General features: G+C 42.5%; 2 protein-coding genes across 3 annotated transcripts; both read left to right on the plus strand.

The window, feature by feature from the left end:
- Window positions 1-7,196: 7,196 nt before the first annotated feature.
- On the plus strand, window positions 7,197-28,862 carry LOC112222976. 2 transcript variants are annotated; one of them, XM_042304595.1, is made up of 3 exons: window positions 7,197-7,382; window positions 24,072-24,533; window positions 26,776-28,862. In XM_042304595.1, the coding sequence occupies exon 3, from the start codon at window positions 26,845-26,847 to the stop codon at window positions 28,027-28,029; it is 1,185 nt and encodes a 394-aa protein (XP_042160529.1). In that variant the 5' UTR covers window positions 7,197-7,382; window positions 24,072-24,533; window positions 26,776-26,844; the 3' UTR covers window positions 28,030-28,862. The 2 variants fall into 2 exon arrangements, with proteins under 2 accessions (XP_042160529.1, XP_024241627.1); XM_024385859.2 differs by lacking the exon at window positions 7,197-7,382 and adding an exon at window positions 19,897-20,019.
- Window positions 28,863-29,249: 387 nt separating this feature from the next.
- On the plus strand, window positions 29,250-45,196 carry LOC112222975 (protein rapunzel). Its single transcript, XM_024385858.2, has 3 exons — window positions 29,250-29,365; window positions 43,092-43,181; window positions 43,684-45,196. The coding sequence occupies exon 3, from the start codon at window positions 43,734-43,736 to the stop codon at window positions 44,907-44,909; it is 1,176 nt and encodes a 391-aa protein (XP_024241626.1). The 5' UTR covers window positions 29,250-29,365; window positions 43,092-43,181; window positions 43,684-43,733; the 3' UTR covers window positions 44,910-45,196.
- The last annotated feature ends 26,893 nt before the right edge of the window (window positions 45,197-72,089 follow it).

A 72,089-nucleotide genomic window follows, 5' to 3' on the forward strand; every position in this document is an offset into this window, starting at 1 on the left:
GAGTACAGGAGAGGGCTCAGAACACACCCTTGTGGGGCCCCAGTGTTGAGGATCAGCGGGGAGGAAATGTTGTTGCCTACCCTCACCACCTGGGGGCGGCCCGTCAGGAAGTCCAGTACCCAGTTGCACAGGGCGGGGTCGAGACCCAGGGTCTCGAGCTTGATGACGAGCTTGGAGGGTACTATGGTGTTGAATGCCGAGCTGTAGTCGATGAACAGCATTCTCACATAGGTATTCCTCTTGTCCAGATGGGTTAGGGCAGTGTGCAGTGTGGTTGAGATTGTATCGTGCATGTGGACCTATTTGGGCGGTAAGCAAATTGGAGTGGGTCTAGGGTGTCAGGTAGGGTGGAGGTGATATGGTCCTTGACTAGTCTCTCAAAGCACTTCATGATGACGGATGTGAGTGCTACGGGGCGGTAGTCGTTTAGCTCAGTTACCTTAGCTTTCTTGGGAACAGGAACAATGGTGGCCCTCTTGAAGCATGTGGGAACAGCAGACTAGTATAGGGATTGATTGAATATGTCCGTAAACACACCGGCCAGCTGGTCTGCGCATGCTCTGAGGGCGCGGCTGGGGATGCCGTCTGGGCCTGCAGCCTTGCGAGGGTTAACACGTTTAAATGTCTTACTCACCTCGGCTGCAGTGAAGGTTAGACCGCATGTTTTCATTGCAGGCCGTGTCAGTGGCACGGCCACTAAAAGTTATTTAGTCTGCCTGGGAGCAAGACATCCTGGTCCGTGACTGGGCTGGATTTCTTCCTGTAGTCCGTGATTGACTGTAGACCCTGCCACATGCCTCTTGTGTCTGAGCCGTTGAATTGAGATTCTACTTTGTCTCTGTACTGACGCTTAGCTTGTTTAATAGCCTTGCGGAGGGAATAGCTGCACTGTTTGTATTCAGTCATGTCACCAGACACCTTGCCCTGATTAAAAGCAGTGGTTCGCGCTTTCAGTTTCACACGAATGCTGCCATCAATCCACGGTTTCTGGTTAGGGAATGTTTTAATAGTTGCTATGGGAACGACATCTTCAACGCACGTTCTAATGAACTCGCACACCGAATCAGCGTATTCGTCAGTGTTGTTGTCTGACGCAATACGAAACATCTCCCAGTCCACGTGATGGAAGCAGTCTTGGAGTGTGGAGTCAGCTTGGTCAGACCAGCGTTGAACAGACCTCAGCGTGGGAGCTTCTTGTTTTAGTTTCTGTCTGTAGGCAGGGATCAACAAAATAGAGTCGTGGTCAGCTTTTCCGAAAGGGGGGCGGGGCAGGGCCTTATATGCGTCGCGGAAGTTAGAGTAACAATGATCCAAGGTCTTTCCACCCCTGGTTGCGCAATCGATATGCTGATAAAATTTAGGGAGTCTTGTTTTCAGATTAGCCTTGTTAAAATCCCCAGCTACAATGAATGCAGCCTCCGGATAAATCGTTTCCAGTTTGCAGAGAGTTAAATAAAGTTCGTTCAGAGCCATCGATGTGTCTGCTTGGGGGGGGATATATACGGCTGTGATTATAATCGAAGAGAATTCTCTTGGTAGATAATGCGGTCTACATTTGATTGTGAGGAATTCTAAATCAGGTGAACAGAAGGATTTGAGTTCCTGTATGTTTCTTTCATCACACCATAAGTGACCAACCCACATTTTACTCAATACTCTCTCGTAGTTAAATAGCTTAACTCAATGCATCTTACCCTACTGCCAATAGGAATAACCTTGCTGCCCACAATTCCACAGAGATGATTTTGCTGAGATTGCAACTGCTGAGCTGTGCTCTCATTTTGTCTCTCTACGACACAGGCTGGCCTACATTACAATGAAAGAGACCATGGAAGCTATTTTGCCATCCGTGAAAACAACTTGGCAGTGTTCTCTACTGTGCCTTGTCTTCACAACACACTCAAACCCTTGCTTCTGAACCCATAGCAGGCATGCTGCAGTAGCAGAACTTTAATGGTATTACCTCCCGAGCTGTGCCTATTTGTGAACAGATTACTTATGCCAGTTGTTACAGCATGTATGTGAAGTGATGTTTATTTGACTCATCTTTCTAATTCCTACTAATTCAGTCATAATAAAAACAACATTTGGCATTATGCTTTGCAATCAGCTGTTATTGGATGTATACTGTGTATGTGTGTCTTGCCTGTCTTGTGTGGACATGTTGACGTCTATTGCCATTAACGCAAGCTAGTGCACCTGCACTCACCGGGGCCCCTACAGCATTTCTTGACCACTACTTTGGTTTGATAGACCATGAATAACCTTTTAATATCCTGAAGACGAGCTCCAAAGTGCTTGGATCAGCATGATGGAATCACACATTATCGGTGTTGGAGGCCGGTGGAGTAGCTATATGGTTCTGCCAGGGCTTTAGCCTCAGTGCTACACTATCGTCAATCAAGCCTGTCAAAATTGATTGAGTGCAGTCTGTAATATACAGTACAGTTGGAAATAGACGTTTTATAATCATCCTCCTGTCTTCCATGCACCCTCTCTTAATGTGTCTATGGGATGTGTGAGGAAAACAGGGGTTAAGAGATTTCTTGTTGTGTCACGCCCTGGCCTTAGTATTCTGTGTTTTCTTTATTATTTTGGTTAGGCCAGGGTGTGACACGGGTGATTTATGTGTTTTGTCTTATCTAGGGTTTTTGTAGTCTATGGGGTTGTGTTCAGTTGAGTGTTCTAGGTAAGTCTATGGTTGCCTGGAGTGGTTCACAATCAGAGGCAGGTGTTTATCGTTGTCTCTGATTGGGAACCATATTTAGGCAGCCATATTCTTTAGGTATCTTGTGGGTGATTGTTTCCGGTCTCTGTGTTCTCTGCACCAGTTAGGACTGTTTCGGTTTTGCCACGTTTTCTTATTTTGTATTTGTATAGTGTTTACGTTTTCGTCTTTATTAAAGATGCTTAACAATAACCACGCTGCATTTTGGTCCTCCTCTCCTTCCCAGGAAGAAAACCGTTACAGAATCACCCACCAACCAAGGACCAAGCAGTGTGGTAATGGGCAGCAGCAACAGCGGCCGAAGAATCAAGACTCCTGGACGTGGGAGGAGATCCTAGACGGGAAAGGACCCTGGGCACAGCCAGGGGAATATCGCCGCCCAAAGGCAGAGCTGGAGGCAGCCAAAGCGGAGAGGCGGTGGTTTGAGGAGGCAGCACGGCGGCACGGATGGAAGCCCGAGAGTCAGCCCCAAAAATTTCTTGGGGGGGAGGCACAGGGAGCGTTGTCCCCCTGTTTATCGTAAGGAGCCAAGGAGGAAACCAGAGCCAGTGTTGGAGGTGAGCGAAGCAGAGACCGTGAAGGAGTTAATGGGGAAATTGGAGGAGAGAGTTATGAGGGAGTTGCTGTGTTGGTGCATGAGGCACGGCATTCGCCCGACGGAGCATGTCGGGGATTTGATGGCACCTGGGTCAGCTCTCCATACTCGTCCTGAGGTGCGTGCTAGTCGTCTGGTGAAGATTGTGCCAGCCTCACGCACCAGGCCTCCTGTGCACCTCCCTAGCCTTGGACGTCCTGAGCCAGCTCAGCGCTACAGTGCTCCTAGCAGTGCTAACCGTGGCGGCCGTGGTACTGGTCAGGCACCGTGTTACGCGGTGGAATGCACGGTGTCCCCAGTACGCGTGCTTAGCCCGGTACGCTACATCCCAGCTCCCCACATCTGCTGGGCTAGGGTGAAGATCCAGCCAGGGCGGTTGGTGCCAGCCCTGTTCTCAAGATCTCCAGTACGCCTTCACGGTCCGGTCCATCCAGTGCCACCTCCACACACCAGCCCTCCGGTGGCAGCTCCCCGCACCAGGCTTCCTGTGCGTTTCCAGAGCCCAGTACTCCCTGTTCCTCCTCCCCGCACTCGCCCTGAGGTGCGTGTCCTCGGCCCAGTACCACCAGCGCCGGCACCACGCACCAGGACTACAGTGCACCTCGCCTATCCAGAGCTGCTAGAGTCTCCCGTCTGTCCAGAGCTGCTAGAGTCTCCCGTCTGTCCAGAGCTGCTAGAGTCTCCCGTCTGTCCAGAGCTGCTAGAGTCTCCCGTCTGTCCAGAGCTGCTAGAGTCTCCCGTCTGTCCAGAGCTGCTAGAGTCTCCCGTCTGTCCAGAGCCGCCAGAGTCTCCCGTCTGTCCAGAGCCGCTAGAGTCACCCGTCTGTCCAGAGCCGCCGGAGTCTCCCGTCTGTCCAGAGCCGCCGGAGTCTCCCGTCTGTCCAGAGCCGCCGGAGTCTCCCGTCTATCCAGAGCCGCCGGAGTCTCCCGTCTGTCCAGAGCCGCCGGAGTCTCCCGTCTGTCCAGAGCCGCCGGAGTCTCCCGTCTGTCCAGAGCCGCCGGAGTCTCCCGTCTGTCCAGAGCCGCCGGAGTCTCCCGTCTGTCCAGAGCCGCCGGAGTCTCCCGTCTGTCCAGAGCCGCCAGAGTCTCCCGTCTGTCCAGAGCCGCCAGAGTCTCCCGTCTGTCCAGAGCCGCCGGAGTCTCCCGTCTGTCCAGAGCCGCCAGAGTCTCCCGTCTGTCCAGAGCCGCCAGAGTCTCCCGTCTGTCCAGAGCCGCCAGAGTCTCCCGTCTGTCCAGAGCCGCCAGAGTCTCCCGTCTGTCCAGAGCCGCCAGAGTCTCCCGTCTGTCCAGAGCCGCCAGAGTCTCCCGTCTGTCCAGAGCCGCCAGAGTCTCCCGTCTGTCCAGAGCCGCCAGAGTCTCCCGTCTGTCCAGAGCCGCCAGAGTCTCCCGTCTGTCCAGAGCCGCCAGAGTCTCCCGTCTGTCCAGAGCCGCCAGAGTCTCCCGTCTGTCCAGAGCCGCCAGAGTCTCCCGTCTGTCCAGAGCCTCCAGAGTCTCCCGTCTGTCCAGAGCCTCCAGAGTCTCCCGTCTGTCCAGAGCCTCCAGAGTCTCCCGTCTGTCCAGAGCCGCCAGAGTCTCCCGTCTGTCATGATCCGCCAGAGCAGCCAGTCTGCCAGGATCCGCCGGAGCCGCCAGTCTGCCAGGATCCGCCGGAGCCGCCAGTCAGCCAGGATCCGCCGGAGCCGCCAGTCAGCCAGGATCCGCCGGAGCCGCCAGTCAGCCAGGATCCGCCGGAGCCGCCAGTCTGCCAGGATCCGCCAGAGCCGCCAGTCAGCCAGGATCCGCCAGAGCCGCCAGTCAGCCAGGATCCGCCAGAGCCGCCAGTCAGCCAGGATCCGCCAGAGCCGCCAGTCTGCCAGGATCCGCCAGAGCCGCCAGTCTGCCAGGATCCGCCAGAGCCGCCAGTCTGCCAGGATCCGCCAGAGCCGCCAGTCTGCCAGATCCGTCAGTCTGCCAGGATCCGCCAGAGCCGCCAGTCTGCCAGTATCCGCCATTCAGCCAGGATCCGCCAGAGCCGCCATTCAGCCAGGATCAGCCAGAGCCGTCAACCTGCCTGAGCTATCTCTTAGTCTTGGGCTACCTCTCAGTCCCGAGCTACCCCTCAGTCCCGAGCTACCCCTCAGTCCCGAGCTACCCCTCAGTCCCGTGCTACCCCTCAGTCCAGTGGGGCCCTTTGTTAAGGTTACTAGGCCAAGGTCGGCGGCGAGGGTCGCCACTCAAGGGACGCTAAGTAATCGGACTAAGACTGTGTTGGAGTGGGGTCCACGTCCCGTGCCAGAGCAACCACCGTAGACAGACGCCCACCCAGAGCCTCCCCTATGGGTTTAGGTGTGTGGCCAGGAGTCCGCACCTTTGGGGGGGGTACTGTCACGCCCTGGCCTTAGTATTCTGTGTTTTCTTTATTATTTTGGTTAGGCCAGGGTGTGACATGGGTGATTTATGTATTTCGTCTTATCTAGGGTTTTTGTAGTCTATGGGGTTGTGTTCAGTTGAGTGTTCTGGGTAAGTCTATGGTTGCCTGGAGTGGTTCTCAATCAGAGGCAGGTGTTTATCGTTGTCTCTGATTGGGAACCATATTTAGGCAGCCATATTCTTTAGGTATCTGGTGGGTGATTGTTTCCGGTCTCTGTGTTCTCTGCACCAGTTAGGACTGTTTCAGTTTTGCCATGTTTTCTTATTTTGTATTTGTATAGTGTTCACGTTTTCGTCTTTATTAAAGATGCTTAACAATAACCACGCTGCATTTTGGTCCTCCTCTCCTTCCCAGGAAGAAAACCATTACATGTTGTTTACTAGGGTGACATAATAGGGTAACATTGCTCTTCTCTGAAGGGTGAGTTTCATAGTTAAGGGTATGAGTTCCATAAGAAGGGTCTCATTGATCATACATTTACCACCATTGAAAAACAGGTGGTGTTTGAAGAAATTGAATATTCACCATGAAAGAGCACTTCTCTTCAAACACACCATAAAACCTGTCCTGCAGACCACTGGTGAAATGCATCATCACAACAGTATAAACAATGCCACAAAGTTGAATTCCATTGCCAAAACCTCTCCAATTGCAATGTCTCATTTCATGAGTTGATGTGTTTTTTTGGCTGTTTTTTAATACAGGAGTGAAGCCATGTTGTCACTGCCCATGATCTGTTTATCACTGCTGTATGTTAGTAGTTAGTGCAGCTCATAAACCATACAGCATAAGCCCATGGAACCTCTCATATTCATTAGTGGTTCTGTGGGTTTTTCCTGGGTAACGTCTATGGATCCATGGAGCTCTACTCCTGCATTAAGAGCTTTCCCTGTGATAGCACGTCAATTCCAACTGCCAATATGGAAAGATCAAATCTTCTGTTTGCTAGCCTGATCTATTGAGGGAGTCTGCTTTGTGGTGAAGGAGCCAAGGCTACCTTGTTCATCTGATTTCTCCATAATGAACGAGAAAGGTTGTATGGTGACATGGAGCCGGTGCTACTCTGAAGACAGAGGGCGCTATCACCAAACAGATCAACAGGCTTCTCATTGGTCTTCTCTAAAACTCCCTCAGAATGACAGATTTTGCATGGTGATTCTCCACAATCTGCAGCTGTCTCAAAGCAGTTAGGGATTAACATTTGAGGGTTTTTACCACATATTGTGCATGAGCATGTTTGATTTTTATATACCAGATTATTTGCAATATGTGCTAAAATTTTAAGCTTTTCAAACCCTTAAAATAATACTATACTGAACATATTTTTCAAAGCTCCTTGATTTTTACTTTCACTTTCATAAAGTATTCAAAGATTCCCATAATTCAACAGGACCACGTGTAGCTGATGTAAGCAGTGGCACTGCTGAATGTCAGAGTATTGATCCCTGTCTTCCATCTCCAAATCGCCCCAAGATACGGATGAAATAGAAAAGAAGCGACAGCTGACATTTCCATTGGAATCTATGCCTCTACACTTCCACTCTGTGACAATCAGCATTGAGGAGACAGGACACGAAACACATCATGTTGTTTGCACAGAATGGCTGAGCACCCTAATGTTAGGAGACATTAACGAACAATCAGCAACAGGTTTGTTGGATTTAATATTTTAACCTGCTCAGGAATTCTAATAAACCCTATCTATTAGATCCAAAGGCCTGTTTGGAGACATGTTCTTCTCCTACTAGCCACATTCTCCAGGCAGAGATCACAGCCAATATCAATATTTCATAAACAAATGAGTGATTTGATGGAGGACAGCATCAGAGTGGCCCTGCAGTGTCTGGATCAATGGCAGGATGGTTCTGCCTGCCTGTCTCTGCCAATCCCATTCCAGGATAATGTTATTAACAATCAGTCCGAGTGGACCATCGACCAGCCCACTGCTCTTTAAGAGGGCTAATCTGATAAAATAATCAAAACATTTGTTCAGTGACGAACAGCAGCAGGTCCAGCCCAGCACTCTGGATCGACTCTCTAAAAGGTCTCTCTCCTGGCTGGAGCTTCTGCATTTAGAGGTTGGGGCTGTAGTCACTTACACACTTCTCTAGGAGTAGTGGTATATGGGACTCTTTGAAATAGTGTGTGGAATGTTTGTAGAACACATCTTTATAGGGAAAAACCATGGGGAAAGTGTTTCGAGTGAATACAAAACATGTGTTTTTGCCATCTGTACTGCATCAAACAGTTCCCTCATGTTGGACAACACTTCCGGTCTCCCCTCGAGCCCTCAGTGCCGTCCCTTTAAGGCCCCATGAAGTTTGTGTTCGCAGAACAGACTAGATTTCCCCCAGCCAAATTCCTCTCCTCATAGCTGTTCATACATCACATCAGAATCTCAGCAGATTTGTCTGTAATCTCTCTCTCTCGCTCTCTCTCTTTCTCTATGCCACCTCACTCTCTCTCTCACTCTCTCACTCTCTCTCTCTCTCTCTCTCTCTCTCTCTCCCTCTCTCTCTCTCCATGTCCTCTCTCTCTCTCAATTCAATTTAATTCAAGGGCTTTATTGGCATGGGAAACACATAACATTGCCAAAGCAAGTGAAGTATATAATCTCTCTCTCTCTCTCTCTCTCTCTCTCTCTCTCTCTCTCTCTCTCTCTCTCTCTCTGTCTCGGAGATAAGAGCCAGAATTTCTTGTTTGCCCTCCTCCCCCATACTTACCCACCTCCCTAAACTACACACAGAGTAGTTCCAATTCAGTTAGAGGACTCATCCACTGTAGCCTTGTATGAGCTGGGAGTTAGGGGCTATGGAGTGTGTGTGGGGAGGGGCCTAAGAGGCCTTCCCCCTGGGGAGTATAAGGAGTGTGAGCGAAAGCGTGAGAAAGAGGAAATGGAGGAAGGGAAATCAGGAAACCACACAGCAGCAATCTATGATAGTCAACGCACAGGAAGTAATAGTTTGGAATCTACATAGAATCCCCATCTAAACAATCCACATCATAACTGGCTGTGTGGCTTCATAATTAGACAGTAGACTTTAAGGGAAAATGTCACATGTACAGAAGAGAACTAGCTTCAACCTCAGTCTGGGTGGTTCCCTGTAGCAGGACTATAAATAGTCCTCTAGGCTTCCTTTTATTTGTCTGTCCATACAACCATTAGCGAATTAAAGTTGTACTGTAATCTGTCTATTGATCTGTGCTGTGAAACATGTGCTCTCTCTGTTCTCTCTCTCTGTTCTCTCTTTTTCTCGTTTCTCTCTCTTTAGCTCTCTCTTTCTCTTTACTCTCACTCACCCCCACACGCACTCACATCTCACTCTCTTACATGCACATATACCTTACAACCAGTCACTCCAGAACTTCAGCATGGATAAAATACAATATACTGTATACTCTTCAAATTGTTTCAATTTCTTACCTTGTCCTTTGAGAATCATACCATTGCAAGTTCCACGTTTGCAACTTGTATGGTGTAAAATTGTCTGTCTATAAAACAAATTAACATTCTGGATCACAACACTGGTACAAGTATAACTATACAGCGGGGCAAAAAAGTATTTAGTCAGCCACCAATTGTGCAAGTTCTCCCACTTAAAAAGATGAGAGAGGCTTGTAATTTTCATCATAGGTACACTTCAACTATGACAGACAAAATGAGAAAAAAAAAATCCAGAAAATCACATTGTAGGATTTTTTATGAATTTATTTGCAAATGATGGTGGAAAATAAGTATTTGGTCACCAACAAACAAGCAAGATTTCTGGCTCTCACAGACCTGTAACTTCTTCTTTAAGAGGCTCCTCTGTCCTCCACTCGTTACCTGTATTAATGGCACCTGTTTGAACTTGTTATCCGTATAAAAGACACCTGTCCACAACCTCAAACAATCACACTCCAAACTTCACTATGGCCAAGACCAAAGAGCTGTCAAAGGACACCAGCAACAAAATTGTAGACCTGCACCAGGCTGGGAAGACTGAATCTGCAATAGGTAAGCAGCTTGGTTTGAAGAAATCAACTGTGGGAGCAATTATTAGGAAATGGAAGACATACAAGACCACTGATAATCTCCCTCGATCTGGGGCTCCACGCAAGATCTCACCCCGTGGGGTCAAAATGATCACAAGAACAGTGAGCAAAAATCCCAGAACCACACGGGGGGACCTAGTGAATGACCTGCAGAGAGCTGGGACCAAAGTAACAAAGCCTACCATCAGTAACACACTACGCCGCCAGGGACTCAAATCCTGCAGTGCCAGACGTGCCCCTGCTTAAGCCAGTACATGTCCAGGCCCGTCTGAAGTTTGCTAGAGAGCATTTGAATGATCCAGAAGAAGATTGGGAGAATGTCATGGTCAGATGAAACCAAAATATAACCGCCCGTCGTGTTTGGAGGACAAAGAATGCTGAGTTGCGTCCAAAGAACACCATACCTACTGTGAAGCATGGGGGTGGAAACATCATGCTTCGGGGCTGTTTTTCCAAAGGGACCAGGACGACTGATCCGTGTAAAGGAAAGAATGAATGGGGCCATGTATAGTGAGATTTTGAGTGAAAACCTCCTTCCATCAGCAAGGGCATTGAAGATGAAACGTGGCTGGGTCTTTCAACATGACAATGATCCCAAACACACCGCCCGGGCAACGAAGGAGTGGCTTCGTAAGAAGCATTTCAAGGAAAGCCAGTCTCCAGATCTCAACCCAATAGAAAATCTTTGGAGGGAGTTGAAAGTCCGTGTTGCCCAGCAACAGCCCCAAAACATCCCTGCTCTAGAGGAGATCTGCATGGAGGAATGGGCCAAAATACCAGCAACAGTGTGTGAAAATCTTGTAAAAACTTACAGAAAATGTTTGACCTCTGTCATTGCCAACAAAGGGTATATAACAAAGTATTGGGATAAACTTTTGTAATTGACCAAATACTCATTTTCCACCATAATTTGCAAATTAATTCATTAAAAATCCTACAATGTGATTTTCTGGATTTTTTCCCCTCATTTTGTCTGTCATAGTTGAAGTGTACCTATGATGAAAATTACAGGCCTCTCTCATCTTTTTAAGTGGGAGAACTTGCACAATTGGTGGCTGACTAAATACTTTTTTTAACCCACTGTATACCCACTGTATACCAGAGTTTGGTGGACACTCATGGTTACCTTATGTGACCTCTCTATTAAACCCAAACTGCTACAGACCTATATCTATCCTACCCTGCCTTTCTTAAAAGCCAAGTTAACAAACAGATTACCAACCATTCAGAATCCCACCGTAGCTTCTCCGCTATGCAATCTGGTTTCAGAGCTGGTCATGGGTGCACCTCAGCCACGCTCAAGGTCCTAAATGATATCCTAACCGCCATTGATAAGAGACATTACTGTGCAGCCGTATTCATCGACCTGGCCAAGGCTTTCAACTCTGTCAATCACCGCATTCTTATCGTCAGACTCAACAGACTCAACCCTTGGTTTCTCAAATGATTGCCTCGCCTGGTTCACCAACTACTTCTCAGATAGAGTTCAGTGTGTCAAATCGGAGGGCCTATTGTCCGGACCTCTGGCAGTCTCTATGGGAGTGCCACAGGGTTAAATTCTTGGGCTGACTCTCTTCTCTGTATACATCAATGATGTCGCTCTTGCTGCTGGTGATTCTCTGATCCACCCCTATGCAGACGACACCATTCTGTATACTTCTGGCCCTTCTTTCGACACTGCTTTAACTAACCTCTAAACGAGCTTCAATGCCATACAACTCTCCTTTCGTGGCCTCCAACTGCTCTTACAGTGGGGCAAAAAAGTATTTAGTCAGCCACCAATTGTGCAAGTTCTCCCACTTAAAAAGATGAGAGAGGCCTGTAATTTACATCATAGGTGCACTTCAACTATGACAGACAAAATGAAAAAAGAAAAATCCAGAAAATCACATTGTAGGATTTTTAATGAATTTATTTGCAAAATATGGTGGAAAATAAGTATTTGGTCACCTACAAACAAGCAAATGTAAATGCAAGTAAAACTAAATGCATGCTCTTCAACCGATCGCTGCCAGCACCTGCCCGTCCGCCCAGCATCAATACTCTGGACGGTTCTGACGTAGAATATTTGGACAACTACAAATGCCTAGGTGTCACGTTAGCCTGTAAACTCTCCTTCCAGACTCACATTAAGCATCTCAAATCCAAAATGAAATCTAGAAACAGCTTCCTATTTAGCAACAAAGCATCCTTCACTCATGCTGCCAAACATACCCTCGTAAAGCTGACCATCCTACCGATCCTTGACTTCGGCGATGTCATTTACAAAATAGCCTCCAACACTCTAATCAACAAATTGGATGCAGTCTATCACAGTGCCATCCGTTTTGTCACCAAAGCGCCATATACTACCCACCATTGCGACCTGTACGCTCTTGTTGGCTTCATCCTCGTCGCCAAACCCACTGGCTCCAGGTCATCTACAAGTCTTTGCTAGGTAAAGCCCCACCTTATCTCAGCTCTCTGGTCACCATAACAGCACCCACCCGTAGCACATGCTCCAGCAGGTATATGTCACTGGTCACCCCAAAGCCAATTCCTCATTTGGCCACCTTTCTTTCCAGTTCTCTGCTGCCAATGACAGGAACAAACTGCAAAAATCACTGAAGCTGGAGACTCATATCTCCCTCACTAGCTTTAAGGACCAGCAGTCAGAGCAGCTCACAGATCACTGCACCTGTACATAGCCCACCTGTAAATAGCCCACCCAAATACCTCATCCCCATACTGTATTTATGTATTTTTCTTGCTCCTTTGCACCCCAGTATCTCTACTTGCACATTCATCTTCTGCACATCTACAGTTTCAGTGTTTAATTGCTATATGTGGAAGGACCACCAGAGGGCAGGCTGGGCTCACGGATAGTATCCCAGCCAGGCATGGGAGTCAAGGTGACCAGAGGCAATTAAGCACAGCTGACGGTACTAATGACCTATTCTCTTTCCCCTACAAGAGAGAGGAGGGAACCGGCAGAGAGAGAGGGGGAAAAGAAAGGAAAGAGTGTTTGCTCCTCCAAAGGAGAGGACCTACCTTTCGGAAGGCGAAAAGAAGAGAAAGACAAACTACCTCTGGTAAATGGCCACCAGGAGAGGGGAGCTATCCACGAACTAACCATTAAGACAGTGACAAATCAGAGATTTATGTTATAGTTTAAAGGTACTCGTCTTGTATTCCTTTTTCGAGTAAAGAAGAAGATTTGTATTTTCCTTGGAAGATCATCATTGATTGATTTGAGTGTTTGAGTTTAAAGAAATCCCTCAATAGAGAACTTTGTTCAATTAAGAAAACTTACTCCTGACTCGTTTATTCCATCTTTCCGCTTTAGAGTAACACCAAATTACTTGGTCCGCTCACATTGGTGGAGAATGCTGGCAATAGGTGGACGAGTGACACAAGGATAAGTGAGGAAAACAAAAATCTACCAGTAGACACAGAGGAACCATTCAAGAACGATGGATAAACACTCTACTACAACAGTTGATCACGGCACAGCAGACAACCATAGAACTCATGTAACAACAGCTGAGCCGGCGCGAAGAACCTAGAGTGAAGCCAAGAGCGGCTGCTCACGCCATCTTACCTCATCTCTCCAAGGAGGATGATATTGAGGCCTTCATCATGACGTTCAAAAGGACGGCCACTTTGGAAGAGTGGCCTCCCACAGAATGGGCGAGTGCGTTAGCCCCTGTTTTGACCGGGATAGCCCAGGAAGCCTACTATGACCCGGACGCCTGTGAAGCTGCTGACTATGAGCGACAAAAAACGATATCCTGTCCCGGTACCAGCTGACCGCCCGAGATAGAGCCGTAAAGTTCCATCAATGGACCTATGCGGCCGACCAAACCATCCGTGCCCAGATCTTCTCACTAATACGACTAACGAAACAGTGGCTGGAACCCGGAAAGGGAGTAGAACATGTCATAGAGACCCTTGTAGTGGACAAGATTTTGAGGGAATTACCTAGGGACTTAAAAAGGGTCATGGGGCAAGCAAACCTGTTGCCCAGGCTGTGGAAACATACTGATCTCCAGGGGAGTTGTTAAAAGGGGACAAGGAGGAACAGAAGGATTCTGCAAATCCCATACCCCGACCAACCCCGGCACGTCCGCCACCAAAACGTCCGAACACCGCTTGCTGGCGCAGTGGAGGGGGACCTATGAGGTAACGAAAAAGGTCTCACTGGTCAATTACCTCATCAAGCAACCTGACAGGAGGAAGAAGATCCAATTCTATCATATAAACCTGTCGAAGAAATACCATGGAAGAGAGGAGGTGGCGGCTTTGATGGCCCTGGAGGGCAAAGGAAAAGAGGAGGCCCTACCACAGGTGTGCCGTGGCCAAACTCTCCTGCCGGAGCAGTCGAGTCAGCTAGATTAGCTGATTATGCAATTCGGCCGGGTAGTCTCTCCCTTCCCAGGACAAACAGATGTCCTGTTTCACCATATCCACACTGAACCCGGCAAGAAAGTACATATCCGGTGTCGTAACGTTGTATTAGTTAATGTGACGACTGTTGTTCATCGAATGATTCAAGTTTCTAATTGCGTGATCAACTGAATCAAGCAATTATTAACTCATTAACCAGGGGCACCATGGGAAAACTAGTTTTTATTGAGTTTCTATTTCCCAAATTAGATTTACCAGGGGCATGAGGGGTCATAAACCCCCCCCCCCCACATCTTCAGACCCTAGGTCTCTCCTCCCTGTTGGGGTTGAGAGATAATCTGTAGGGTTGTGGTCTCCTGTAACCTGACCTGATCAGGAGAGTCAGGACCCCGGCCTTACAGGATTCCTGAAGCCGGCCGAGTCATCGCTAAGAACGAGGTAAGGGAGATGCTGAGGATGAGGGGGATTGAGGCATCTATGAGTGAGTGGTCCAGTCCCATAGTCCTGGTCCCCAAACCCGATGGTAGTATGAGACTCTGCAATGACTTTAGGATGGTGAACGCCATCTCTACATTCAATGCGTATCCCATTCCCCGCGTGGATGAACTCTTGGAGCGCTTAGGAAAGGCCAAGTTCATCACCACCCTGGATTTGACGAAGGGATACTGGCAAGTGCTGGTGGCTCCGGAGGATCGCCCAAAGACTGCCTTTGCCACACCGGAGGGGCTTTTTCAGTATGTGAGGATACCCTTTCGACTGCATGGTGCTGCGGCAACTTTCCAACGCCTCATGGATGCCACTCTATGGCCCCATCAAGAGTGTGCAGCTGCGCACATAGACGATGTGGTCCTCCACAGCGAGGACTGGGATAGTCACCTACTGCGACTACGGGCGGTGGTCGTGAGCCTGGAAGCTACAGGGTTGACGGCCAATCCAAAATAATGCTGCCTGGGTCTGTCCGACAAAAGACAAACTACCTCGGGTAAATGACCACCAGGAGAGGGGAGTTATCCACGAACTAATCAATAAGACGGTGACAAATCAGAGATTTATGTTAAAGTTTAAAGATACTTGTCTTGTGTTCCTTTTTTGTGTAAAGAAGAAGATTTATGTTTTCCTAAAGGTGAAATAAAGACATTTCAATTTAAACAATTTAAATAAATCTTCTTAGGGATCGGCGCCCCATCAACGGGACAGTTGTAAATCATGCAGCGTCTTTTGTCACCGTTGTCAGATTTTAGAGAAACAACAAATGCCAGTGCATATAAGTGTCTTATATTGGCTAAAAGATTAAATTCTTATTAATATAACTGCACTGTCCAATTTACAGTAGCTATTACTGAGAAAAAATGCCATGCTATTGTTTGAGGAGAGCTCCTAACAAAAAAAAACCTTTTTTCACCGTGATAGGTTTGATAAATTCACCTCTGACGGTGAAATGCGTACTTACATTCTGAAATCTTGCTCTGATTTATCATCCAAAGGGTCCCTGAGATAACATGAAGTGTCTTTTTGTTTGATAAAATCATTTTTCATATCCTAAAAAGGTCCATATTTTAACGGCGTTCGTCTGTTGAAGGAGAGTCGGACCAAAATGCAGCGTGGTGGTTACTCATGTTCTTTAATGAAAAAATAGCGACACATGAAATAACTAAATAAATACAAAAACAACAAACGAAACGTGAAAACCTAATTACAGCCTATCTGGTGAACACTACACAGAGACAGGAACAATCACCCACAAAATACACAGTAAAACCCAGGCTACCTAAATATGGTTCCCAATCAGAGACAACGGGAATCACCTGACTCTGATTGAGAACCGCCTCAGGCAGCGAAGCCTATGCTAGACACACCCCTAATCAGCCACAATCCCAATGCCTACAAAAACCCCAATACGACAACACAATAAACACATGTCACACCCTGGCCTGAACAAATAATTAAAGAAAACACAAAATACTAAGACCAAGGCGTGACACATATAGCATGCATGATCGATTTTGCTAACCTTTTGCGACAGCATGCCTTTTCCTTTTGGACAACAATTACAAGAATATTCAGAGTCATGAAGTTATGAAAACGGGTTGTTTTGCAAAAGTTGAACTAATAATATAGCTACTAATACTGGAAAAGCTCAATCAAAGTCCAAGTATGCAGATTTGACGATATTCTTGCTGAAAAATATAATATGAATGCCAATGTCTCCTTCACGATTTGCCCAAATATACCTGGGTGACTTCACACTAAAGGTCATGTAGTTCACTCATGCTTCAAGTTATCCGTCTGAAACCTTGCACATACACTGCTGCCATCTTGTGGACACCATTGGAATTACAACTAGAGTGATGGCAAGAACTGGAACCTTTCTCTTGCATTTCAAAGACGGTGGTAGAAATAAAACGGTTGTTTTTATCTTTGTATTTTCTTATACCAGATCTATTGTGTTATATTCTCCTACATTCAATTCACATTTCGACAAACTTCAAAATGTTTCCTTTGAAATGGTACCAAGAATATGCATATCCTTGCTTCAGGGCCTGAGCTACAGGCAGATAGATTTGCTATGACATTTTAGGCAGAAATTGAAAAAAAGGGGGCTATCCCTAAACGCTGTGGCAGTCCTCTCTTCCTATGAATGGTATTAGTTGTCTGGCTGGCAGAGTGGGCCTGTGTGTGGAAGACTGGGGTCCACAGCAGGAGGCCATGGCCAATGACACTGGAACAATGAGGCATGTGAAAGAATCACGTCACTGTTTGGCTGACCACCTCCCCCTCTCAAATACTGATGAGGCCAGATTCTAAAGAGAGCTTCACTGCCTCACTGGGTTGTGTGCAACTCAATCAAGCAAATAGACCTCAGAATATATTTTGAGACACAATAGAATGTACAATCTGGTTACAATGAAACAGATTATTGGAATTTAGCTGTTGTCCACATTTTCTAACAGTGCTCCCACCTGCGTGCATTAGAGACATTTTAATGTATGAGGCTCTCTGCTGAAACTTCCAGTAAAATGCAATCCTGAAATTGGGGGGTAAAAACATATGCTTAAACAAGATTTACAACAGTCAGAGTAATTTAATTTTCAATTTGTATGAAGATGGTTCGCTTGGTTTTTAAGGGCAAGAATGACCTTTCGGATGAATATGTCTGCAATCAATAAGCTGCCCTATCCCAGCCTCTGATCCTTTATCTGTTTCCTCTGATCTACCCTGAGTTTGTATCGATCCGTGGGAGTGGCTGATGGCTCGGGCCTGTTTGTGTGGTTGTGAGCCAGACTAGCGTCCCTCACCACAAGAGCGGCTGTGTGCATACAGATCAGTGGCTTCCCACTGGGCACAGACATCAATTCAACGTCTATTCCACATTGGTTCAATGTAATTACATTGAAATGGTGTGGAAACAACATTGACTCAACCAGTGTGTGGCCAGTGAGTTGTGACTCAGATTGGTCAAAGTTCTGTTAGAGCGCAGCATTTATGGATGATTAACCTACTCTACTTAATAACACATGACAGAGGGAATGGGAGAGTGAGAAATTGTATTTGTTAGTGGCGTTAATCATTATCAAATAGTTTGTTGCCATAGCAGCATTGTTTACCTTGTGTCAACAGAACATATTGAAACTGAAAAAGGTCAAAAGTAAAAGCAATCTTTTCTGTAACACACAAAACTTGAATGTATTGTAGCCTATAATTATTTGAATAATGTTGCCTCACTGTGAGTACAGTTTGTTCAACACCATTCCTCAGCCGTAGTGCAGTGAAGTATCGGCACAAAGGAGTGGTCCTCGTTTTTTTGTCACTGTCATTTCGTTTCCTGTGGGACCTCCCTCATTCACCAGAGGAAGCCTTAAATCAACCAAGTGGTGCTGAATCTCCTGAATCCAAGTTGTCTGTCATCATGTTTCGTGTTCTGTGACCTGGAAACATCTGCAGGACAGAGGACAGCGAGAAGCTATCCTTGCAGCTGAAGACAGAGCAGTACACTTCAACTATACTTTTCTTGTTACATTGAGATATCACAGTTTATGCTCATATTAGCACTCACATACAGTGCCTTTGGAAAGTATTCATACCCCTTGACTTATTTCACAATGTGTTGTGTTACAGCCTGAATTCAAATTCGATAAAATATTTTAAGAAATCTCACCCATCCACACAAAATACCCTATAATGACAAAGTGTTTATTTTTAATATTTTTTTTACATTTATTAAAATGAAATGCAGAAATATCACATTTACAAAATTATTCACACTGCTTACTCAATACTTTGTAGAATCAGCGATTGCATCTGTGAGTCTTTCTGGGTAAGTCTCTAAGACCTTTCCACAACTGGATTGTTCAACATTTGCCAATTATTCTTTTAAAAATTCTTCAAGCTCTGTCAAACTGGTTGTTGATCATTGCTAGACAGCCAGATTCAGGTCTTGCAATATATTTTCAAGTAGATTTAAGTCAAAACTATAATTTGTATACTCAGGATCATTCACACTCTTCTTGGTAAGCTACTCCACTGTAGATTTGGACTTGCGTTTTAAGTTATTGTCCTGCTGAAAGGTGAATTAATCTCCCAGTGTCTGGTGGAAAGCAGACAAAACCAGGTTTTCCTCTAGGATTTTGCCTGTGCTTAGCTCCATTCCATTTATTTTTTATCCTGAAAAACTCCCAGTCCTTAATGATTACAAGCATACCCATAACATGATGCAGCCACCACTATGATTGAAAATATGGAGAGTGGTAGTCAGTGGTGTTTTGTATTTGATTTGCCCCAAACATAACACTTTGTATTCAGGACAAAAAGTAAATTGATTTGGCACATTTTTTGCTGTATTACTTTAGTGCCTTGTTGCAAATAGGATACATGTTTTGGAATATTTTATATTCTGTACAGGCTTCCTTCTTTTCACTCTGTCAGTTAGGTTAGTACTGTGGAGTAACTACAATGTTGTTGACCCATCCTCAGTTTTCTCCTATCACAGCCATTAAACTCTGTAACTATTTTAATGTCACCATTGTCATCATTGTGAAATTCCTGAACGGTTTCCTTCCACTCCGGAAACTGAGTTAGGAAGGATGCCTGTATCTCTGTAGTGACTGCATGTATTGATACATCATCCAAAGTGTAATTAATAACTTCACCATGCTCAAATGGATATTCAATGCTGCCTTTTTTTACCATCTATCAATAGGTTCCTTTCTTTGTGAGGCATTGGAAAACCTCCCTGGTCCTTATGGTTGAATCTGTGTTAGAAATTCACTGCTGATGAGGGACCTTACAGATAATTTTATGTGTGGGGTACAGAGATGAAGTAGTCTTTCAAAAAGCATGGAAAACACTATTATTGCACACAGAGTGAGTCCATGCAAGTTATTATGGGATTTGTTAAGCACATTTTTACTCCAGAACCTATTCAGGCTTGCCATAACAGAGGAGTTGAATACTGATTGACTCAAGACATTTCAGCTTTTCATTTTTTATTAATATGTTTTTTTAAAAAGTTCTAAAAACATAATTTCCCGTTTATATAATGGGGTATTTTGTGTAGGCCAGTAAAAAAAAAAAAATTCAGGCTGTAACACAACAACACGTGGACAACGTCAAGGGGTGTGAAAACTTTCTGTAGGCACTGTATGTTGTTGACACAGGCATATGTTGAGGCACCTACAGTATCTGGCTGTGATCCAACCTTGGAGCCTCCGGCTTTATCTCACGTCTCATAGCACTCACTATGCCTGAGAAGCACTTTCATGGCTGTTGATCAACCCTTTCTCTAATGGACTGTCATTCCAACCCACATTTGTGTTCCCATGGGAGTTACTCAAATCCGGGATGACGGGTGCTAAATCCTCTCTTAAAGGTAACAACTTTTTGTTTGCAGAGCAATCCCTCATTCCAAGTAACACAACTGTGGTCATGCAGAATAAAGGATGGTTTCTTTTTATATAAACAGCAAACAGTTCTGACCTATAACTGTATTTTCATGTGTTTCTCAAAGGCCAGTTTTGTTGTCACTATAGGCTGCTTAGTCATAGTAAATAACTGTATAATCTTTCTAAATGTCCTGCAAATTAAAAACCAGTGAAGTCAGGGGCAACAATAATCCACAAACCAGACTATTCATGACATGAAAGGCTCTTCCAGTTTACCCTCACCCAACCATGTTCAAGACAAACTATTTACAGAACCAGTACATCATGTCTATCCCCATTATTCCCCAAACACCGCCCTGCGTCAATTTAATCCCTTCTCTGGCAAAGTGGCACCTTCTGTCTTAGAAGAGACACTGGGGGGCTTTCCAGTGAACTAAAGTGACATCTTGCGGCAAAGAGGAAACACTAGAGCTAGAGTCCAAGGTCAGAAAGATCAAGTGTGGTCAATAGCATTGAGCTAATCTTCTATTTCAACAGCCATTCAACATGATAAGACACAACCGTTTTTGATAACCTTTCATTTGAGGAAATATAATGTACATGCTAATCAAGTCCACACATCTCTCAATATTAGGAAGGTGTTCCTAATGTTTGCTATACTCAGTGCCTGTAGCCTATTGTCTATTTTTAGTTGAACCCTGGGTTGAATTGAAACAATGGCTATTGATGTCTTCACAAATGTTTTATATGCCTAAATATTGATGATATATGACTTAGAAAGTATGGTTACATTTCATTTGCTCTGTTAAACCTACCCTTTGAAATTACTACAGGGAATCTATTTAGTTATTAAACAGGGAAGCTATTTAATTATCATTCTCACGATAGCACATTGGTAATAGTCAGTGACAAATATAAGCAGGGCTTGGATATAATCTTGGATGGGAGACCAAATGAATATCTTTACGTAGATCAATTCTCCAGTAGGGGGTGCTGCCCAGCCTATTGTTTTTCTTTTCTGATAGTCGATATACAGTAACGTTGAAGACCTGAACATTGTTTCGAAGGTACATATTCAACGTATTTGTCTATGTTGGAAATTGCTTACCATGATGACATAATCCTGTAGTTGATATTTCCATGTCACAATAGCTTGACAAATGACCTTGAAACAAAGTTGATTCAACCAGTTTGTGCCTAGTGGGGTGTAGGATCTTAATTTGACCAGTTCCTTCTCAAGAATAAAATAATCCAGCAGCAGCAGGATTTGATTATTTTAAAACAAAAGGGATGATTTCTAACTGGAAATTAGTTTGATATGCTACAGTAGGCTATAGTTTAGGTGTAGCCTATGGATGCATTTCAGATTCACTTGTATGTAGTGGAGACCAATATCTATCTTGTCTTATTAAGTTATATAATATAATGGTTGTTAATGTGTATGGCTGCATTTCAGATACATTTTTGTACATTTGAATGTAGCAGTTGTAGGAACTACAGTAGTAGGACATTTATTCTGTCTGGTGCTTTAGCGTTTGATCGAGCGAGAGAGAAAGAAAACTGTGAGTTTTCAGTGAATTTATGTAAATCACGAGGCTCATTTGAATGCGGTGAAGGAATATTCTCAGCGACAACAGAGTGATCAAATTAAGATACCACACCTGGACATGACGTAAGTGACCTAATAACTAAGCAGTATGCCATGAAATGATATTATATTGTGATATCACAGTTTATGCTCATGTTAGCACTCACATATGTTCATGATGCAGACATATGATGTTGATGCACCTACAGTATCTGGCTGTGACCAAACCTTGGAGCCTCCAGCTGAATCTCACGTCTTATAATGTAGCACCCACTATGCCTGAGAAGCAATTTCATTTGTGTTGCTCAACCCTGTTTCCAGTAAACTGTCATTCCAACCCACATTTGTTTTCCCATGGGAGTTGCTCAAATCCAGGAATGATGGGTGCTAAGTCCTCTCTTAACATTAACAAATGATAGACAAAGGACATCCTGTCTATCCCCATTATGCAAAAATATGTATATTTATTGCCCAAACAGGCCCCTCCCCCCTCTGGAAAAGTGGTACATTATGTCTTGGATGACATCTTGTGGCAAGGAGGAAACACTAGAGACCAAGGTCAAAAAGTGTGGTCAATAGTATTGATGTAATCTTCTATTTCAACAGCCATTCAACATGAGAAGACACAACTGTCTTTGTTTACCTTTTGTCGTGGAAATTCTTACACAGGGACACTCAAAGTCAATCTTAGTGAATCATTGTTTATTGCCAGAGTGCTGGAGAGGCTCCAACCAACTCAATGCACCATAGTACACATGTCAATCAGGAAATCTGCCTGGGAAGTCACAGCCGTTGTCGTATATATGACTATACACAGACAAGTTATATTTGTATGATTTAGCATAATGAATGAATCATTACCGTTTTGTTTCATCCATGTGAACGGCCAATACTGGTTCATAACACGTGACAGACCAATACCTCACGAGACTTCATTCTCTCTATGCTGAGACCTTGAAACGGAGATATCTTTTGTTCGTTCTCAAAACAAATTGCAGCTACTGATAGTGAGGATTTGTACAGTCAGCCACTTCTGTGCCATGAACACAGAAATTCGTTATTTAGAACAGCACATGAATAGAACACAGAAATTTGTTATAAGAATAGCACAAACATAAACATTTCCCTTACACTTTCATTTGACAAAATATACTGTACATCCTAATCAAGTCTGGAATTATTAGAGATAGCAGCTAAAACATTGGACGTGAGCTTTTAGTTATATAGACTAAACCGGCATAGAATGATCATCAAAGAGAAGACAAAGAAGTTCAACGTGTGCCATAATGTCTGCAGATTCACTATGCACATAAAATAATAAGAGAAACAATGCTTATTCCACCTGTTTATTAACATTAAAGCTGTTGAACAGGAATGTTAAGTTGATATGGCTATTAGCTGAGTAAAACCAGACAAAACATCAGCTAACAATACACTGACCTGTCTGGCACACCTTGTTCACCTGGTTGTCATTATTTTAATGACTTTACCATTGTTCCACCTTGTCTGCTTAAATCCCCTACAAAGGCCATGATTTTTCAAATGAGGCCCTATTTTCCATTTATAACATTTTATGTGAGATGGAATCTTTCTGAAGTTTCCAGTCTGTTGTTTTTTGTTCTCTTTTCTTCAGAAATGAACTACAAAACCTGTTGGCAAATGGGTAATGGGGGATGAATGAATTTGGATTTTCACACACTGGATAGTGAACTGTAATTTTTTTTGACAGGATAGGGGACATCTCAAATGACATAATGTGGAATATTTGGGAAGTAGGATTCAGGAAGTATGCTTTGCTTCATCACACTGATGCCTCCTAGTCAGCGTGTCTCCCACCGTCAGTCAATACCACCCATCACGCCACCTACCGTGGAGCCCCTGCGAAACATATCCTCCCCTTTCCGATGGTAATGACTTAGCATAGTGTGACATCTGAAAGTGGGACGATACAGGGAGACCCAAAAAACACTGGGGGTAGCCGGCGAGCTCGCCAACTCCTCCTCAATATGACTGACCGTCCTAACTTCCTGACAGATATCCCCTCCTCTTCCTCTATCTCCTCCTCTTTAGGGTTAACTGGACTGATTGGTCATATCAGGCAGTGTGTGTCACGGTCAGAGTTGAAGCACAAAGACAGTGGGTGAGCGCTGTCTCCCATGGTGTGGATACAGAGACACAGAGGTCCTTTCACTGCTCTGCTCAGCACTGTGACGGAGTGACTCTGAGAGCACTGCAGCTCCAGGGTGTATTTCAACTCCATTATTACGCGTCAATCCAAATGTCCAATAACTTGCCTTCAATGACAATGCATTTCCAAGGTTCAAATAGTTCAAAATGTCACACGTTTTAGCTCTGATGTCCCTTATGTGTGCTATTTTGAAAATACCAAAAAATGCCTCTGTTTAGGGAACTGCAATTGCTTATCTGTAAAAATCCTTGCTTACTTTACAGAACTCAGTGGCCTTGTTTAGCAGGCAAGAGGCAAGAAGCAGTGGCCATAGCAACCTCAGTGGAGACAGAACAAGCCGGGTTTTGTATTTGTGGCAAAGGGCTGCTTGGCGTCCCCTGTTTCTGCTCTCCTGCGCACTTGCACGGTTGGACGCACACATGCACACGCACACACACAATCCTCCAGACCCTGTGTATATGGCAGTGTGGTGTCCTTCCATGGGCAATGTTTACAGGATGTTATCTGTCTCAGTGCCTGCCCCTCGTCCCTCTGAGTGGGTTCCCGTTGGAATGCAGAGAGGGGATGGAGGAGTTCCAAAGGGGGAGTGACGAGAGAGAGGAGAGAGAGAGAGAGAGAGAGACTACATATACATCCCAACACTAGGAGGCTGGTGTTCATAGGCACAGCTGGACTGTTGGATAACTGGACTTCACCACCCTGGATACTTTATTGGACTATTAGAGGTGAGTTTCTTTCTCTTTTCTTTATCATGCTCCATTTGGTCTGTCTCTCCGGGAAGTTTGAATTACCATCAAGGGTGTCAAGTTTTGTTTACACAGATTTTCTATTCTTTGATGACCTGATCTTGTTTGAGAAGTATAGAGTACCCCTGAGACCTATATGAAAAAGTGAGGAACTGGTTTTGAAAGAATTTGAGATGTTGGGAAAGCATTGTTAACGGATGTAGTCTTGCTGGTATCTCATGACTCAAGGATGTGGTCTCCATGAGAGCTCTATAGGCTGGTTTCTTCCCCAAGTGGCAAGGAAAATAATGGGTAGCAATACAATGTTACTCAGCACTCCTATGTTCAAAGTATTTGAGAGAAGTTGAGTGATATTGAAAAGAAGGCAAAATGCCTCCCGTTGGTTACAAAAATAGTTTGGGCTCGCCTTTTTCTTCCTCTTAATTGTACCCTTGGACTACCATTCTCACAGTCAACAATTTTTGTTTCGCTAGTGAAGACTTGACATATCCTAAACCAGGACAATTGCTCAGTAAGTATTTCCCTTCACAATTTTTTTTATTAGAATGCCTTCAATTCAATGTGGTGATGAGTTACAAGGGAATTCTACAAAATATTTCAAAATTCAAATTATTTCATGTATTCATAACAATTTTTTTAACATGTTATAGCTTAAACATGGGATAGCAATAACTAGTGATGTTAGCTTATTTAATAGGACTAACGTAATTAGTACAGTGGTAGTCCTTGGGAAAGAATGTAAAATGACACCATTCATCCTGCCATGCAGCAATACCTGGTAATCCCACGGTCTATGGGTGTACATAGGAATCTGTATTTTGTGTTTTTCCTCTAATGTAAATGACTGATGCTAAATTGTACATAGAGTTGCTGTGAATTCAATGACCCAATTGCATTTCAATTAACTGACATTTTAGTGTGTGGGAGAAGAAAAAAAATTCAGTACAGAACAAGTGCAGTGGTGGATTTTTTTCCTTGGATCTGGGTGTGCCTTTTTTCTGTAGTGGATATTGTCTCAGGGGAATGAGATATGTTTGAGTTAATCTCTTTTGTGTATTTTACATTGAAAATAATGTGTTCACAAAGTAAATCCCCTTTTTTCCCAGGTTGTGGACATCTGTGTTTGATTTGGGTCTTGGCTATTGTTAGGCTTGTCAATTCAACTCCAAAAAGCCAGCACTGCAGTGTTGCGCAACTCTCCACATCATAAAGCGAGAGTACACACACTGCTTTTGATATTTGCTCTGAGTCCCCATAAACATTCAGTATGTTAATTTTAAATCATGGTTTGAAGTGAGTCAGTGCCACCGAAGCTGTGATCGAGTCCTGTCATAGACCTGTCATAAACCTGAGACTCTGGGTGTGGCATGAAACTAGACTCTTGCATGTCCCAACATGTTCTCCATCTGTTTTATTGCTGAGAGTAGCTTGTTCTATTTGACTCCAACTGTCTGATGTAATCTGTGTTAGATGCTGTTCGTGTTTTCTGTGCTAGATACGATCAGTGGTGGAAAAAGTACCAAATTGTCATACTTGAGTAAAAGTAAAGATACCTTAATAGAAAATTACTAGAGTAAAAGCAAAAGTCACCCAGTAAAATACAAGTATTTTGTTTTTAAAATACTTAAGTATCAAAAGTAGATGTAATTGCTAAAGCTAAAATAATTTCAGATTCCTTATATTAAGCAATCCAGATGGTACCATTATCTGTTTTTTATTTATTTACGGATAGCCAGAGACACACTCCAACACTCAGACATAATTTACGAACTAAGCATGTGTGTTTAGTGAGTCCGCAAGATCAGAGGCAGTAGGGATGACCAGGGATGTTCTCTGACCATTTCCCTGTCCTGAATTCAAAGTGTAACGAATACTTTTGGGTGTCAGGGTAAATGTATGGAGTAAAAAGTATATTATTCTCTTTAGGAATGTAGTAAAGTCAAAGTTAAAGTAAAAGTTGTCAAAAATATAAATAGTGAAGTACAAATACCCAAGAAAATGACTTAAGTAGTTCTTTCAAGTATTTTTGCTTAAGTAATTTACACCACTGAAGATGATGATGATCGAGTCATCTCCAACACAAACTTCTTCAAACTAATAGCTAGCTAATCCTTAGAAATAAAAAAAGACCAAATCTGATGTTGCTGCCTTAACACATGTATTATTTCACCTCAACAAACCTTCACAAGAGTTTTATCGTTTGTTCCTCTTTCTCTTTCAGACATCAACATAGTCAAAGAGTCTTTGAAGACCTAGTTGGCCATTGTTACTTTGTGACAAAGCCCTCAAAATGACCAGTGTGGCAGAATGGCTCGTGCAGAACAGGGGCAAGATCGAGAAGGGGGTGGAGATCATGGGACAGGCCTCCGCAGTCCTGGCAGCCACTGTGGGTCAGCTCCATCCCGTCCTGGAGGCCGTGTTTGTAGCCTCCTCTGAGATCCTCAGCAACCCGGAAGGGCAGGATGCACGCTACCTGACTGAGCAGTTCAGCATGGTCAACCAAAAACTGGAAGGCATCCAGGCTGAGATCGAACAAATCGCCCTGGAGCTGCAGAGGACCTCCTTGAATAAGCAGAACTTTGACCGTGAGGCACAAATGCTCAGCCAGTACGAAAAGTTCCAGGACTTTGTCAACGCCAAGCCCAAGTTCAAAGAGAAGAAGATGGAGAAGTTCCTCAGCCATTATGAGAACACGGACACGGACTTGAACCTGGACGCGCTCTATAATGCCGTTACCGGGGACAATACCTCAGGTGACCCCATGCTGGAGACAGTGGTTTCCACAGAACAAAGGAGTAGAAGGGCGGTAGAAGATTTCTGTGCCAGGCTTAAGAAGCTCTTTGTGGTGGGCATCATTGCTGTCATGGGTTATGCCAGCCTCAAGGAAGGGGTTGTGGGGGATGAGATGGTGAAGAAGTGGCAGGAGCGTATGGAAGATGTTGAGAACCGCATGAAAGCAGCGGTGGATGATTGCACAGAAAACTTCGCTGATCAAGCCAAATTGGACATGGAACACCAGCTTCAGGAGAAACCTGGCAGTGTTGACCTTGACTTCACCAAATCCCTATTGGACACACTTGTTAAGAAATATGACTGGGTTAGCTGGTCTATCAGGGTCTTCAATGACAAGGAGCGAATTGTCTTTTTCAACTGGCTAGCTGGAAAGAAGTACCATGGCAGGGGAGGAGGAGCTAATTACTTTGATGTGTTGACCAAGAACAACATCAAAGTGGTGATCTCTTTCAGTGTACAGCCTAAGCCTATCAACAAGGGTCAGATTCAGCAAGAAATTGAGGGGCAGAAACTGAAGGGGAACATGATGGATGTGGCTCAGGTCCTCAGCAGAAGTCTCCCCAACTGCTTGGTGCATGCTGTCAGCCACTATAAGGAAGTGGTGGAGACCAACAACTTCCAAGAGGATTGTTACTACTATGGAAAACACAAAAAAGCATACTTATGCATTCATCCTGAGTAGCTTTTTTTAAAACAGTGCAATGCAAAATAGAGTAGACATAATGGGGAAAACTACAAATGCAATTCATGAATGTTTATAACTGAGTTTAGAGATGTTTTTATTGATATCTCAAACCTAGTTGACGCTTTAGTTAGTGATTGTGTGAAATATAATCTCTTGTTACAGACTGCAAAATGTTTATTTGTTTATCGACCTTGTATATTTTTGTGTAGTTAGTTATCATTTACCAGAGGTGTCAAATACATGGCCCGTGGGGTCAGATTTTTTGGGGGAAAAGCAATGGATAGTGGACTGTCTTGTGCAAAATTTCAAGGCAAAGAAATAAAACCAATGTTCAGTATGGCGCCTCGATCTCTTTGAAGACTGAATGCGGCCCCTGGGCAAAATTAGTTTGACACACCTGGTTTAAACTATCAGGATTTGCACATGTGTATTAATGGACATATATGAGACATTTTATGCCAGGCAGTGGCTATCTACTCAACAGTGACAACGCATGAGAACCTGGTACTTCCTCCCACCAAATAGAAGAGTAAGATACCTTGTTTAACCTGCATTCCAGTATTTCATGATGACCATACTGTAAATTAGCACACCAGCCAGCGTAATAATGTGTTATGTAAGCTTACTGCAAACAACTATTTCTCCTCATCAATGTACTGAGGACTTACTCAAGCTCTTTTGAAAAATGCTGTTGATAGACACACCACACGGTCCAAATCTATAGCCTTACCACATTACATCTCTGTCTGTATTCACACATTTGATATCCTTCATACAGCTATAAAATGTTTACGGTCTTCTTTATTCATAATAAACCACAATTTAAAGGACATTGTTATCACTGGTCATCATTATGCAATAGTAAATTATGACTTGTATATTCTATCTCTACCTGCAGCTGAGGAAATGAGCCTAATTGGCATGATAACATAATTTTAGAGGGTACTTTATGTAAAAACGTTTAAGCAGAGGTACACGGAGTCATAAACATCGATAGTGATAATGTGTGACAGTTTATTTACATTACTCCCTAAACAATCATCAGCCCCAGCAATATAAGCACAGTTACCATCAGCAGATGTTTTAATAGCATTGGTCAAATTCTATTGTCAGTTATTTGTCAAAGGAGTGTAAGTTAGTATAGTTTCCATGTTGACCAGGAAAATATGCTGACATTTGTTCAACAACTTGTTTAACCACCACCCAAGTTTAGCTCTCTCTCTATGGGTGTGTCACTTTAACTGTAATATGATAACCATATGACCAATAGGAAGAGAAAAACAGATCATACAAATTATTTGCTTTTCTTCCTCAAACTACAACGAATGTAAAGGTGAGTTTTTAGACAAACATTATTGCATATGAACATTTAAATGTTTCTTTAATAGGCTTATACAGTTATTGGGATGTTTTCCAAAAGTTTTCGCAGCTGTTTTCATTAGTTAAGCAATTCTTTAACGAGTCGTCTGGTAAACTTGGCTATGACATTTTGAGATCCGACGACATCTTTGAATACATTACTTTATAATGTCATGTGCGCATTTAAATAATATCCAATGTTTTACTGTAAATTGCGCAAAACACAATGTGAACTTCTGTCAATACAGTAGATGGGCGTTGGTAGCCTAGAATATGTGACATAATGTGCTGGCTTTTTCCAGGAAGTGATTCTCGTGGTCATAATTATATATTGTCATGATTAAAGTACTGCAGTGGCAACAGTGCTGAATTTAATCAATTGACGTATTGTTGCAAGGCCTTATCATATTAATCCACGAGGTATGCTGGCTGTATAGGGAGTTAAACAAGATACTGAAATAAAGCAATTAGAGCCCTTGTTGAACGAGCTAATCGATACATTTCCCGTTAAGAGGCCACATGAACAGCTTTTAACAACAACAACTGTAATATGATTGCACTTCTCAGCTTGCAAAGATCTATGTCCATTTGTTAAATGCAGCCAGTCATGGCCGGTCAGTGTTTATGTGGGCAAACTTCACAGGATGATTTGACCACCTCCCTCAACTAGTCCTTAATCTACATAGATACTGTAGTTTACTGCTCGTTTGGGCCACTCAAATGTTGCCATTTATTCTTGCAGCTTGAAATCATTTTTATTTATTTTAGGACTCAAACCATGAAAAGAAGAAACTACCAAATATCTATCTTGATGGCCAGATATTGATATACAAATGGATCAGTTATGATGTTGACATTATTACTTCAGTAGGCCTAACAGTAGGCTCTTCAGTGGACATCAGTTAATGTACATTTTAAGGTTGACTGGCCTGCTTGTTATTTGGTGAATTGTTTGGCCTGAGATATGCCTCCCTTGTAGAGCTACAGATATAGCCCTTTTGACTCTGTACCCACTGGGCACAGATGTAAATTCAGCGTAGTTTCATTGAAATGACGTGGAAACAACTTTGATTCAACCTGTATGTTGGCCTAATTCTTTCACATCTGAAAATGTACAATCACCATCACTTTACCCTGGATAATTTGTCTGCTCTAGTGCGGTAGAGATACTTCACATACACTCAGACCACGAGACAACCCCTGGGAGTTAGGGTTTTAGTGGAGAGCTGAAATGTCTCATATTTTTTTAGCATGGCAGCGTGGGTGGCTAAATCAAATGAGATGGATGTTTTTCTATCCTAATGCATGCCATTTCACTTGCATCCATCATTGAACAGGCTTCTAATGCAGATGTTCTATCAATGAGAGCTGTGTCTTTTTCAAAGCCATTTGCACTATCATTTTTATGATAGCTGCTGATCTAATAGTATCCGGCCATCTGCTGGATTATAAATTCTAATAAATTACATTTGACAGGGCTGTCAACTTTTGAAGAAAGCGTGGAGTGAGATTTGCAATGCAAATTTAATTTCCCCCTGGCACAACCCCTAGCTGAGGGGTCTGTGGGTCCTTAGGCCTATGACCAGAGTGCAAAATTAAAACCACAGGTCAGGATGCTTTGAACATGAAATGAACACTCAAAAGAACACTTTTTGGGGGCTGAAATTATAACGATATTTTTTAGGTGGTTTGACACTTTATTCAGACAGTAATGAAATGAGATGGGAGAAACAGTGGGAAGGTTGGAAGCAGGGATTGATCCCTGTTCTCAGGTGGAAAGTTGCATGTGACACGTGCCGATGAGTGTTATCACTTTTCAAATGCTCTGCACAAGAAATACTTATATTAATGGTTGATGTCAGTGGGTAACCAAATCATAGATTGCAGTATACAGTTGAAGTCGGAAGTTTACGTACACTTAGGTTGGAGTAATTAAAACTCTTTTTTTCAACCACTCCACAAGTTTCTTGTTGACAAACTATAGTTTTGTGGACGGCTACCCAAAACGTTTGGCCCAAGTTAAACAATTTAAAGGCAATGCTACCAAATACTAATTGAGTGTATGTAACTTCTGATCCACTGGGAATGTGATGAAAGAAATGAAAGCTGAAATAAATCATTCTTTCTACTATTATTCTGACATTTCACATTGTTAAAATATAGTGGTGATCCTAACTGATCTAAAACAGGGAATTTTTACTTGGATTAAATGTCAGGAATTGTGAAAAACCGAGTTTAAATGTATTTGTCTAAGGTTTATGTAAACTTCCGACTTCAACTGTACTTGTCCAGAGACTGCTTTCAAGTTAAGGATACAAACATTTTGTATTTTGTGATTAGTGCTGGAAGAAAATGCTGCTTGCTTTCCAGGAGGGTAGGCCACTCCTGATCTATGCTTCCCAAGTGCTGAAAATGTCATTGTTATAACAATGAATTTCTCAATCACCCAACCTTCAAGAAAAATCTAATGAATGTCAATATTTGGGTGGTTTATGTCTACTAGTTGAAGATCCTTGCCATCGTCTTACTCTACCTAGACAAAATATGTGCACAATACTAAAATTAAATTCTATTTGAGGCCCGTGTGACTTATTCCAAACTTATTCCAAACTGTCCATGAATGGCTGCAAAAATACATAGTCTCATAATTCATTTTCAAAGACACAAATAGGCATATCAGATTTCATATATGTGATTACACTGGCAAAATTGGAAGAAGTGGAATAATAAAATAACTATGGGGGAAAACAGTGTTCATGCTGACAAGCACACTAATTACCCTATATTTTACCCCGTTATGAAGAATGAGAATTGTTCCACTGATCAGACTAAATAAAGTAAATAGATAATACAATCTCCTGAAGACAAGATTACATAAATCTGCCCCTACACCCTCCCTTACCAAATCATTTGTATATTTATGAGTTCACAATCTGTTTGACGAAATTATTTTCATAGTTACAAATCAGGTCACCCTACCAAACCTCCCTGCTAAAACAAGTGGACGAATACAAGTGTGGATTAAATTGACTTTACTACGTGCTGTCAAAAGGCTGCATTCTGCAATAGAGCTCGCCAGCTTGTAGACCTAAAACCCAAAAATGAGTTACCTCTGTTTCGTTCAGCCATCCCTATTGGAAAAAAAATATGGTGAAAGAGTTTTGGAATAAACCCCCAAAATAAGGTCTGAGGTTAACACAGGCTTATGAGATCTTATAAGTTTTATTCTATGAGATAATAGCAGTCAGTTAACATGACCTTTATGAATTAATCCAAAAATATATTTTTTAAATCACAAAAGGTGATGTTGGCTGATGAATGTTATTTCATAGAACAAAGCGTATTAGAGCTCGTAAGTCTTTGTTTACCAAAGACCTTATTTTCGGCATTTATCCCAAAACCCTACAAAAACGCCATTAATCTTTCCCATGGGCTTTGTCCGACCAACTATGGGGGAGTTGGTGCCGAAAAAAAGACGGCATTACTATTTCCCGCTTATAGGGACAGGAATAATAACAACATCATTTTGTTGACATTGTACATAAACCAGAGCTATCATGCCGCTCTTTGTACACTTTTACAAACTCTGCGGAGCACGCTCTCTCTCCCCATTCAACTCCGCTCTAATCTTGAGGGGAATTTCTTTAAAGCCCGCATCCAATCCCCTTGATCCCTTATATAACTAGACCAATCATATGCTTCAATGTGCCGCAGTTCACAGTGCTGTGGCAAGACAATGGGCGGATTCGATTATGCTGAGCCGCGGGGCACCGGGCAAAGGTCCGTCACGTCAATGGCCGAAAGCAGGAAGGGAAGAGCGCTATTCTCAAATAGAACAGTAATATGTGCCACTCGGTCATTTTGTCAACAAGGAAGCATGGTGCATCTTCCAGAGACATACATCTATTTTCCATAAAATCCATGTTAGAAAATTCAAACTATTTTTCATTGGGGAGGCAGATAATGCGTTTTTATCAAAAGTAAATCACTTTTGCATGGGTAAACACACAATCCTACTAATTCCTACACATGCATAATTATGTCACTTTTGCTTTGAGCCAACTTAACCATGGGCTTTGAACAGGGCACCTGGCTCACTCCCTGGAGGCAGCCCGTTCTCTTATCGAATGCAATCAACTTTGAGCCGATGCAAAACACACCTATATGGGGGGTGATTCATGCCAGAATTAAGTGTAATGAAGCTAATGATACCTCTCACCAAGTCAGCTAATGTCTTCCTAGCGCCGTGCTGTAAAATAACACCATGAATTAACATGGACTGTCAATGGAGACAAGTTTGTTTCTAACACATTCATGTCACAGGACATGTACACATACATAGTGTTCACGTCATGTCACGTGTCAGTTTGCGTGTACTTTTATTAAGAATGAGCTTACCATGAACGCCTTAAAAACGTCTACATTTGTTACGCGTTATGTGTTAGTTTAAGTGTCTGTTTGGTTCATCAATTTCATTTTTCGGTTTAGCTAAAATAGGCCTATCACCTCAATGCAAAAATTACGAGGCTAGTTGATATCGCAACCACCATTACTGTGTAGATATTCCTATTTCTTGCATCCATACGAAACCAAGGGCTTCTTAGTAGCCTAGTGGTTAGAGTGTTGGGCCAGTAACCTAAAGGTTGCTGGATTGAATACCAAGGCTGACAAGATTAACTTTTTTGTCGTTTTGCCCGAGCAAGGCAGTTAACCCACTGTTCCCCGTGCGACTGAATACGCGTATTTCGATTAAGGCAGCCTCCCGCACCTCTCTGATTCAGAGGGGTTGGGTTAAATGCGGAAGACACATTTCAGTTGATTGAATTCAGTTGTACAACTAACTAGATATCCCCTTTAATTATCTTTGTTGGAGGTAGCCTAGGTCTCTAGTGGTGCATTGAAAACAACTTCCGACTTCAGTGCGTTCAAGACAACTGGGAACTCTGGAAAAAAAACAAGCTGACTAGGATTTTTGTTTTGTTTTGAACAGTCATCCAACTCGGAATCTCTGGCATCTTTCTCTGACCTGAAAATCACTGATGTCATGATTTGACCTTGTTTCCCCCCCACTTCCCAGTTTACCGGAATAACAGACACAATCACTGTCACCATGCAATCCTTCGTCTATACATTTCTGTTGAGATGTCTTATGATTAAAAGCAGGGTTCGATTTGAGGGGGTTTGTGTGGATATCGGCCTTGTTATAGACGTGCAAAAAGCATATGCTGCCACTTGTTTGCTTAGCCATAGGAAAAGCAACGGACCAGATTTTATAAAGCGAGCTAGGCTATAACAATGATAAACTCCACGATTATTTCCGCAGTCTACTAGGCTATCGAAGGTCTTACGCAGCCTAAACATCCCAGGAAAATGTGGTTGGTTTATTAAATGCTCTGCAATGTAGCGCTATGCCAATGCAAAATACCAAAATGTTAGAATAGGTATGGGTCTATGCATTGACCAAACAGCTTAACAGATAAAAGCATGAATTATTCAGGAGAATCCCATTGAATCGGGCTATTCATTTCAGTGCAGTTGCGTTCTTATGCATATCGGAACAGAAAACCGAAAACACCCCAGCCTGTTTTGATCACAGATCATGATGAAGCCTGAACATTTAGCCTGTTTGTCATTGATTTAGCCCAGAATTGCCTACAGCTTTGCTGAATTGACAAACAAAATCCTGACTAGGATCCCGATTTATACATTTTTTTATCTTTATTTAACTAGGCAAGTCATCTACACTCAAATAATTTCAGTCCTCAATTACGAAAAAATAAAAAAAATAAATCATAGCTCATTAGTGTACCCTTGTGGTTGAATATATATATATTGTATGTCTTAAGATACAATTAATAATGTTGAACTAACAAATACCATCAAGAGATACATTACAATTTACAGTACCGAACACGTTATGAAGCTGCTGTGAAAACCATTCTAGCAATATTTTAGATTTAAATACACTGCTCAAAAAAATAAAGGGAACACTTAAACAACACAATGTAACTCCAAGTCAATCACACTTCTGTGAAATCAAACTGTCCACTTAGGAAGCAACACTGATTGACAATAAATTTCACATGCTGTTGTGCAAATAGAATAGACAACAGGTGGAAATTATAGGCAATTCGCAAGACACCCCCAATAAAGGAGTGGTTCTGCAGGTGGTGACCACAGACCACTTGTCAGTTCCTATGCTTCCTGGCTGATGTTTTGGTCACTTTTGAATGCTGGCGGTGCTTTCACTCTAGTGGTAGCATGAGATGGAGTCTACAACCCACACAAGTGGCTCAGGTAGTGCAGCTCATCCAGGATGGCACATCAATGCGAGCTGTGGCAAGAAGGTTTGCTGTGTCTGTCAGCGTAGTGTCCAGAGCATGGAGGCGCTACCAGGAGACAGGCCAGTACATCAGGAGACGTGGAGGAGGGCGTAGGAGGGCAACAACCCAGCAGCAGGACCGCTACCTCCAACCTTTGTGCAAGGAGGAGCAGAAGGAGCACAGCCAGAGCCCTGCAAAATGACCTCCAGCAGGACACAAATGTGCATGTGTCTGCTCAAACGGTCAGAAATAGACTCCATGAGGGTGGTATGAGGGCCCGACGTCCACAGGTGGGGGTTATGCTTACAGCCCAACACCGTGCAGGACGTTTGGCATTTGCCAGAGAACACCAAGATTTGCAAATTCGCCACTGGCGCCCTGTAATCTTCACAGATGAAAGCAGGTTCACACTGAGCACGTGACAGATGTGACAGAGTCTGGAGACGCTGTGGAGAACATTCTGCTGCCTGCAACATCCTCCAGCATGACCGGTTTGGCGGTGGGTCAGTCATGGTGTGGGGTGGCATTTCTTTGGGGGGCCGCACAGCCCTCCATGTGCTCGCCAGAGGTAGCCTGACTGCCATTAGGTACCGAGATGAGATCCTCAGACCCCTTGTGAGACCATATGCTGGTGCGGTTGGCCCTGGGTTCCTCCTAATGCAAGACAATGCTAGAACTCATGTGGCTGGAGTGTGTCAGCAGTTCCTGCAAGAGGAAGGCATTGATGCTATGGACTGGCCCGCCCGTTCCCGAGACCTGAATCCAATTGAGCACATCTGGGACATCATGTCTCGCTCCATCCACCAACGCCACGTTGCACCACAGACTGTCCGGGAGTTGGCGGATGCTTTAGTCCAGGTCTGGGAGGAGATCCCTCAGGAGACCATCCGCCACCTCATCAGGAGCATGCCCAGGCGTTGTAGGGAGGTCATACAGGCACATGGAGGCCACACACACTACTGAGCCTCATTTTGACTTGTTTTAAGGACATTACATCAAAGTTGGATCAGCCTGTAGTGTGGTTTTCCACTTTAATTTTGAGTGTCACTCCAAATCCAGACCTCCATGGGTTGATAAATTTGATTTCCATTGATCATTTTTGTGTGATTTTGTTTTCAGCACATTCAACTATGTAAAGAAAAAAGTATTTAATAAGAATATTTAATTCATTCAGATCTAGGATGTGTTATTTTAGTGTTCCCTTTATTTTTTTGAGCAGTGTATATAGCTCTTGATAGTATCACTGATATTTAATAAGCTTACATATCGGCCTCACTGCCATCGTCAAAGCTTTTGTGAATTCTTTAAAATTAGCACCCTTATGTAGACCTAACCCCACCCACATCCGTTCCACGCATCGAAAGGGGTTGGAGGCAACGGAAAAACAAATAAGTCCTACCAAATATAACAATATGCATTTCACAAACACTACAAAAGTGTATAAATAAGACGCTTTAAACACGTCCATAAAACCACAATGAGGACATTAATCATTGGGTACATCTTACGAAAAACATCAGAGTAATCTTAAATAGGCACATAATTCATGTTCAAATTCACAACATAACATACATAGGCATTTCATCATTAAGTCCTTTAGGAAATAATGTCTGGAGGGTGAAAATCTAAAAACATTATCTTTTGCTCAGAGTATTATTAATATCACCTCCCCTGTCTGATATCTTAACTTTCTCTATGCCACAAAATCTAAAGGTAGAAATGTCATGCTTTAGGTCATTAAAATGTACTGCGACTGGATAATCCCTGTCGTTTCTCCTGATTGAACTTTTATGTTCACTAATTCTCTGTTTGAGAGGGCGGGAGGTTTTACCGACATAGCAGAGCCCACATGGACATTTAATAATTTAAATAACATGGGTGGTAGAACACGTAATGATGTCATTTATTTGGAACCGTTTTCCTGTATGTGGGTGGCAGAAATATTCACACTTCATCATATTGTTGCACTGTGCGCATCCTCTGCATTTATAGCTACCATTTGGTAGAGGGCGTAAAAGAGCCTGTCTGATTTTCTTTTGTGGCTGGCAGTTGGCATGAACCAATTTATCGCTTAAATTGCGACCTCTCCTATACACAATAAGTGGTGGATTTTTAAATTCAGCCGGCAAAGCTGGGTCCGATGATAAAATATGCCAGTGTTTCTTGACCACACCTCCCACTTTTCGCGAATTCAAAGTATATGTGGTTGTGAACATTACGGAGTGTTCTTTAGCTTTAGCGGGTCTTTGTTGTAACAGTTCATCTTGTGTTTTTCCCAATGCCAAATTAAGAGCTTCATCCACACATTGTGGCGAATAGCCTCTTCTTAGAAACCTAATGCGCATCTCCGCTGCTTTTTCTAGATAGTCCTCTGTGGAGTGGCATAGCAGTCTGAAAAACTGGCTTCTTGGAAGTCCTCTTTTTAATGGCTCAGGATGGAAGTTGTCCCCCTGTAAAAGAGTATTTCTGTCAGTTTCTTTTCTATACAGAGTTGTAAACAGGGTTCCATTTGATTTCTCAATCCACATATCGAGGTAATGAACATGTTGTCACGAGTGTCACATTCAATAGTGAATTTGAGATGGTGGTCAATGTCATTGAGTAGTGCCATAAAATCTGACAGCTCTTGTTCAGTTCCTTCCCATATGCAAAAAATGTCATCAATATATCGATACCACTTCAGGACTTTATTAAAAAATGGATTTTCATTTTCATTATTAGCAAAACGTTCTTCAAAAAGACCCACATAAAGGTTTGCATAGCTCGGAGCGAATGTGGAGCCCATCGATGTTCCATTCGTTTGGAGGTAGTATTCATCATCAAACCTGAAATAGTAATACTTCAAAACATTCTGCCAGCTCTAGAATGAAGTTTGTTGGTGGATATTCATTAGTATCTCTGTCTCCCAGATAGTGTGCTAGTGCTGACAGCCCCCCCACATGGGGAATGCTGGTATATAGACTCTCAACATCTAATGTGACCAGAATACAGTCTTCTTTTAAACCCGTTATTGGTGAGATCTTGTTTATGAAGTCTGTAGAGTCTTTTACATATGATGGCAATGCTTGCACATGAGTTTTAATAAAAGAGTCAACAAAGTTCGACAATGGCTCTAAGCATTGAGCCTATTCCTGCAACCACTGGTCTGCCTGGATAATTGCCTTGTTGTGTTTTAGGTTTGTGTAATTTCGGTAAAATGTACAGGCATGAACGTATGGCACATTTGCAGCAAAGATATTCATATTCCGGTTTTGAGATCAGGTTATTTAATAGGGCTCCAGATTAGAGCATATATCCCTTTTGCCTGGATAATTACAGTTATTGAATGATTTAATTTAAATGTTTGATTAGACATGCAATAATGTTAATGGCAGACAGAAAAGAAAGGATACCTGTCTAATATTTGATGTCAGTGGGGTTATAAGGGATGGTCCCTGGAAAAGATAGAGAGATGAGTTGTGAGAGAAACTCCAGCGTGGTGTCATGACCACTGGAGTCATACACCTTAACAGTACCTACCTGGAAGTGGAGGTTACTTAACGTGACCCAGTGGTTAACCTTGAGATTGACTATATGGAGAAACCACTGGGCCAGTGTTGGTACTGCAGACAGCATGGCGATGCTGCCCACCACAAGGCAGCAAATGCAAATAGTTATCATCTCAGATTTTTATATTCACCTTAACGGATGTTGACCCCAGCTAGGAGCGATAAAGCACCAAGCTTTCCCAGGTCTCGCCTTCCTTTTGTCCTTCTTCCAACCCAAGTCATTCACCCAGATGTCGAAGCACTTGGTCCCCTTGATTCTTCTCAGGTGGCTTTCCTTCTCATGTGCCCTGTCCATGTTCAGTCTCACCTTGATTGAGAATAGAAATAAATGCAATTATATTTCATATTATTACAAATACATCTCTTATATATCTCTTGGAAGTCCAGAAAATAAATTAACAGCGGACACTCATTTTTACCTGGTCAAAAACCTCAGTCCGTGCCTGAAGGTGGTCTTCGAAGGCGTTCTGATCTGGTTCGACAACTTCCACATCAGGTGGAGTATCAGTGGCCTCAAAGTACGTTATACGAAAACAGCAAAAGAAAAACACTAAATCAATAAAAAAATATACTACAGTCTATGCAATAATGTTATATACAATTGTATTGTGGCGAAGAAATATAATACACCTAGAATGTACCACATTTTCCTAAGCTAACAAAACCAGGCTATTACGCTGCTAGCTGGTGCTCATAAATGGATAAAACATGTACTTCATACATTTGTCAAATTACCTGCAGTCATGGGGGGGACACAGTATGGATGAATGATGAGTAGTGACCGGATATAAATAGCACTCCTAAAGAAGATGCAGTCAAGTTCAAGTTAGCTACCAACTTCAAAGAGGGAACTTTAGCTAGCATAAAACCAACATGGCAAACTGAGATTCGGCAAATAACATTACACTACAACCATTACACCATTACATTAAATTGACATTGACTGAAACCAACTAGGCTAGAGCTAACTACTATAGCGCTTAGCCAAGCAAAATTTGGTTAGCATCAAGCTAGCGTAGTGTTAAATTTTTATCATGCCATCACATATTTATGTATTTTACCTAAAGTAAACGGAGCCTTTGTTCATACAATTTGTTTTATTTTCTATCTAAAACGTTGAACAAAAACTTTCTGTACTTTGGACGCCATGTTAATCCCTTCTCGTTCATGTAAACCATTAGCAACCTTGCCTAACTCCATTAACTTAATTACAATGGGGAAAATACCAACCAGTTTTTCTGCCTTCAAACATCACCAAAACCTGCCTTCAAATATCACCAAACGCATGGACTATGTAGTTAACCATGTTACCTCAAAATGTTGAGTCATATTGCATTTTTGCACATTACATACCTGAATTAATAGGGTAAAATGATGAGACGGAAAAACGTTCATATTCAGAACTAGTCATTCTCCATAATGAAGAAGAAATGTTAAATATCTCACTAACTCACTTCATTGACGTCACAGCTCCCCTAGCAGCAGTAATTATATGCATACATTAAATGCAAATACCTGGGAGGCAAAATAACAAAATAAAACATCAAAAATATGACCACGTGGCATATGCTTGAGGATCACCTTGACATCTCTGATCTGCCTCAATAAATGAATACTAGAACATTGGTAGCCAGGATTAACTATTTCAAATCAAACTTTGAATACAACAAGTGTAGACCTTACCTTGAACTGCTTACTTACAAGCCCTTAACCTACAGTGCAGTTCAAGAAGAGTTTATGAAAATATTTACCAAACAAACTAAAGTAAAACATAAAATAACAAATAATAAAAAGTAACACAATAACATAATAACGAGACTATATACAGGGGTACCGGTACTGAGTCAATGTGTGGGGGTACAGGTTAGTTGAGGTCATTTGTACATGTAGGTAGGGGTGAAGTGACTATGCATTGTACAAAACAGCGAATAGCAGCATTGTACAAAACAAATGGAGGGGGGTTCAATATAGCAGCAGCAGTGTATCTAGTCTCCTAATAAATGCATAACGGTGCAAGTTAGACAGACACACAAATCATTTCTGCCGCTTGTAAAACAAAACCAAAAAACATTTTATGTCTGTGTCGCCGCCAAGCTCTCAAATACCGCGCCAGTCTCTCACTTTATGAACGGTCACTGCAATCCAGATTCCTTGGGACGTCCTTACCCTAAACCCTAAACTAACACTAAACTTAACTCATTTACATTTATACTTGATAGAGGTGTGGACATCCCAAGGAGCCCGAATAGCACGGACCGTCTTGGAAAGTCTATGAGCTGCTCTATTCGACTGAAGGGACCTTTTGCACAAAACATCCATTTAACTATTAATATAAATGTTGCTGAGGCTGTTTTATTTTTTATTTTATATAATTAACATTTTACATTCATCTAATGCCTGCCATATGAGGTGTGGCGTGAGAAAATGGTCAAATGCGTGTGTCTCACATCCAAGGCGTTGTCAGCTTTGAATCATTGATGATGATTTAATAGAGTTAAAATCTCTTATTTTTTTGAATTAACTAGGCAAGTCAGTTAAGAACAAATTCTTATTTACAATGACAGCCTAAGAACAGTGGGTTAACTGCCTTGTTCAGCGGCAGTTCGACAGATGTTTTACCTTGTCAGCTCGGTGATTCGATCTAGCAACCTTTGGGTTACTGGACCAACACTCTAACAGCTTGGCTACCTGCCGCCCCAGCGGCTACCTGCCGCCCCAGGTAGCCTAGCGGCTGTATTGAGATTGTTCTAGAGTTCTTGGATTTTCTTAGACAATTCTCTCTCAGTAGTCTCTGTTTTCTATGGGCAAAAAGACTGTGCCTCCCCTGACAGCTGTAGGTGAATAGATCAGGTTGAGAAACGAGGGTGACATCTTCACTGATCTTATGCAGTGTAAACCCACTTGGGACAGACCTCAGCAGCAGACAAAGGCAGACTGAGACGCTGACCGAATAGTTTCCATTGTCTTGTTGCTGTGGTTACTGGCATTACTGTGGAAAATGCACTCCTGCTCAGCAAGTTTAATCTCCAACAGACAGTTTATCACTCCCACACCCTCTGTGGCATTGGTTGGACTGGCTGAGCGAGCATGGCGGGGATGGTGGTGGTAGTTGAAGGGCCAAAGGAGAATGGATTAGGTTTTTATTAATAAACTGTGAGCTTATAACATTGTACTTTGACCTGGAAGTAATTTCATGCCAATTGTCAAATACAATTCACCATGATTTATTTCAGCAGCGGTGTATACGTTATACTGTATAATAAATGTTCTTTCACTTTTTCTGTAACACATATAATGATAGTATTACATCTAAAATGGCCTTCAGGCCGAAATTAGTATTATTTCCTGCTTGTATTATGTTATTCCAATGGTAGATACTGTATGTGATTTCCTCAAATGTACACTGTTACAATGCACTTAGCACCACCCCTTCAGTCACAGTCTACTCTAGTACATCATAGTGTTTGAAGTTACTAATTGGCTTTCTGCTTGCTGTGCATACTTCCTACTGTAGATTAGAGCTTCATTAGTTGGTTGTTTTTTCCCCATTTGGCACTTTGTTGATGTGTTATACAACACACTTGAATTGAGTGTATAATGCAGACAAAAAATGGTAAATACTTAAAACATTTCTATAACATAAAACCATTAAAACACTACCTTGAAATACACATTTGAAACTCCATAGAGTATCTACCCCTATGTGTCATCCCTCACTGGTGAATTCTCTTTGCATTGTGGCCTTATTGCTCACTGGGTGTGTCCAGCTGTAATCCCAGCAGGCTTGGTTACTGAAATGTACACTGATCCCTCTCTCTTTCTTTATCAGTTCTCACTGTGAGGCCAGCAGGGATTCACTCTAGTTGAGAGTTTGAGCAGGGAAGCAGGCTACAGTCCAACAATAGCGGAACAGCTCTACGTAAGTTCAGAAAATAATATACTGTACGGAGGGAGGGAGGGAATTAATCAACTATATGGGCCTAGCTTTTAAGACTTTGGTATTGCTGTTGAACTTTTTCTTCATTTTAACTAAGGCCTTGAACAATTGGCCCAGTGTTGTCTGGGTTTTGGGAGGGTTTGTCTGTGTCCCATCGCGCTCTAACGACTCCTGTGGCGGGCCGGGTGCAATGCATGCTGACACAGTCGCCAGGTGTACATTGTTTCCTCTGACACATTGGTGCAGTTGGCTTCCTCTTTAAACAAGCATTGTGTCAAGAAGCAGTGCGGCTTGGCGGGGTCGAGTTTCGGAGGACGCATGGCTCCTGGCCTTTGCCTCTCCCGAGTCCGTATGGGAGTTGCAGCGATGGGACAAAACTGTAACTACCAATTGGATATCACGAAATTAGGGGAGAAAAAGGGGTAAAAAAATGTATAACAGTTCCGAACATCCTTTTGACCATGCCCTTGTGCTCTTTTTTCAGATGTTATACTGGTATTTGTTGTGCACTGAATAATAACAATACCAGCAAAGATGGCCAGCCAGCTACAGAAGATTGTATCAGAGAAGAAGAACATGGTAGAGACTGTAATGGAAGTGTTTGAACAGGGAGCTGAGGTGGTGGCCAGTATTGCAGGTGACCTCTTCCCTATTTTCGCCATCGCTGCTCCCATCGTGAAATTGGCCCTGGACAATGTGGAGAGTAAGGAAGCTATGTTCATGAAGGAGCAGTTCCAAAAGGTTCGTGAACACCTGGAGGTGATTTCAGAGGAGATGCAGCGAATTAACGAGGAAATCAAGAAGAGCGGCGCGGACGCTGCCTACTTTTCTGTAGAGGAGAACATCTCCAACCAGTTCCGCAAGTACATGGACATCCTCAATGCCAAACCCAAGTTTCGTGAGGTCAAAAAGAAGCTTTTCATGGAGCATTTCGTCAAAACAGGTTGCGACAAAAACCTACATACCCTCTACAGTGCCGTGACGGGAGACAACTTCTCTGGAGAGTCAGTGTTGGAGATTACTCTTAACTATGAGGAGAAAAGTCGACGCGCCATGGAAGATTTCTGTGCCAGGTTGAAGAACCTCTTTTGCATAGGCCTCATCGCTCTGATGGGTTACACCGCACTAAAGGACTGTGATGACGAAGAGAAGCTTCTTCAAGACTGGGGTGAAAAGATGAAGGAGGTACAGGTGAAAATGAATGCTGTCATCGAGGACTGCATCACCAGCTTCTCCAAGCAGGCTGAACTGGATTCCCGGAGGTTGGTTAGGGACCATTCTGACCTGAGCAACCAGCAGCTGGCTGACGCCATTTTGGAGAAGCTTAAAAAAAAGTATGACTGGGTGTGCTGGTCTGTCCGTATATTCAGCTCCCCTTCGGGCCTGTTCTCAAACAAAAATAACATCCAGTGCCCCACAGGAAAAAATCGCTTTCAGGTGCCAGCGACAGATGAGAAGCTGAACATCATGGTATCCTACAGTGCCTCACCCGAGCCTCTGAACAAGGCCCACATCCAGCAGCTGATCCAGAGTCAGAAGAAACTTACTGTAGTGGGTACAGCTGAGCTCCTGTTTGAGCAGTTGCCAGGTGCATGTGCAGTCCACACGGTCAAGACTTGCAAAGACCTGGCCTGTGTCTGGAGCTTTGCCGAAGAGCTACACTACTGGGAGGAGCACAAGAACTTCTATGTTTGCGTTCACTGCAATTGACATTTTCTCACTTTAAAAAATTATAATAATTAGCCATAGATACCAAGATTATATTAATTCCAATTTGGTCTTTGCACTAAGACTGACATTCCCAAGTACTTTCTCTCTTTCTCAGTTGAGTTCTGATCCCCAGCTATACTAATGAGGAGGAACACTGGCTAACATGTATTATAAAGCATGATACTTACCAAAGACTGTTTTACCTGTTAATCTATTCTTTGTCATGTAAACTCTGTGTTGCCTCTGATAATGTAAATTAAACTTTGGGTCTTGATACATATTCTAAATTCATCAAATCATAGAGTTTTTAGGAAGTGTGTAAATATAAAAGCCTGATGTTTGTATTGTCTGTAAGAAATCCCTCAACATTTTACATAACTATAGAACTGCATTTTCCCTCTTTATATGCAGTTGAAGTCGGAAGTTTACATACACTTAGGTTGGAGTCATTAAAACTCGTTTTTCAACGACTCGGATAGGATATCTACTTTGTGCATGACACAAGTAATTTTTCCAATAATTGTTTACACACAGATTATTTCACTTTCACATAATTCACTGTATCACAATTCCAGTGAGTCAGAAGTTTACATACACTAAGTTGACTGTGCCTTTAAACAGCTTAGAAAATTCCAGGAAATGATGTCATGGCTTCTGATAGGCTAATTGACATAATTTGAGTCAATTGGAGGTGTGCCTGTGAATGTATTTCAAGGCCTACCTTCAAACTCAGTGTCTCTTTGCCTGACATCATGGGAAAATCTAAAGAAATCAGCCAAGACCTCAAAAAATTGTAGACATCCACAAGTCTGTTTCATCCTTGGGAGCAATTTCCAAACATCTGAAGGTACCACATTCTTCTGTAAAAACAATAGTACGCAAGTATAAACACCATGGAACCACGCAGCCGTCACACCGCTCAGGAAGAAGACACTTTCTGTCTCCTAGAGATTAACGTACTTTGGTGCGAAAAGTGCAAATAAATCCCAGAACAACAGCACAGTAAAATAACCTTGTGAAGATGCTGGAGGAAACGGGTACAAAAGTATCTATATCCACAGTAAAATGAGTCCTGTATCGACATAAACTGAAAGGCCGCTCAGCAAGGAAGAAGCCACTGCTCCAAAACTGCCATAAAAAAAGCCAGACCATGGTTTGCAACTGCACATGGAGAAAAATATTGTACTTTTTGGAAAAATGTCCTCTGGTCTGATGAAACAAAAATAGAACTGTTTGGCCATAATGACCATCATTATATTTGGAGGAAAAAGGGGGATGCTTGCAAGCTGAAGAACACCATCCCAACAGTGAAGCACGAGGGAAGTAGCATTATGTTGTTGGGGTGCTTTGCTGCAGGAGGGACTGGTGCACTTCACAAAATAGATGGCATCATGAGGTAGGAAAATTATGTGGATATATTGAAGAAACATCTCAAGACATCAGTCAGGAAGTTAAAGCTTGGTTGCAAATGGGTCTTCCAAATGGACAATGACCCCAAGCATACTTCTAAAGTTGTGGCAAAATGGCTTAAGGACAACAAAGTCAAGGTATTAGAGTGGCCATCACAAAGCCCTGACATCAATCCCATAGAAATTTGTGGTCAGAACTGAAAAAGCGTGTGCGAGCAAGGAGGCCTACAAACCTGACTAAGTTACACCAGCTCTGTCAGGAGGAATGGGCCAAAATTCACGCAACTTATTGTGGGAAGCTTGTGGAAGGCTACCCAAAATGTTTGACCCAAGTTAAACAATTTAAAGGCAATGCTACCAAATACTAATTGAGTCTATATAAACTTCTGGCCCACTAGGAATGTGATGAAAGCTGAAATAAATCATTCTCTACTATTATTTGGACAATACACATTCTTAAATTAAAGTGGTGATCCTAACTGACCTAAGACAGGGATTTTTTACTAGGATTAAATGTCAGTAATTGTGAAACACTGAGTTTAAATGTATTTGGCTAAGGTGTATGTAAACTTCCAACTTCAACTGTATAAAACAGCACCTTAGAGTGAACTTTCACTTGCGGATTCAATTTCAACTGCTGCAATTTACATTCATATGGCACAGTGGAGGCTGCTGAGGGGAGGACGGCTCATAATAAGGGCTGTAACGGAGCAAAGGGAATGGCATCAAACTATGTGTTTGATGTATTTGACACTATTCTACTCATTCCTTTCTAGCCAATCCCACGAGCCCCTTCCTCCCCAATTAAGGTGCCACCAACCTCCTGTGATATGACGACAACTCATCTGACATTTTATCATTCCTGTCTCTGTTATTTTGACACATACTGCTTCACTGAACCTGCTCCCATTCCATGTGATTTGATCAACCAACCCACTACACAGGCATGCTAAGACATATTATTGCTGTGAAGGTGGAGGAAGATATGCTTGTTTACTCATGAATGCCTAGCATAGATATGCTCGTCACATCTTTACCTGTTGTGATGTGCAACAGAAATGGTGGTATCACAGGTCATCTCGACTCAGTCCATAGTTCCACAACCCTATGAACTACTTACATTTAGTATCATAATGTTTAACCCATTCCACTTTCCATGCATTCATTCTATTTTGCACCTTTATTTTCAGAGAAATGTTACTTGTTTTATATATTATCTTTTACAAAACATGTGGTAGATGACATCTGGATAGGTGCTATATACACTACCAGTCAAAAGTTTTAGAACACCTACTCATTCAAGGGTTTTTCTTTATTTTGTAAATATTTTCTACATAGTAGAATAATCATGAAGACATCACAACTATGAAATAACACATGGAATCATGTAGTAACCAAAAAAGTGTTAAACAAATCAAAATATAGTTTAGATTTTAGATTCTTCAAAGTAGCCACCCTTTGCCTTTGGTGACAGCTTTGCACTTATCCTCTGCAGCAGAGGTAACTCTGGGTCTTCCTTTCCAGTGGTGGTTGTCATGACAGCCAGCTTCATCACACTGTAGTGCTTGATGGTTTTTGCATCTGCACTTGAAACTTTCAAAGTTCTTGAAATTATCTGGTTTGATTGACCATGTCTTAAAGTAATGATGGACTGCCGTTTCTCTTTGCTTATTTGAGCTGTTCTTGCCATAATGCACTTGGTCTTTTACCAAATAGGGCTATCTTCTGTATACCACCCCTACCTTGTTACAACACAACTGATTGGCTCAAACGCATTACGAAGCAAAGAAATTCCACAAATGACCTTTTAACAAGGCACACCTGTTAATTTAAATGCATCCCAGGTGACTACCTCATGAACCTGGTTGAGAGAATGACAAGAGTGTGCGAAGCTGTCATCAAGGCAAAGGGTGGCTACTTTGAAGAATCTCAATATAAAATATATATTAATTTTTGTAACACTTTTTTGGTTACTACATTATTCCAAATGTGTTATTTCATAGTTTTGATGTCATCACTATTATTCTACAATGTAGAAAATAGTAAAAATAAAGAAAAACCCTTGGATGAGTGGGTGTGTCCATACTTTTGACTGGTACTGTAAATGCAATCAATAATTATGAAGTGGTGGTTTGATGTGTATGGCCTGCATATTACAAACTATCCATTGCCAATCACTTCATCCTTTTTAAAGGGGATGAAAAGAACACAAGTCATTGCACCCCCTTAAACTAAGTAATAAGGACTCCATATTCAACATTATAAACTGGCTGGTTTGAGCACTGAATGCTGATTGGCTGACAGCTTGGTATATCAGACAGTATACCACAGGTATGACAAAACATTTTATTTTTACTGATCTAATTATGTTGGTAACCAGTTTATAATAGCAATACGTCACCTCAAAGGTTTTATTCTAGTATCTCTATCAATATGCCTTACTTGTATCACACAATTACTGTATCAAATAAAAACAAAGATAAAAACAAAGATGGATATTACTATGTTAATTTATTTTATCTTGATTTATTTGGTTTGCTCTTTGCCTTTGGTCACCACAGTATAATATGTTTGAGGAAAGGGCTGATACTGCACTGGAGGATTGCCTAAATCTGCATCTAAGGTGAGGAGTTACAGATCGGAAAAAATACATTTTACTCAATGTTTTACACTACCATTCAAAAGTTGGGGGTCACTTAGAAATGTCCTTGTTTTCCATTAAAACATACATGAAATGAGTTGCAAAATGAATAGGAAATATAGTCAAGACGTTGACAAGGTTATAAATAATAATTTAAATAAAAATTGTGTCCTTCAAACTTTGCTTTCGTCTAAGAATCATCCATTTACAGTAATTACAGTCTTGCAGACCTTTGGCATTCTAGTTGTCAATTTGTTGAGGTAATCTGAAGAGATTTCACCCCATGCTTCCTAAAGCACCTCCCACAAGTTGGATTAGCTTGATGAGCACTTCTTGCGTACCATACGGTCATGCTGCTCCCACAACAGCTCAATAGGGTTGAGATCCGGTGACTGTGCTGGCCACTCCATTATAGATAGAATACCAGCTGACTGATTCATCCATAAATAGTTCTTGCATAGTTTGGAGCTGTGCTTTGGGTCATTGTCCTGTTGTAGGAGGAAATTGGCTCCAATTATACACCGTCCACAGGGTATGGCATGACGTTGCAAAATGGTATGATAGCCTTCCTTCTTCAAGATCCCTTTTACCCTGTACAAATCTCCCACTTTACCACCATCAAAGCATCCCCAGACCATCACATTGCCTCCACCATGCTTGACAGATGGGGTCAAGCACTCCTCCAGCATCTTTTCATTTTTTCTGTGTCTCACGAATGTTGTTCTTTGTGATCCGAACACCTCAAACTTAGATTCGTCTGTCCATAACACTTTTTTCCAATCTTCCTCTGTCCAGTATTTGTGTTCTTTTGACCATCTTAATCTTTTCTTTTTATTTGCCAGTCTGAGATATGGCTTTTTCTTTGGCCAGCATCCCCAGGAAGAGTAGCTGCTGATTTTGCAACAGCTAATGGGGATGCTAATCAAATACCAAATCCTCTTCACTGTTGACATTGAGACTCAGTTTCTTGGCAATTTCTTGGAATAGCCTTAATTTCTCAGAACAAGAATAGATTTGACAAATTTCAGAAGAAAGTTATTTGTTTTTGGCCATTTTGAGCCTGTAATCGAACCCACAAATGCTGATGCTCCAGATTCACAACTAGTCTAAAGAAGGCCAGTTTTATTGCTTCTTTAATCAGAACAACAGTTTTCAGTGGTGCTATCATAATTGCAGAAGGGTTTTCTAATGATCAATTAGCCCTTTAAAATAACAAACTTGGATTAGCTAACACAACGTGCCATTGCAACACAGGAGTGAAGGTTGCTGATAATGGGCCTCTATACGCCTATGTAGATATTCTATAAATAATCTGCCGTTTCAAGCTACAATAGTCATTTACAACATTAACAATGTCTACACTGTATTTCTGATCAATTTTATGTTATTTCAATGGACAAAAAAAAAGCTTTTCTTTCAAAAACAAGGACATTTCTAAGTGACCCCAAACTTTTGAACGGTAGTGTATATATTCAATGACATCATAGCTAAACAATCGGAGTCACATGGTAGAGCTATCTGAGGGACAGAAGCTTTGGCTATGATATTATAGTTTGAAAACACCCAACATGCTCTGTAATTTTGTGGCCATGTGACAGAACTTTCAGATCCCCTCTTTGCAAAGAGCAGGGTCAAAAATACTCTTACAGTTAATAAATTGTCTGATGGATATGTTTCTGTTTTGTTGATATTAAGTATGTGTTCTACATGAAAACTAGACTATACAGTTGAAGTCTGAAGTTTACATACACTTTAGCCAAATACATTTAAACTCAGTTTTTCACAATTCCTGACATTTAATCCGGTAAAAATTCACTGTCGTAGGTCAGTTAGGATCACCACTATATTTTAAGAATGTGAAATGTCAGAATAATAGTAGAAAGAATGATTTATTTCAGCTTACATTTCTTTCATCACATTCCTAGTAGGTCAGTATACATACACTCAATTAGTATCTGGTGGCATTGCCTTTAAATTGTTTAACTTGGGTCAAAAGTTTTGCGTAGCCTTCCTCAAGCTTCCCACAATAAGTTGGGTGAATTTTGGCTCCTTCCTTCTGACAGAGCTGGTGCAACTGAGTCCGGTTTGTAGGCCTCCTTGCTCGCACACGCTTTTTCAGTTCTGGCCACAAATTTGCTATAGGATTGAGGTCAGGGCTTTGTGATGGCCACTCCAATACCTTGACTTTGTTGTCCTTAAGCCATTTTAAGCCACAACTTTGGAAGTATGCTTGGGGTCATTGTCCATTTGGAAGACCAATTTGCGACCAAGCTTTAACTTCCTGACTGATGTCTTGAGACGTTGCTTCAATATATCCACATAATTTCCCTCCCTCATGATGCCATTTATTTTGTGAAGTGCACCAGTCCCTCCTGCAGCAAATCACCCCACAACATGAGGCTGCCACCCCTGTGCTTCACGGTTGAGATGGTATTCTTTGGCTTGCAAGCCTCCCCCTTTTTCCTCCAAACATAATGATGGTCATTATGGCCAAACAGTTCTATTTTTGTTTCATCAGACCAGAGGACATTTCTCCAAAAAGTACGATCTTTGTCCCCATGTGCAGTTGCAAACCATAGTCTGTCTTTTTTATGGCGGTTTTGGAGCAGTGGCTTCTTACTTGCTGAGCAGCTTTTCAGCTTATGTCGATATAGGACTCGTTTTACTGTGGATATAGATACTTTTGTACCTGTTTCCTCCAGCATCTTCACAAGGTCCTTTGCTGTTGTTCTGGGATTCATTTGCACTTTTTGCACCAAAGTACGTTAATCACTAGGAGACAGAACGCTTCTCCTTCCTGAGCGGTGTGACGGCTGGTGTTTATACTTGCGTACTATTGTTTGTACAGATGAACGTGATACCTTCAGGCGTTTGGAAATTGCTCCCAAGGATGAACCAGACTTGTGGAGGTCTACAATTCTTTTTCTGAGGTCTTGGCTGATTTCTTTAGATTTTCCTATGATGTCAAGCAAAGAGGCACTGAGTTTGAGAGTAGGCCTTGAAATACATCCACAGGAACACCTCCAATTGGCTCAAATTATCCTATCAGAATCTTCTAAAGCCATTACATAATTTTCTGGAATATTCCAAGCTGTTTAAAGGCACAGTCAACTTAGTCTATGTGAACTTCGGACCCACTGGAATTGTGATACAGTGAATTATTAGTGAAATAATCTGTCTGTAAACAATTGTTGGAAAAATGACTTGTGTCATGCACAAAGTAGATGTCCTAACCGACTTGCCAAAACTATAGTTCGTTAACAAGAAATTTGTGGAGTTGTTGAAAAACGAGTTTTAATGACTCCAACCTAAGTGTATGTAAACTTCCAACTTCAACCGTATATTTAGGAAACTGTATTAGAGTTTGTTTCTGTTTGGCCGACCTGGGATGCAAACTCACACTCCACGTTGTACTCTCAAATCTACACTGAGTGCACAAAACATTAGGAACCGTATCTCTTTCCATTACATAGAATGACCAGGTGTCTCCAGGTGAAAGCTATGATCCCTTATCAATGTCGCCTGTTCAATCCACTTCCGTCAGTGTAGACGAGGAGGAGACAGGTTAAAGAAGGATTTTTAATCCTTGAGACAATTGAGACATGGATTGTTTACGTGTGCCATTCAGAGGGTGAATGGGCAAGATAAAAGATTTAAGTGCCTTTGAGCAGGGTATGGTAGTAGGTGCCAGGCACCCCAGTTTGAGTGTTAAAGAACTGCAACTCTGTTGGGTTTTTCACACATAACATTTTCCCGTGTGTATCAAGAATGGTCCACCAGCCAAAGGACATCCAGCCAACTTGACACAAATGTGGGAAGCATTGGAGTCAACATGGACCAGCATCCCCGTGGAACACTTTTTACACCTTGTAGTCCATGCCCCGACGAATGTAGGCTGTTCTGAGGGACAAAGTGGGTGCAACTCAATATTAGGAAGGTGTTCCTAATGGCACTAGCCATCCAAACCCATGGTTGTGGTAGACTGGAAGCAACACCACTTCAGGTCTCAGGGGATGTGAAGTTATTGCACAATGGCTACTACTAGCACACCAGCTAGCTAGTTCACATCTTCCTAGAATAACTAAGAAACAAGTGTATCATAAACTGTTATTATGTTATATAAACGACTATATCCATAGTGTAATAACTAACTCACATCAAATATGTTTTACTTCCTATGTATAATATTTGCAAAATCTGTGAAGCAAGGTTATTATAGTAAAAGAAACCTGAAACTAAAATAAAAACAACAATTGGAAGAACTATTTAGTAAACTGAAATAAAATAATCAGGAAAAACATTTGAAAAACTAAAACTGTACTGAAACTATTATCTTTGACTGCAAAACTAACAAGAATAAAAGACAAACCATCATAAATTATGTTTAGTTGTAGTTTTTTTCCTTCTCAAATGGGGTTTTTAAGTCATTTTTTCTGATGGGGTTTTCAAGCTTCTGAATCTGGCGGATAAATGCTGCCAGTAGATGGCGATGTTTCAAATAGGCCTAGCTTGTGCATAACTATCACTAGCTATCTAGCTAACAGGGAAGAAATCAGAGGGTGATCGCTGACCGTGAGTGTGAACAATGGTGGCAGCAAAAGGTAAAGCCCTGTATGGGATTGTTTTGAGTACATTGCTGGAAAAAACAAAAGCAAATGTGTTGTAGTATCAGCAGCATGTGTGGAACAGAGATAAATGGGAAAATCTAACCAACCTCAAAGTTAATCTGAACAGCGCCCACAAGGAATCATAAAAAAAATATCAGGATAAGACAAGGTGAGATCGACACCAGCTATTAGTAGTTGCACGTCAACGGCATCGCTAGGACAACCAACTTTAACGGTTTGCATGAAAAGAGCAGAAACATGGCAACCAAATTCAAATGAGTTAAAAAAAAGAGAGAAGCAGCACCGGTTAATTAATTCATCCAGTCTGGCAAGTCCACGACGCTGTGCGATGAACTAGCCTTCAGAAAATTCAACCAAAAACTTGATCCCAAATGTAAAACTCCTGGCGTTGCTAAAGTTTGCTTTGCAAATAGATACAGTAACATGGAAAGTTAAGGAGATTCTGAAAGAGGCATAACCCTGTGTGTAGACGGATGGAGCAAGAAAGGACTGACTGGTTTGTTTATGGGTATATAAGCCTGCTTCTAACCCCCCTCTTCCAACAAGACACAGTATGCATTGCTCAACCTCCATCAGAGTTAGCATCCACACACCGGAGAGGTAATTGACCGCACATTGGACATAAGGGACATACCAGAAGAGAAAATCCTACTCATAGTAACTGACAACGGGGCGAACATAGTCAATTCTATTAAGCTATTACAGAACAGGCAAGACAATATCCATGAACAACATCAACCAGAGCTAGCAATAGTTTTGAACAGCGAGGCAGAAATGTCTGAATCTGAGTGGGACACCGACGATTATCATTTTAAATCCACGTCATATTAAGATTGATTTATAGTGTAAACATAATGAAACCTATGTATTACTCACCTTATGTATTACTGACCTCCAGTGGCAAGAAGTGACATCCCCAAAAAACACAAACTATAGGCCTACAACACAGGCAAGAGAATATCCATGACCAACATCAACCAGAGCTAGCAATAGCTTTGGAGCGGTGAGGCAGCCTCCCACGCTCCTAGCCTCCCACGCTACCTTCTGTCCCTAACACTAAAACTGAAAATAAATAATATAAAAACAAAATAGAAATTGTTTTATAAACCTCAAACTAAATAAAAACTAGTAAATCAAAGTCTGAAAACTAACTGAAACTAAACTGAATTTCTAATTAAAATAAAAAATGAATAGAAATAAAAACTCATAGAAAATCACAAAACTATAATAAGTTTATTTTCTATAAAAAAAATCCATGATTAAGCATGAGTACAAATAGTCTCTTGAATTCAACAATGCTGCACAGTAGCATTGATGTTTTTTTTTGTTTGTTTTTTAAAAATGGAACTTTACCCCTTTTTCTCCCCAATTTCGTGGTATCCAATTGTTTTAGTAGCTACTATCTTGTCTCATCGCTACAACTCCCGTACGGGCTCGGGAGAGACGAAGGTTGAAAGTCATGCGTCCTCCGATACACAACCCAACCAAGCCGCACTGCTTCTTAACACAGCGTGCATCCAACCCGGAAGCCAGCCCCACCAATGTGCCGGAGGAAACACTGTGCACCTGACAACCTTGGTTAGCGTGCACTGCGCCCAGCCCGCCACAGGAGCCGCTGGAGCGCGATGAGACAAGGATATCCCTACCGGCCAAGCCCTCCCTAACCCGGACAACGCTAGGCCAATTGTGCGTCGCCCCATGGACCTCCCGGTCGTGGCCGGTACAGTAGCACAGTAGCAGTGCTGCACAGTAGCATTGATGTTTTTGGCAAGATATTGGCCAAATCAGAGAGACTTGCAGACAGGCTAATAATGAACTCCACATATCAAGATGTTTGATCATGATATTCTTTGATAGGAATAATCCAAATGTGGGTATGTGTAATCAGAACTGACAGTTTGGGTAAATGGGCTGGTCCATCTAAGGCCAGTGGGCCTGTCTAAATGAGGGGAATTGTGCAGAATTATCATTATTTGCCTAATAATATGGGCCTCAAGGGAAAAAATGGGCCGGTGTGTGGGTGTCATGCCTGGGACAATTTCTGTTCCCAGTCCGTCTCTGTGTGTAATCCAACATGACATAATCCAGAGCAATGTAATATCATGATGGACATTCTGGAGCACCTCAGGCTTCTGTTGAAGGCCCATCTCTTTTCCCCTCTGAATCCTGGTTAATTTCTATTTTACCTGTTAGACAGTAATTTGGACTCTTCTCTATTGATCTTGACTTTTTCACTTTTTTCCTTACTGTTTTGTGTCTACCTAGACACATTGTTAATTTAATCATTGTTAATTTCTCCTTCCCATGAACAATCTAAAATCAAGAACAGTGTTGATTAGACTGACTTAATGTTTGCCTTTTGATTTCAATGTCCATATTGTGAAACCATTCTCATCATTTCTTCAACAACTTTTTGAACATCTGAATGGAATTGTGACACAATATTCTTAAATTCATTAACCTCTATGGGATCTGTGTCCCCCCCGCAAGACGGTTGAGCTAACGTGCGCTAATGTGATTAGCATGACGTTATAAGTAACAAGAACATTTCCCAGGACATAGACATATCTGATATGGGCAGAAAGCTTAAATTCTTGTTAATCCAACTGCACTGTTCAATTTACAGTAGCTATTACAGTGAAATAATACTATGCTATTGTTTGAGGAGAGTGCACAGTTATGTACTTGAAAATGTATCAATAAAACAATTAAGCACATTTGGGCAGAGTTGATATAACATTTTGAAAAGTAATGCAATGGTTCATTGGATCAGTATAAAACTTTGCACATACACTGCTGTCATCTAGTGGCCAAAATCTAAATTGTGCATAAACTGCAATAATTAATTGCTTTGTTTCCTTCTTTTTTTTGCTCTCTTTATTCTGGCCACCATGGTTCGAAGTGCCCATTATTATGGCTACCATGGTTAGAAGTGCCCATTATTATGGCTACCATGGTTAGAAGTGCCCATTATTATGGCTACCATGGTTAGAAATGGCATGGTTAGAAGTGCATTATTATTCATGGTTGGCATGGTTAGAAGTGCCCATTATTATGGCTACCATGGTTAGAAGTGCCCATTATTATGGCTACCATGGTTAGAAGTGCCCATTATTATGGCTACCATGGTTAGAAGTGCCCATTATTATGGCTACCATGGTTAGAAGTGCCCATTATTATGGCTACCATGGTTAGAAGTGCCCATTATTATGGCTACCATGGTTAGAAGTGCCCATTATTATGGCTACCATGGTTAGAAGTGCCCATTATTTTGGCTACCATGGTTAGACGTGACTGAAATAGGGGCCTCCCGAGTGGTGCAGTGGTCTAAGGCACTGTGCCACTAGAGAGTCTGGGATCAAGTCCAGGCTCTGTCGCAGCCGGCCGCTACCAGGAGACCCATAGGGCGGCGCACAATTGGCCCAGCGCCGTCCGGGTTATGGGAGAGTTTCCCCGACAGGGATGTCCTTGTCTCATCGCGACTCCAGTGCGCGATTAAATGTGATTTAATTCTGCACACACCTGAGTTGAAAAGGACTGAAGTAGATCTTCAGAGTCTGAAAGTGTTATGATTTGCACATGTAAAATGTTATTTCACTTGTGAAACCATGTGGTTTTGGAACATTTCCTGTGATGATGTTTCACATGTGATCACTTAACCTTTCACATATGAAACCATGTGATTTTGGAACACTTCACATATGAGAATATTTCACATGAAGTTTCACATGTGGATTTTTTTCACATGAGATTTCACAGGTGACACCCTGCAAACAAAAAGGAGTCGCTAGGATGTCCCATGAATGTCACACAGTCTTCAACTTACGTATTTGACATACACTGTGTGTGTTTATTTATACAGTAATTATTATTCAACATGTCCTCGCCTTGAACTTACAACCTCTTGGTTCACGGCATTCTGATCTTCCTGCTACGCCACCATGTCTGTGTCAATAACTCATTTCACCTGTATTCCTACACTTTGGACTTCAAAGTAAATCCCAGCTTTGTTAAAAATACACTCAAGAAAAACGATTATATTTATCATAGTGATTCAAGAGTAACATCAAAACATAATTAAAAGGCCCACCACAGTTACAACTAAAAGGACACGTAAAAAAACAAGTGGTTTTGTGAACACACTTGAACAAATCACCTGAAAATGTTCACAAGTCAGACATGTGGTTTTTGGACACGTGTGACATTTCACATAATTTTTTGTTTACATGTGAACAAATCACGTGAAAAACAGCAGGTCTTTTCCCAACATTTCACATTGTGATATTAAAAATGTAATGTGTGATCTTGTAACTGGCAGGATTAGAACCCAGATTTCCCACGGGAGAAGCCAACATCATTAGACCAAGAGGGCCTACACTAATGATTTATTCGCAGGTGGGGCTACCTCATTACGTGACCATGAGCAACCATGACCAACTCATGTCCGCTACACTTTAACATGTGCACTTTCACATTTTAATGTCTTCTATCTCTGACTCGGATCAGGCCCCTCTGTTTATTAACACTGTTGCTGATAAGCATGCTCCTTATACAAAACTAAGAGTAACAGATTGAACAAACCCTTGGTTCAAAATTACAGGAAAGAAATGCCGCTTGGGCTAAGGCTAGATTGACTGATACTATGTCTGACTGGCAGCCCTTCAGACATTTGAGAAATAGCTGTCTGGTTAGAAAAGCAAAGTCAATATACTTTTTGAACGGTGTATCTGAGAATGGTGGGAATCCAGTGAACTTCTGGAAAGTAGTCAAATCTCTGAAACAACGTAACTACTGTCTAATTTCCAAGTTTTCTTGCCTTTCCAATGTTTTAGAATCCCTGGCCAAGTTTCAGCTAAGAACTTTTTTCTCTTCTCATTCTATTCTAAATGTGCACCAGTCTAGTTTTAGACCTGGCTAAACCACCGTTTAGTGCTGCGCTTGTTCTAGATTATGTGTTCAATAGCTTAGATCATAAAAACCATTGTGCTGCCTTATTCGTAGACCTTTCAAAGGCCTTTGACACGGTTGATCGTTACATTCTCATTCAAAGGCTGACTGAAATAGGCCTGGATCAGGCTTCTTGCAAATGGATTGAGAATGATCTGTCAGATAGGACAGAATGTGTGATTTCTGATGGTGTCAAGTCTAGATTCCTGGATATTACAAAAGGTGTACAACAGGGGTCTGTACTGGGACCTGTTCTCTTTACTATTCATATACATAATATTGGTCTATCTGTTAAAACGTGTCATATTAATCTGTATGCAGACGACGCTGTTGCATTTATGTATGCCTTTCCCCAACTATTGACCAGGCTATGTTATAGCTACAATCTGAATTTGTTGCTTTACAGAAAACCCTGGTTGGTTTAAAACTTTAAAACGACTTATTGTGGGAAAAATTAAATATGTGTTGGTCTCTACTTCTTGCAAAACTGTTTCAGATGGACTACATATGTATTCATTGGTTCTCCCATGATCGGGTTCTCTTAAACCTTTGGATGCCATCTACCATAGCCCTTTATCACAGGTGACCGTTTTAATACTCACCACTGCATCCTGTAGCAAAAGTTTGTCTGGTCCTCATTAAAGTCCCGTATAGATTACTTCATTATTCCTTTTTTCTTTACAAAGCCCTATTACACAAGCTTACGACTTACCTAACTTCTCTGTTAAAATATAGGTAAATCCGCTTTTAGTTTTAAAGCACCTCATTGCTGGAAGCAACTACAAAATACATTACAATTGGATGTTCTGGTGCTGCTTGGGCAATTTAAAATATTTATTGGGGACGTTCTTATTGAGGAATGTAACTGATTTTCTGGAATATTTGTATTGTGCTGTATTTTACTTGTTGTATACTGTATTTTGTATTTTTTTTTGTCTCATGAAATTGTATATGCAGGGCTCCCTTATGAAAGAGACCTTTGTCTCAATGGTGACTCCCTGCTTAAATAAAAGTCAAATACACAACAACAACAATGAGGAAAAATTCCAAATTTGCTCAAATGGAGTTGACATTTTCAGATTTTGTATACAAAAAGCATTACAAGAAAATTGACGTCTTGATTTTGTACAAAGTAATGGTTCTCAAAATCAGGTAAATTGATAAACACACTTTTTTTAACCTCAATGTCAACTTGCTTTGACATCGCATTGTTGTTGTTAGCTGTATAGATTATGGATTTGGGATGTTTTCAGACAATGCAATAAGGAAAGAGCACTAAAATGACAAAAGTTAACTTGAGTTAACTGATTTACTTTAACATGTTAAACGGTATAACCAACGTATGAACCAACGTATGAAGAAGAGACGTGTGCGCCTGCAGCAGTCACCCCAAATTGATGGCTCAGAAATAGGAAATAATTATTTTTAACACATTTGAATTATTATGCTTAGGTAGGCTAAGTTACCTTTTTACCGAATGGCATTGCAGAATTAGCTATTTCATATCTAGAAACATTGCTACTGCTAGGTTTACACTACCTTTTGACATGTAAGGAGAATAACACTATTTCGCCACCACATGTGAACTTGAAATTCCACGTGTGAAAGTTAGATTTTGACGTGGAGTTTTCTTACATGTGAAACTGCTGCAAATACGATTTTCACATGTGAATGGTTTCCACATGTGAACTTCCATTTCCATTTGTGAAAGTGAGATTGATGTGGTGTTCTTACATGTGAAACTGCAAATGTGATTTTTACATGTGATTGTTTTTTACATGTCAAAATCCAATTCCATGTGTGACATTTTCAAATGTTGAGTTTTCTTACACGTGAAACTGCAAGTTGTATTTTCACAAATGATTGTTTTTCATATCAGAACATGCAATTCCGCATGTGAAAGGGAGATTCTCACATGTTAAGTTTTCTTACATGTGATACTGCAAATGTGAGTTTTACATGTGATTGATTTTAAAATGTGAAACAGCAAATTTCACATGTGCAACTGCATTGAACATGTGAGGTAAAAACATGCTTTTTTCTCACATATTGATGTTAACATGTTAACATATGACATTTAAGCTTAACATGTGAAAACAGCTATTTCACATTTTTTTGTAAGGCCAACATTAGACAACTATACAGAAAAAACTAATTTAAAAAAAATAAGTAACTGAAATCCATGTTGAGAGAATAGTGAGATTAACCAATTACTAAAATAGCGGTGCAGATGGCATACCTAGTCAGTTGCACAACTGAATGCATTTAACACAATCCCTCTGAATCAGAGGTGCAGGGGGCTGCCTTAATTGGAATCCACATCAGTGCCCGGGGAACAGTTGTTGGGGGTTAACTGCTTTACTCAAGGGTAGAACAACAGATTTTTCCACCTTGCCGGCTCAGGGATTCAAACCAGTGACCTTTCAGTTACTGGCCCAACACTCTAGGCTACCCCACAACTGCTAGGCTACCTGCTGCCCCTTTAATCAAATAAAACAACAGTTTTCTCATTGTTGTTGCTCTAAAATGGCAACTCAGCTCAAATGTGCATGTGCCAATTGAATCACAACAATAAAAGAGTTGTTGGTGGTATTCGATTAACATTGTTGGTGGTATTCGATTAACAAGTATGGACTTCAGCAAACAAGAAAGCCACGCAACTACAGAGGACAAATATGGTGGGCATTTCATTTTTTTAAAGTATTGGATCGATGTAATCGGAGCTAGATTCTACAAAGCCTGGTCTCGGCTCCACATCATTGGGGAAGTTCATCAGAAATGTCCTTCACCATGTAATGGAGTTTAGTCTGCTAAGCATACCACAAATACAGAGGTTGTGAGTTCAAATGTAATTATATTGAGTAGAGATGTTTTCACAATTTTAGCTGAACAGCGTACCACTTACCTTAAAACCCACAGTGGTGTAAAGTAGTTTTAAGTAAAAAATACTTGAAAGGTATCTGCGCTTCACTTTACTATTTATATTTTTGCCAACTTTTACTTCACTACATTCCTAAAGAAAAGAATGTACTTTTTACTCCATACATTTTCCCTGACACCCAAAAGTACTCGTTATATTTTGACAGGAAAATCGTCCAATGTACACACTTATCAAGAGAACATCACTGGTCATCCCTACTGCCTCTCATCTGGCGGATTCAATAAACACAAATGCTTTGTTTGTAAATTATGTTGGAGTGTGTTGGAGTGTGCCCCTAGCTATACGTCAATAAAAAACACCAAAAACAATTTTCCGTCTGGTTTGCTTCATATAAATATCTGAAATGATTTATACTTTAACTTTTTTTTTGCAATTCCATTTACTTTTGATAATTATGTATATTTAAAACCAAATACTTTTACTCGAGTAGTACTTTACTGGGTGACTTACACTTTTACTTGAGTCATTTTCTATTAAGGTATCTTTACTTTTGACAATTGAGTACTTTATCCACCACTGAAAACCCCCATAACATTTCATTACGTCCCTTAAAAAAAAAACATGTCAAATGTGCATTTTCACATGTGAAATAGCTGTTTTCACATGTTATGCTGAAATTGTCACGTGAAAACAAGAGAAACGTGAGGTCAGTTGTTCACATGAAACCAAATTTTCACATGTATTAAACACGTTAACACCACCTTTTCACATGAGGAGAATAACATGTTATCACCTCACATGTGAATTGCAGATTCATGTGAAATTTGCAGTTTCTCATGTGAAAATCAAATTCTCACATATGGAATTGCATTTTCATATGTAAAAAACATTTACATTTGATGGTTTGATGGTATCACATGTTTAAATTTTGCATCCCTATGCTGTGACATTTATTTCACATGCAGTCATGTTTTCACATGTGCAGTTTCGTCACCAGTGCCTATGGTATCCCTATCCTCAGATTGACTCCTTCTTGCATACCAATCTCCCAACATTGCTAGACTCAACGAACTTACCTGGAACTGCCTCAAAGACATTTCCCACAATGGAATAGTATTGTGTATTAAAGTAAGCATTGGTAACAAAAGATACCCTGAGGCTTATTTCAGTGGCTTTCATACTTACAGGCTTTCACGTTCAGTGCAAACACTACGTATTGAATGTTGTCAGTCTATTGTGTCCTAGCTACAACGGCAGCTCAATAACCTTCAGCTCATGAAAGCACAAACATCTGAAGGAGACCATAACTGCACTAAAACTCAATATTTAGCGTCCTTCCTTGGTAGCTTTGACTCAATGCCAAGATATTTTCTTAGAAATACATGTAACCACCCACAGCCTTACTTTGACAAAATGTGAGAGGTTGAACACAGAGGCAGACACATTTCACATTTGGGGACTGGTACTTGATGATTTTAATCCCTCCAGATAATTGTGTCTGAAGAATAAAGAAGACAAACCGTTCCTTGAAAAAGTGATTGAGACACACAGACATACCTGAGGTCACGCCTAAAACCACACTCAAACTCTTATTATAAATGTATTGTCTTTTTGATTTTCAACCAACAACGCTGGATCCAATGCAGGCACCTGCTACAGACACACTAGATCAATTTGAAGGTGTGTGAAGAAATTTGCTCCAGATTGTGCAATTTGTGACAGGTGTATCTGACACATTCAGGGTTGTTGGTTACATTTTTGGAGAAATATGGGCTTGAAAATTTTTGCTTGGATAATATATCTCAACAGACTTGAGTTTTATGATACATTTTACTGTTTCTAAAACTGAGCGGACATGCAATGTTTCTCAATATTGGTTGTCAGCCATATCTGAATCATTTCAGACTGCATTACTGCTGGCAACAGAACAGAAGTTTCCTATCAGAGTTTGACTGACAGCTGACTCAGGCACCAGGAAGATTAGTTGGCATGATAACCTCAATGCAGTTTCTAAAATGGAGACAGATGTTGTAACTGCAGGCAACAGATATTAGCGAGTGTGTTGCCCTTTTAATTTGGTTTAGGGGTTAAAACTGAATTGAAATAAACTAATTAGGCCCTAATCTATGGATTTCACATGACTGGGAATACGGATATGCATCTGTTGATCACAGATAGCTTTAAAAAAAGGAGTGTGTATCAGAAAACCGGTCAGTATCTGGTGTGACCACCATTTGCCTCATACTGTGCACTTGAGTGAGGACCCAAAAGCGGTTTAACAAAAACAGAGTCCTTTAATGTAAAAACACAGGGAAGACATAGATCCTCTTCAGATGTAGAAAATGGCAAAATAGACAACCCTCAGAGAGGGCGACAAATGAAACAGAAAGTCCTTCTGATATTTACAAAAGAGTCCCCTTCTTAGCAGCAGAGGAGAATAGCTGGGTTGCGGCGACAGACTGCTGGTCTCTCTGGGTAGGCGCGGGTCGTAGCGGACGGACCTGATCACACGTAGCATCAGAAGAACAGGCAGATTCCGACAGGATGGGACAAGGGTGAAGCAAACGAGACGATAGTTTGGTTCTGGCATGAGAAACTCAAACGAGAATCTGACAAAGAAAGAAGCAGGAACAGAGAGAGAAATAGAGACCTAATCAGAGGGAAAAAGGGAACAGGTGGGAAAAGGGGGAACGAGGTAGTTAGAGAAGATGAGGAACAGCTGGGGGAAGGAGAGGAAGAGAAGGTAACCTAATACGACCAGCAGAGGGAAACGGAGTGAAGAGAAAGAACAGGAACAAGACATAATATGACAATACATGACCACGCCTCCTGGCGCACTCGAGGAGGAAACCTGGCGGCAACGGAGGAAATCATTGATCAGCGAACGGTCCAGCACGTCCCGAGAGGGAACCCAACTCCTTTCCTCAGGACCGTACACCTCCCAATCTACTAGGTACTGATGACCACGGCCCCGAGGACGCATGTCCAAAATCTTACGGACCCTGTAGATAGGTGCGCCCTCGACAAGGATGGGGGGGAAGACGAGCGGGGCGCGAAGAACGGGCTTAACACAGGAGACATGGAAGACCGGGTGGACGCGACGAAAATATCGCGGGAGAAGAAGTCGCACTGCGACAGGATTAATGATCTGAGAAATACGGAACGGACCAATGAACCGCGGGGTCAACTTGCGAGAAGCTGTCTTAAGGGGAAGGTTTTGAGTGGAGAGCCATACTCTCTGACCGCGACAATATCTAGGACTCTTAGTTCTACGCTTATTAGCGGCTCTCACAGTCTGCGCCCTATAACGGCAAAGTGCAGACCTGACCCTCTTCCAGGTGCGTTCACAACGTTGGACAAAAGCCTGAGCGGAGGGGACGCAGGACTCGGCGAGCTGAGACGAGAACAGCGGAGGCTGGTACCCAAGGCTACTCTGAAAAGGAGATAGACCGGTCGCAGACGAAGGAAGCGAGTTGTGGGCGTATTCTGCCCAGGGAGCTGTTCTGACCAAGACGCAGGGTTACGAAAAGAAAGACTGCGTAAGATGCGACCAATAGTCTGATTGGCCCGTTCTGCTTGACCGTTAGACTGAGGGTGAAAGCCGGAAGAGAGACTGACGGAAGCTCCAATCAAACGGCAAAACTCCCTCCAAAATTGAGACGTGAATTGCGGACCCCTGTCCGAAACGACGTCTGACGGAAGGCCATGAATTCTGAAAACATTCTCGATGATGATTTGTGCCGTTTCTTTAGCAGAAGGGAGCTTAGCGAGGGGAATAAAATGAGCCGCCTTAGAGAACTATCGACAACCGTAAGAATAACAGTCTTCCCCGCTGACGAAGGCAGTCCGGTGATAAAATCTAAGGCGATGTGAGACCACGGTCGAGAGGGAATGGGAAGCGGTCTGAGACGGCCGGCAGGAGGGGAGTTACCGGACTTAGTCTGCGCGCAGACCGAACAAGCAGCCACGAAACGACGCGTGTCACGCTCCCGAGTGGGCCACCAAAAACACTGGCGAATGGAAGCAAGCGTTCCCCGAACGCCGGGGTGGCCGGCTAACTTGGCAGAGTGAGCCCACTGAAGAACGGCCAGACGAGTAGGAACGGGAACGAAGAGAAGGTTCCTAGGACAAGCGCGCGGCGACGGAGTGTGAGTGAGTGCTTGCTTTACCTGCCTCTCAATTCCCCAGACAGTCAACCCGACAACACGCCCCTCAGGGAGAATCCCCTCGGGGTCGGTGGAGACTACTGAAGAACTGAAGAGACGAGATAAAGCATCAGGCTTGGTGTTCTTAGAGCCCGGACGATAAGAAATTACGAACTCGAAACGAGCGAAAAACAGCGCCCAACGAGCCTGACGCGCATTAAGTCGTTTGGCAGAACGGATGTACTCAAGGTTCCTATGGTCAGTCCAAACGACAAAAGGAACGGTCGCCCCCTCCAACCACTGTCGCCATTCGCCTAGGGCTAAGCGGATGGCGAGCAGTTCGCGGTTTCCCACATCATAGTTACGTTCCGACGGCGACAGGCGATGAGAAAAATACGCGCAAGGGTGGTCCTTGTCGTCAGAGAGGGAGCGCTGAGAAAGAATGGCTCCCACGCCCACCTCTGACGCGTCAACCTCGACAACGAACTGTCTAGAGACGTCAGGTGTAACAAGGATAGGTGCGGATGTAAAACGATTCTTGAGAAGATCAAAAGCTCCCTGGGCGGAATCGGACCACTTAAAGCACGTCTTGACAGAAGTAAGGTCTGTGAGGGGAGCTGCCACCTGACCGAAATTACGGATGAAACGACGATAGAAATTCGCGAAGCCGAGAAAGCGCTGCAGCTCGACGCGTGACTTAGGAACGGGCCAATCAATGACAGCTTGGACCTTAGCGGGATCCATCTTAATGCCTTCAGCGGAAATAACAGAACCGAGAAATGTGACGGAGGAGGCATGAAAAGTGCACTTCTCAGCCTTCACATAAAGACAATTCTCTAAAAGGCGCTGGAGGACACGTCGAACGTGCTGAACATGAATCTAGAGTGACGGTGAAAAAATCAGGATATCGTCAAGGTAAACGAAAACAAAGATGTTCAGCATGTCTCTCACGACGTCATTTACTAATGCCTGAAAGACAGCTGGAGCGTTTGCGAGGCCGAAAGGAAGAACCCGGTATTCAAAGTGCCCTAACGGAGTGTTAAACGCCGTTTTCCACTCGTCCCCCTCCCTGACGCGCACGAGATGGTAAGCGTTACGAAGGTCCAACTTAGTGAAAAACCTGGCTCCCTGCCGGATCTCGAAGGCTGAAGATATAAGAGGAAGCGGATAACGATTCTTAACTGTTATGTCATTCTGCCCTCGATAATCTATGCAGGGGCGCAGGGACCCGTCCTTCTTCTTAACAAAAAAAAACCCCTCTCCGGCGGGAGAGGAGGAGGGGACTATGGTACCGGCGTCGAGAGCTACAGACAAATAATCTTCGAGAGCCTTACGTTTGGGAGCCGACAGAGAGTATAGTCTACCCGGGGGGGTGGTTCCTGGAAGGAGATCAATACTACAATCATGGACCGACTGAACACCGTGCGCAGATCGTGATATTCCTCCGGCACCCTCGTCAAATCACCAGGCTCCTCCTGTGAAGAAGAGACAGAGGAAACAGGAGGGATAGCAGACATTAAACATTTCACATGACAAGAGATGTTCCAGGAGAGGATAGAATTACTAGACCAATTAATAGAAGGATTATGACAAACTAGCCAGGGATGACCCAAAACAACAGGTGTAAAAGGTGAACGAAAAATTAAAAAAGAAATGGTTTCGCTATGATTACCAGAGACAGTGAGGGTTAAAGGTAGCGTTTCACGCTGAATCCTGGGGAGAGAACTCCCATCCAGAGCGAACAAGGCCGTGGGCTCCTTTAACTGTCTGAGAGGAATGTCATGTTCCCGAGCCCAGGTCTCGTCCATAAAACAGCCCTCCGCCCCAGAGTCTATCAAGGCGCTGCAGGAAGCTGACGAACCGGTCCAGCAGAGATGGGCCGACAAGGTAGTGCAGGATCTTGAAGGAGAGACCAGAGTAGTAGCGCTCACCAGTAGCCCTCCTCTTACTGATGAGCTCTGGCTTTTACTGGACATGAAGTGACAAAATGACCAGCGGAACCGCAATAGAGACAGAGGCGGTTGGTGATTCTCCGTTCCCTCTCCATAGTCGAGATGCGGATACCCCCAGCTGCATAGGCTCAGCACCCGAGCCGGCGGAGGAAGATGGTAGTGATGCGGAGAGGGGGCAACGGAGAACGCGAGCTCCTTTCCCGAGCTCGGTGACGAAGATCAACCCGTCGCTCTATGCGAATAGCGAGTTCAATCAAGGAATCCACGCTGGAGGAACCTCCCGGGAGAGAATCTCATCCTTTACCTCCGCGCGGAGACCCTCCAAAAAACGAGCGAGCAAAGCCGGCTCGTTCCAGTCACTGGAGGCAGCAAGAGTGCGAAACTCAATAGAGTAATCTGTTATGGATCGATTACCTTGACATAGGGAAGACAGGACCCTGGAAGCTTCCTCCCCAAAAACAGAACGATCAAAAACCTGTATCATCTCCTCCTTAAAGTCCTGATACTGGTTAGTACACTCAGCCCTCGCCTCCCAGATAGCTGTGCCCCACTCACGAGCCCGTCCAGTAAGGAGAGATATGACGTAGGCGATACGAGCTGTGCTCCTGGAGTAAGTGTTGGGCTGGAGAGAAAACACAATATCACACTGGGTGAGGAACGAGCGGCATTCAGTGGCCTCCCAGAGTAACACGGCGGGTTATTGATTCTGGGCTCCGGAGATTCGGAAGCCCTGGAAGTGGCCGGTGGATCGAGGCGGAGATGGTGAACCTGTCTTGTGAGGTCGGAGACTTGGGCGGTCAGGGTCTCAACGGCATGTCGAGCAACAGACAATTCCTGCTCGTGTCTGCCTAGCATCGCTCCCTGGATCTCGACGGCTGAGTGGAAAGGATCCGAAATCGCTGGGTCCATTCTTGGTCAGATTCTTCTGTTGTGCACTTGAGTGAGGACCCAAAAGCAGTTTAACAAAAACAGAGTCCTTTAATGTAAAAACACAGGGAAGACATAGATCCTCTTCAGATGTAGAAAATGGCAAAATAGACAACCCTCAGAGAGGGCGACAAATGAAACAGAAAGTCCTTCTGATATTTACAAAAGAGTCCCCTTCTTAGCAGCAGAGGAGAATAGCTGGGTTGCGGCGACAGACTGCTGGTCTCTCTGGGTAGGCGCGGGTCGTAGCGGACAGAGGTACCTGATCACACGTAGCATCAGAAGAACAGGCAGATTCCGACAGGATGGGACAAGGGTGAAGCAAACGAGACGATAGTTTGGTTCTGGCATGAGAAACTCAAACGAGAATCTGACAAAGAAAGAAGCAGGAACAGAGAGAGAAATAGAGACCTAATCAGAGGGAAAAAGGGAACAGGTGGGAAAAGGGGGAACGAGGTAGTTAGAGAAGATGAGGAACAGCTGGGAGAAGGAGAGGAAGAGAAGGTAACCTAATACGACCAGCAGAGGGAAACGGAGTGAAGAGAAAGAACAGGAACAAGACATAATATGACAATACATGACACATACAGCACGACACACCTCCTTCGCATAGAGTTGATCAGGCTGTTGATTGTGGCCTGTGAAATGTTGTCCCACTCCTCTTCAATGGCTGTGTGAAGTTTCTGGATATTGACGGGAACTGGAACATGCTGTTGTACACGTCGATCCAGAGCATCCCAAACGTACTCAATGGGTGACATGTCTGGTGAGTATGCAGGCCATGGAAGAACTGGAACATTTTCAGCTGCCAGATCCCTGTGACAATGGGCCGTGCATTATCATGTGGTGGCGGCGGATGAATGGCACGACAATGGGCTTCAGGATCTCGTCACGGTATCTCTGTGCATTCAAATTGCCATCGATAAAATACAATTGTGTTAATTGTCCGTAGCTTATGCCTGCCCATACCATAACCCCACCTCCACCATAGGGCAATCTGTTCACAACGTTGACATCAGTAAAATGTTCGCCTACACGACGGCATACACGTGGTCTGCCAAATTCTCTAAAACTGCCTCGTCTTATGTTAGAGAAATGAACATTAAATTATCTGGCAACAGTTCTGGTGGACATTCCTGGATTCTCTTGGCAAAGAAGAAATGCTCACTAACAGGGATGTGAACATATGTGTGACCAAATTTTAGAGAAATAAGCTTTTTGATACAGTCAAAGCTTATTTCTATTGAATTTGGTGCACAAATTTATTCACATCCCTGTTAGTGAGCATTTCTCCTTTTTTAAATTTTACTAGGCAAGTCAGTTAAGAACAAATTCTTATTTTCAATGACAGCCTAGGAACAGTGGGTTAACTGCCTTGTTCAGGGTTAGAATGACAGATTTTTACCTTGTCAGGTCAGGGATTCAATCTTGCAACCTTTTGGTTACTAGTCCAATGCTCTAACCACTAGGCTACCTGGATGTATTCTTTTTGCCAAGAGAATCAACTTTTTTGCCAAGAAAATCCACTTTTCACTTGCATATATGCATTATGATTGTTTAAACAGTTGATGTTTTGTGCAGTACAGTACAATAATGTACTGGGTGATAGGCTGTGCGTGTGATTTAATGTGTGTGCATGTGAAAGGATATCCCTACCGGCCAAACCCTCCCGACGCTAGGCCAATTGGGCGTCGCCCCACGGACCTCCCGGTCGCGGCCGGTTACGACAGAGCCTGGGCGCAAACCCAGAGTCTCTGGTGGCACAGCTGGCGCTGCTGTACAGCGCCCTTAACCACTGCGCCACCCGGAGGCCTGAGTGCGTAAGATTTAATGTCAGTGCCTGCGATATACGAGGAGCAGGGAAATACATGAAGTGGAGTAAGGAGGAACATTTCTTTTTTATATTAACTTATACAAAGATCAGCTCTGTGATAATAAATATATGAGACAACATACTATGATCTCCCCTGTATTTGAATACGTCTGGTCTAGGCCTTCTGGGAGGAAAGGGTTTACCTTAATCCTAAACTCAACCCAAACAAATGAAAACTGGAATTATTTGAAAGAAATCATTAATACGGTGTCTTATCCATGGTTATTTTTCATTTGGTTTCCAAGGTGTAATATTCAAGGCACGTGGAAGGTTTATTTATGTACATTTGACCAGTATTGTCTTTGCAGAATAATCCTGCAGCAACAGGATTTGAATGTTCAGTCCATAATGTTGCTTGATCGGTAGTTAGGCTATTAGCTGGACAATGTGCAATACTGTTAATATAACCATGTGTTAGTGTGGTTTTTGAGTAATTTTTCCTGCGGCATAGGAACATTCTCAGCAACAAAAGAGTAGTCAAATTTAGATCCTACATCTGTATGAACTAGTTAGATACAGTACCATCATGTGAATTTTTTGCACATATGCGTAGCACTTGAATGTGGGTGGTATCTACCAAATCTGGTGTTGGATTTTGGGCTTGTCATTCCTTAAATTTTTAACTGGGCTTTACTAGACTATCTATTACACAAACTGTTATGCAGTTTGTTCAAATTGAAGCAAGGTAAGAATGATGACATTGATATTACATCAATTTCCTCTCCTTTGATTTCCTCTTCTCTTCACTAAAGACAATATTTATCATAGATCCTGCTGCACCCTGTGTTCTGGGATTGTAAACAATGTGCAGAATGGCAATGATATTTATATAACCCAAGGTTGTTACGCAGAGTGGAACAGGGGAACCCAAGAGCAGACTCAGATGAAGGGACTTGGATGAAGTAACCAAGGTATTTATTGAAACACAAGGGGAAGATGGAGTGCAGGCCAGGGGAAGCTCGGGCGGGTTGCAGGAAACCGGGTGCAGAGGCTGAGGCTGGAGCGAGAGGGGCTGGGATAGGGTAAGCAGGTCTGGAGGGGAATCCAAGGGAGCAGTAGAGTGGGGAATCCAGGACAGAGTAACAGGATGACGAGAGAAGACGTGGAACTGGAGACAGGGACCAGAGTCAGAGTGGGCGGAACTGTAGCGGAGATGAAAACAGCGTCAGGCAAGGAAACCAGGATAACAGGATCTAATAGTAACAAACGGCTGGACGCGTGGACTGACTGAGCAGCTATTACAGCTGCTGGTGGGGATCTGTATTTCTGGTCTCCAGCACACCTGTCTCTGCACACACACACACACACCACACACACACACACACACACACACACACACACACACACACACACACAGACAGAGAGAGAGGGAGAGAGTACTGGGGGAATGGCGGCAGGTCAAGGAGACACAGGATGAGCAGTAGAGGGCGTTGCAGGAGCAGATGTGACAAAAGTGTCATTTATTTTTGATTTCACTGTTATTCTGTAATGGTAATGGTTACTTTTGTAATGAGGGCCTTTTCAAAATGATTTGAATTCCTTAGTCACACGACTGCAAAGCCTAGTCTCACTGATCTATTCACTTTGTATGTACAGGTAACTGACAAAATAAAGGAAAAACTTGAGTAAATGAGGGCTACAAAGCATATTAAAAGCAGGTACTTCCAAGTCTGGTTCCTGAGTTAATTAAGCAATTAACATCCCATCATGCTTAGGGTTATGTATAAAAATTCCGGGTTGGCCATTATTTTGGCTACCATGGTTAGAAGTGACTGAA

This window comes from Oncorhynchus tshawytscha, linkage group LG23 (genome assembly GCF_018296145.1).
Source record: "Oncorhynchus tshawytscha isolate Ot180627B linkage group LG23, Otsh_v2.0, whole genome shotgun sequence".
Lineage (NCBI taxonomy): Eukaryota > Metazoa > Chordata > Actinopteri > Salmoniformes > Salmonidae > Oncorhynchus > Oncorhynchus tshawytscha.

What these genes read in the sequence shown, in the direction of transcription:
- LOC112222976 (XM_042304595.1), top strand. Translation starts at nt 26,845, where the DNA reads ATGACCAGTGTGGCAGAATGGCTCGTGCAGAACAGGGGCAAGATCGAG.
- LOC112222975 (XM_024385858.2), top strand. Translation starts at nt 43,734, where the DNA reads ATGGCCAGCCAGCTACAGAAGATTGTATCAGAGAAGAAGAACATGGTA.